The sequence below is a fragment of the Peromyscus eremicus genome, chromosome 4 (assembly GCF_949786415.1).
Source record: "Peromyscus eremicus chromosome 4, PerEre_H2_v1, whole genome shotgun sequence".
In the NCBI taxonomy this organism is placed as follows: Eukaryota; Metazoa; Chordata; class Mammalia; order Rodentia; family Cricetidae; genus Peromyscus; species Peromyscus eremicus.
In genome coordinates, this window is record NC_081419.1 from 128,954,793 (window position 1) to 129,012,542 (window position 57,750).

General features: G+C 45.9%; 2 protein-coding genes and 1 long non-coding RNA gene across 3 annotated transcripts in view; 2 read left to right on the plus strand and 1 right to left on the minus strand.

The window, feature by feature from the left end:
- Positions 1–3,119: 3,119 nt before the first annotated feature.
- On the minus strand, positions 3,120–33,031 carry Edem2 (ER degradation enhancing alpha-mannosidase like protein 2). Its single transcript, XM_059261729.1, has 11 exons — positions 32,802–33,031; positions 32,462–32,572; positions 29,713–29,752; positions 25,019–25,124; positions 18,934–19,059; positions 16,551–16,762; positions 14,187–14,328; positions 12,186–12,310; positions 9,763–9,907; positions 6,780–6,901; positions 3,120–3,702 (listed from the first exon to the last, which is right to left on the minus strand). The coding sequence occupies exons 1-11, from the start codon at positions 32,906–32,908 to the stop codon at positions 3,202–3,204; spliced, it is 1,737 nt and encodes a 578-aa protein (XP_059117712.1). The 5' UTR covers positions 32,909–33,031; the 3' UTR covers positions 3,120–3,201.
- Positions 33,032–33,299: 268 nt separating this feature from the next.
- Positions 33,300–43,492, plus strand: LOC131908669 (uncharacterized). Its single transcript, XR_009378642.1, has 3 exons — positions 33,300–33,411; positions 42,127–42,457; positions 43,007–43,492. It is a non-coding gene; the product is annotated as an uncharacterized LOC131908669 (long non-coding RNA).
- Positions 43,493–54,256: 10,764 nt separating this feature from the next.
- The window catches only part of Procr (protein C receptor), a 4,557-nt gene continuing 1,063 nt past the window's right edge, over positions 54,257–57,750 (plus strand). The window contains exons 1-2 of the mRNA XM_059259704.1: positions 54,257–54,536; positions 56,632–56,889. Of these exons, the coding sequence (XP_059115687.1) occupies positions 54,467–54,536; positions 56,632–56,889 (328 nt within the window). The 5' untranslated portion in view covers positions 54,257–54,466. The remainder of the gene's footprint in view (positions 54,537–56,631; positions 56,890–57,750) is intronic.

Here is a 57,750-nt window from a genome sequence, read left to right on the forward strand (position 1 = left end):
AGATGTAAGAGCTAATTAGAAGCAAGTCTAAGCTAAGGCTGAGCTTTCATAATTAATAAGAAGTCTCCATGTCATTATTTGGGAACTGGTGTTACAAAGAAAGACTCAGTACATCATTCCCCTACTCTCTAGTGAACATTCTTCTTCCCAGGAAGTCCCTCTCCTATTTTCATGTCTTCTTTTGTGTGTGACCCATTGAGTTTAATTAGAGTTGCTTGCAAGAGTGTGTATGGGAGGTTATTTGCCAGCACATGAACAATCTATCAGTACCTACACCATGGAATAGAAAAAAGACCCTTTGTGTCTGGCTTCTAGCTAGCATGACTTCTCAAGATTCATCTATATTGTAGCATTTGTCAGAACTCCATTTCATTTTGGGGTTGAATTGGCAGTCCCTATCACATTGTGAGGCCTCTGCCATCTCTGCTGCAACCTGTTGTCTTCATTGCTTCTTTCTTCATGTTACCAGCTTAGCCCATGTTAACGAAAGGGGCAAGAAAATCTATAATATGGGAAAGCTACAAGACAACTCTCTCTCTTCAACAAATTGCAATTATGAGAATTTTCTTTTCTGTCAAAGGTAGTTAGCACAACAAGGGTAACTATTGCCTGGACCTTGCTTTCCCTTTTGCTCTGATTAGTAACTATGTCAGATTGTGAAGTTGAGTTCTCATCAATGGGATGAGACATGGTCGATATCCATGTTAGAGATAAAAGACAGAAGCCATATTGGCCAACATGCTCCCTAGCCCTGTTTGGGTTCTGATGCACCTTTTTGCAAAAAGAAATTGGCAAGTTACTTTTGCTTTGTTTGTGTATTCTTTTATGGGACACTGAGATTATTCTTTTCCCACACAACAAAAATAAAAGATAAGGGGGTAGGGTAGAGGCTAAAGAGATGGCTCAGCGGTTGAGAGCACTGACTGCTCTTGCAGAGGACCTGGGTTCAATTCCCAGAACTCACATGGTGGCTTCCAACCTCTATAACTCCAATTCTAGGGGATCTGATGCTCTCTTCCAGCCTCTGTGGGTACCAAGCACAAATGTGGTGCACAGTCATACATGCATGCAAAACACCCATATACATAAAATAAAGATAACAAAAAAAGATGAGTGGAAAGTGGGAAAGGAGAAAGGGAGCGCAACAAAGGGAGGGAGGGAGAGAAGACTTGTATATCAGACGACACTGCAGAAACATGCTAATATCCAAACATGAAACGACACTGCAGAAACATGCTGTCTACATCTAAACACATGAGACTTGTATATCAGACGACACTGCAGAAACATGCTAATTTCCAAACATATGAAACGACACTGCAGAAACATGCTGTCTAATATCCAAACATAAGACTTGTATATCAGACGACACTGCAGAAACATGCTAATATCCAAAATATGAGCTCTGCTTAGATTCTGATTCAATGAAATACAAATTTACACAATAAGAATTTTTTTTTTTTTTTTTTTTTTTTTTTTTTTTTTTTTTTTTTTTGGTTTTTCGAGACAGGGTTTCTCTGTGTAGCTTTGTGCCTTTCCTGGAACTCGCTTTGGAGACCAGGCTGGCCTCGAACTCACAGAGATCCGCCTGGCTCTGCCTCCCGAGTGCTGGGATTAAAGGCGTGCACCACCACCGCCCGGCCACAATAAGAATTTTAAACATGAATTAGTTATTTGAACGTCTTAAGGAATGGTGCTCATTTTTGTAGTTATGCTTTGATGATGAGTTCTGGGGTTTTTTTGTTTGTTTGTTTTTGAGACAAGGGCTCACTATGTAGCTCATGCGAGCCTCAAACTCCTGATACCCTGCCTCAGCCTCCTGAATACTAGGACTATATACATGTCTGCCATGTCCACCTTCCCAGATACTTTCCTTGTGGATTCTACATTTTACGGAAATAAGTGAGGTTGTTTGTAAGCCTACCATCTTTTTAACATTTATTTATCCATTCCTTCATTCGTGTGTGTGTGTGTGTGTGTGTGTGTGTGTGTGTGTGTGTGTGTGCGCACACGCGCGCGCGCACGTGCGTAGGGGTGGGGGGACGGGGGTTGTGGAAGCCAAGGTTTCTCACCAAATCTGGACAAATCGGCAAGCCCCAGGGAACCTCAGGTCTCCACTCCCTAGTGCTGGGGTAGAGGGGGTGTGTGTGGCCACAGCCAGGTTTTCCGAATGCTGGAACCAGGTCCTCATGCTTCTGCAGCAAAGTGTTCCCACCCACCGAGCCATCTCCCCGCCCCAAGTCTACCATCTTTGAAGCTAAATGTGTTGAAGTTGAGTGAAAAGCCCACGAGGAACTGCCTTTTGGTTTTTCCTGATGTAAAGATTCCCCTCTGCCAGAAGACCCTCCCAGACCATCCTACCTAAAGGCTGTGTAGTTCTCCATTACTAACACAACACCCTCTCTTCTTTCATCCCTCCTCCCTTCCCTTCTCTTCTTTTTGGCGTGTGTGTAAACGTGTGTTAGCTCCAGAGGTTGACATCAGGTGTCCTCCTCAACTGCTCTCCACCTAACTTTGGGGACAGGATCTCTCTTATTGAACCCAAATCTCACTAGTTCAGTAAGACTAGCTAACTACTGAGCTCAGGGGTCCACCTGCTTCTTCCCTCACACACACCGGCCCCCAACTCCAGCACTGTGATTACAGATACTATTGGGCCTGACTCTACGTCGGTGCTGGGGATCTGAACTCACGACTATGCAACAAATGCTTTACCAACTGAATCATCTCCAGCACCCACTCTGACTCTGTTCTTCACAGAATTATGCCCATGTCACTTCATATACTCATCAGTGGACTTCTCTACCAGAACTGAATTCCAACAAGAATAAAACCTTGTTTTCTTTGTTTGCTGCTACTATCTGGGGTTATGGCTAGCACCCAAAGGTGTTTAATAAACCTCTATTGCCCAGAAGGGCACATGGACAGAGGGGGCAGCTAAAAGCTGAAAGCACCTGTTGGAAAAACCAACAAGGAAATACTGGCAAATCATGTTCTCCAAAGATGCCAGAAAAGGAAGAGAGATTCAACTCTTAGCCCTGAGCCCTGGGAGCTGTGGAATTAGATTCATGATTGTTTAACACAAATCCTTTTTTGAGTGAAATCTCAAGAGTCCAGTATGTAAAACCTGATAGCCAAAAGCAGATTTATTATTTTATAGCTTAGTCTCAAAAAAATAAAAATTAAAAAATTATCCAGTGGTTATGAGGAATCTAGGAAAACCTGGCCTAGCAATGCCAGTTTAGAGGTGAAGGGCTGGCTAGGGCAGCTGAGAAGTGGGGTTCTCTGCTTGGCAGACTGCTTCTCCCTTGGCTGGTCATGGTTTTCAGGTGAGGAGGGTGTGCCTGGCCCTGCTGGGGGCGCCCAGGGTCCCGAGCTCATTGTCTTTCTCTGAGCTCTTGACCTGTTCTGTTTGAGAGAGTAGAACTCCCTCATCAAGTCCTCCACCTCCCACTGCTCTTCCTTCAGCCTCCGGCAACAGTGCAAGGCAGCGGGGTCAATGGGGTGAGCTTCTGTGTTGAAGATGTAGCCCCCAGCTCCCAGGATGCATTCCCCATGGGGGGTCATCACAGAGTCAAAGGTGGAGCCGTTGTTGTGGATGAAGTTGTTTGGATGAAACAGAAGATAGAGGTATTTCACAGTCTCGGCCAGGAAGAATGACTCCATGCGGTTGTCCAGCCTGTGGTCCCGGAGGTCCTTGATCTGCGTATGAGAGGAAGAAACGAGTCAGAAGGGCACCATGGTTTGGGAGTAAGGGTCAGGCAGCCCTGCTTATAAACCGCTGAGGGCCTTTGGGTGAGTCACTTCTTGGAGGTCACTTTTCCAAGCCACCATCTCCTCTCACTTGAATAATGACAAACTGGGCTCCTGCGTCCATCCTTCCCCTACGGGACACTTAGACCTCTGAGTCTGTCAGGTCCTTCGGGACCTAGCCCCTGCTCCCTCTCTGCCTCAGTTTCCTACCTGGATCCTTTTCTTGCAGCTCCAGACACCAAACACAGTCTCACCTGAGGGTCTCTGTGAATATTTTTAAACACAGATCTAAGGAAGTGAGGGAGCCAGGTATGAGGCTGAGAGGGGAACAAAAAAGTGCCTCTGCCTCTGCCCCTCTGCCTCTGCCCCTCAAGGCCTCTCTGAATTCTCTGAACTCTGCTGTGGTCTCTAACCATTTGTAGCCATTCTATCACCTATGCACATTTATACAGACACACGGATGACAGCTATAGATAGATGTAACTCCTATATGATATATAGTGTATAACCCAAGAATTAATATTATTAGTAAAGATTGGAATAAAGGAACTTGTGTTGGCCACCGGACAGCTATCAAGGGAAATTGGGACTATTTGGCAAACTGCAACAATGAAATCAATGTAACTTATGAGTTTATTATTAAATAAATTCTGACACTGTGGAAAGAGATCAATGTGTTTCCAACACGGTCCTCATGACAAATGGTGACACATATTCCTGACCTGACCCTTCCTTATGAGCGCATGAGGTTTTTACTATTGTAAAGAACTAACTAGGGGGTGGCTATACAAAATTCCAAAAGTTCACAGGCAGAGATGAGTAGGATAATTTACTACAAAGGCTTACTTTTAGCTTCTTAGATTTACCAGTACATTTAAGTAAAATTAATTCTCAGTGGACATTTAGCTTACACAATACTGTGACTCAAGTATGGACTCAAAGACCAAGTCAGATTTTCTTCCCTGTTTGACAAAGATTCAAGGGCTGTTCTCATATGCACCTTGGGAAATCTTCCAGAGGCTTCCTTTTCATGGAAATGAGCTTAGCTTTCCCAGTGGACTTATCGCTTTGGTTTTTCAGAGAACAGAACATACTGGAAGCCAAAACAAACTGTGGCTTTACTAACCCATTCACTACAGGTCTTCTCTATCACAAACTGAGTCTAGCAGGAAATAGAGCTCAGTTGTAGAGTGCTTGTCCAGCATACATCAGGCCCTAGGTCCAATCTTTAGCACCATGGAAAGAGAAAATGATCTATCTATACTTTACCTATAAGATATCAACACATTACAAAATTTTGCAAAAGTTTTGTTGTTTTGTTTTGAAGTCCACATCCCAACACAAACTCTATGGACTGTCAGGAGACACTCAGATTATTTCCTTAGACATCTGTTTTATGTGTCGACAGCGGCTGTCTGACCCTCTCCTGTTGGGTCCTATGTGGATGTCAGCTCTCGCATGGAGCAGCTAGTGTGCTACTTCTAAAGTACAAATCAGATCCTGGCACGGCCCTGCTGTGGCTCCTGCCCCAAATCCCACTCTCTCTCCTGTGCATACAGAGGCCCTGCCTCATCTACCTCTGCCCCGCTTACCGAGACCTCCTCTCTAACCTTCCTCCTTGCTTACCCTCCTTGATCCAGCCATACTGGCTTTCTTTCTGTTTCCTGGACATGTTTTTATTATTTTTCCCAACTAAAACATAAGCTCATGAGAGCAGGGGTCCAGGTTTGCCTGCCTCTAACCTATGGACTAGAACTGTACGGCACGTGACAGCCATCCAGTAATACCTGTGGGAACAGCAGAACTGTTTAAGGAGTCCATGTTTGAATGCAGGGCTATGGGACTCTAGATTTCATCTCTTAAAATTCATTTAAAAAGCCCTGGGACAAAACGTTCTACAAAGCCCATTTTGGTCTTTTTGTTTTTTGTTTTTGTTTTTTGTTGGTTTTTTTTTTTTTTTTTTTTTTTTTTTTTTTTTTTTTTTTGGTTTTTCTGAGACAGGGTTTCTCTGTGTAGCTTTGCATCTTTCCTGGAACTCACTCTGTAGACCAGGCTGGCCTCAAACTCACAAAGATCCGCCTGCCTCTGCCTCCCGAGTGCTGGGATTAAAGGCGTGCACCACCACTGCCCGGCTGTTTTTTGTTTTTTTAAGGCAGGGTTTCTCTGTGTAACAGACCTGGCTGTCCTGGAACTCTGCAGAGATCCTCCTGTCTCTGCCTCTGAAGTGTGGGGATTAAAGGCATGTGCCACCACTGCCTTCAAAACCCCACTTTGTGGTTTTTTGTTTTTTGTTTTTGTTTTTTTCGAGACAGGGTTTCTCTGTGTAGCTTTGTGCCTTTCCTGGAACTCACTTGGTAGTCCAGGCTGGCATCGAACTCACAGAGATCCGCCTGGCTCTGCCTCCCGAGTGCTGGGATTAAAGGCGTGCGCCACCACCGCCTGGCAAAACCCCACTTTGTAAAGCACAAATTCTGACGGACAGTGACTGCTGGTGCAGAGGTAAGTCAAAGGCTTAAGGTCTAACCCACTTTGGTAGCGAGGTCCACACCGTCTGTAAAACTCGGTTAACTCTGACAATTCCAGTAACTACAAAAATTTGGTTTCCAGAAGTAAATTAACTTGTCGCTTTATAAGCTTGACCACCCTGCCCCGGGGGGTCCCACGTAATGGCCACCAGGAAAGATGTTTATCAATCACCTAACATTCTTCAACTGTCTACTCACTGCTTACCCCTAGCAATGACAAACTGCAGGCCAAAGAGAAACTTTTCAACTTCCTCCCATTCTCCGTCCCTGTGTCCTGTAACTACACCAGCTTCTAAGAGGACACTGGTTCCAACTCTTACAGAGGCCCCTCTGCAGCTCTCTCCCCAGAAAGGCCTGTACTGTCTGGGTCACTCGCCCCTTGCCTATCTTTCTGCCTTGCTGACCTTTCACACTTCCACTAGACATGTGTTCACGGTTTACAACCACTCCCTTCTGGTGCTAATGCTCCAGCGCTGTTTTGAGAGGCCCCGAAACACTCACCGTTGCAAATCCACACTCCACCTTGCTGATTTTCTCAATGGACTCCACAGCATCTCTCCCGAGTTCTAAGAGAGTGGGATCCCCTGTGGCACGGTAGAGGTACATTGCGCTCTCGATGAGCTCTGTAAAGCCAAGCAAACCTTCTCAGTAGCTGAGCAGGCGTGGCATGGGGCCCACTCAGGGAAGGCAGCAAAGGATCCTCCCCTCCACACCTGGTCAGCAGAGCCCCCACTGGAGAGAATCATGGCATTGCTTTCGAGACTACCTGGCAAACTGCAACCAATGAACTCACTGTAGCTTATGAATTTATTATTAAATAAATTCTTGACATTGTAGAAAGACGGAATGTGTCCTTGGTGAGTTTTCAGAGCCAAGATGCGCAAATCCTGAAGCTCTGCTGAATCCAGCAGACTCCCGTGCCACAGAGAAAGAGGCGGGCGGCTCTGGGACAGAGAAGGTAGCAGAGGTTCTGACCTGATCCAGTGTCCGCTCCCTCCCTCTGACTTCAGCAGTGCACATAGCCAGCGTCTGACCAGCAACTATTCCCAGCAGTGATGTGATAAGAACACCATGGAACACAGTGCCATGAAGGAGCACTTGCCCAACATGAGCAAGGCCCTGGGTGCAATTCCCAGAGCCACAGAAAAAGAAAACATATTAATTAAGAAAAGTTAGCTAGGCGTGGGGGCACACACCTAAAATCCCAACCCTTGGAAATGAGGGTAGGACAATCAGGGGTTCTGAATCGCCACTTTCACCAGTACACACGACCAAGGATAGCCTGGGCTACATGAGACTATGGGAAGGTGTTCCAGATGCTCTGAAGGGTCCTATTCTACACCACAGCTCGATGCTCAGCCCAAGAGGAGTGGGCCCAGGTGAGACTATTTACCATTAAAAAAAAAAAGAAAGAAAGAATCTATTTCTTTTAAATACGTGAAGAATTGTTATGGGGAAAATGATTTGGTGCTGTGACGGCCTCGGTGGACAGAAGTGAGAGCTCATGATAGGGTTTTTTTTTTCTTTTTTTTAAAAGTTATTTGGGGACAGGGTCTCTCTATGCAGTTCTGGTTGTCCTAGAACTCACTTTGTAGACCAGGCTGGCCTCCAACTCACAGAGATCCACCGGGCTCTGCCTCCCAAGTGCTGGGATTAAAGGCGTGCGCCACCACCGCCGGGCTTCCTTATGTTTTCTACTTCAGCACCAATTGCTTCTCAAATCAAAGAATTTCTCTCTTCCCTCCCCCAAGTTCTCCTTTCCTGGCTCTCTCCCTTCTGATGGAAACTCTAGCTCCCACTTACTCACTCATCTACTCAGTTCTGTAGTGCTGGAGAGCAGAGCCGGGCCCATGCACATGCTAGGCACACCCCCTACCACTGAGCTGTGTCCAGTCTCGTCTACTCTTAATTTGGAGGAATCTTCTGCCTGTCTCCTCAGGTCTCCCTCCCCCCCGTCCCCTCATCCCACAGGCCTCTAAACAAGTGCTAATCCAATTGTTCACATTCCAGGGCAGACAACGCACGCACACACGACAGCAGAAAAGACAGTGCTCTCGTGGGAGGCCTCCCTCTGCTGCCAGCAGCTGGCTGGGTCAAGGCCAGCTTTTTCTCTCTCACACACGGGTCTAGTGTGGGGAGCCAATGCTGTGCTGTATGTCACCCTGTCGACTCTGAAGAACAGTCCAGGGAAGTAAAGGCCCTTACAGAGGACTTTAGACGAGGTTCTGTAACTGTCATCAAAGGCTCACACTATAGAGTACCATGCACTAGCCAGCTTAGCTACAGAATAGCATCTTCTCTCTCCTACCTATTGTTGGGGGAAAGGAAGGGTGACTGAACCACGAGCTCCTAGATTTCCTGGCAGTGATGTGTACTTCCCTCTAGAACCTTCCTGCCAGCCAGCCCTGCAATAGAGCAGGTTGCCTCCATAAGCAGAGAGCTGTCTCTGGTGGTGACTAGGCCAGGACTAGAAAACCACTGGATCCAATAACTGTAGTAGGGTTTCAGTTAGAAGACCCCTCTGAAGTTCCAATGCTAAAACTGCATCTAAACGTTTGACATGCAGTCACAAACTTGAGTTTATTTTATCCCCTAGTAACAATGATTATGACTGATACTTCCCAGAAGTCTGATGTTTCCCAGGAGTCTTCTTTTAAAAAAATAAAGCCATGAGAACAAATGTCTGAGAAACACCAAGAACAGCAGCAGCCCTGGTAGTCCCTGCGTGTGACCACTGATCCCTCTACTAATGTCACTGTGTTCCTCTCTTGCCTCCCAAGGTCCTACACACACTGGGGTTAGAAGTGGAAGGGGATGGGGCAGAGAACACAGAACAGGGGGAGGCACTAGAAGGCCAGTCTTGTAGCTCAAAGGGAATTCGGTGGCAAGGGGGGATGGGCAGAGACTACCATGCCAAGACAACCATAATGCAACCTGACTTACACTAGGCTGTAGGCCTACCTGCCGACTAAGCTCGGCCTCTGTCTCCCCTGGCCTTCCCTCCTTAGTTTTTAACATCCCTGCAATGAATCAGAGGACATCAGAGCAAGAACTTAAGATAGTGTCCAGTGTGTGGTCCTCTCCTGGATTCTGAGCTGCCAAAGGCGAGGGAAATGAAACTCGGTGGCCTGAGGTCCACCTGTAGAAGTGTACTTTACACAAACCACTCACAGAAGTGGCCTACAGTTTGTGACGTCCTGGTGGTGGAAGTCCCCAGGACTCAGTCCAGCTGGTATCTCTCTTTTTTCTCATTTCTCCAAGTTTGAAAGAGCACAGGACTTAGACAGGAAACCTGGGTTCTAGTCCCAGCTCCCGCCTTGGCCAAGCCACTTCAACCTACCAGAACTCGGTTCCCATACCTAGTAGGAAAACCATCAAGAGCCATTAGAGAAGAAACAAGAGTAGCCTTGGGAGGGCCTGGGAAGGGTTGGGGTGTGAAGAACCAGAGCGTGCAGGATGGCCACGGACCAGGCACGCCGCTCACCCGGTCGGAGTGGATAGCCTTCACGCTTCTCCACTGTGTACCCCTGAGGGATGCTGTAGAATTCCGGCAGCCCCCCGAATTGCTTCCATACAGTGTAGTAGTTGAGGAAGGTTCTCATGGCATCGTCAATATCCCCAATAAGGCTCTGTGGAAAGAAACGGTCAGCAGGTGAGCAGACTCAGGCACCGTGTCCACCTGTAAAACGTCACAATCAATCAATCTCAAGGGAGAGACAAAGCGAGCCTTGGAAGCCAAGAGTGCCACTGACCAGTCCTGAGGTTGATCACTGACTCTGTGCAGCCCTGAGCCACAGAGCGAACCTCTCTGGGCCTTATCTGTAAGACATAAAACTCAACACCTATTCACACCTTGTTGAGGACCTGACATTAAGTCTCTGGACCTTCATGACCAGTGTCTGCTACCAGTCTTACTTTGGTGAGCTGATCCAAACTTCTAAGCACAGGGGGAAAGGCTACTGTGCTAAGACTCATAAGACTCCCATACCTCCAACAGACAGCCATGTCCACCTTTCCAAGTTTTTTTATGCAGAGCTAAGAAGATGAGTGTGTTTTCTTCTTATACAGCCTTTTGAACATGCTGTTCTGCACTTTCCTTATTCATTCAACAATCTATCTTGGTTTTCTTCCATGTAACAGAATACCCTCCTGTTTATACAGCTGCACAGTAGTCGGTCACCTAGACCCAAGTTTAATCCATTCTATAACCAGACATTTGGCTTGGTTCCAGTCTTTTGTCATTTGCTAAAACAATTAATGCTACAATGAATGCTGCCTATACATCACTTCATGCATATGAAAATGTATCTCTAAGACAAATCTCCAGAAACAGGATTTGTGAGTCAGAGGATATGTGTTACTATTAAGTCTATTTAAAGAATCCTTTCTCTTCTTTTTAAGACAGGGTCTTACCACATGACTCTGTCTGTCCTGGAACTTGCTATGTAGACTAGGCTGATCTAGAACTCATGGAGATCCACTTACTTCTGCCTCCCAAGTGCTGGAATTAAAGGCATGTGCCACCATGGCCAGGTCACTTACCTATATTTTAAAATTCTACTTAAGAATTTGAAAATTTTAATTATCACTCTTACTGGTTTACTGTAGTGCAACAGCAATCTTTATTTCTTTGTGTTTCCTTGACTCTTCGTGTGTGTGTGCATGCGTGTTCCTGGGCCTGTGTGTGTACATGCGTGTGGAAGCCAGCAGATAGCCTCAAGTGTTGACCCTTAGAAGATGTCCCTTTGTTTTTTTGAGACAAGGTACCTCACTGGCCTGGAGCTCCTACAAAGCAGGTTAAGTTTCGTAAGTTCCAGGCCAGACAGGACAACATAGTGAGGCTCTCTCAAACAACAAACAAAACAACAGAAACACATTTCCAAAACTCCACTTCCTCAACAGTGTTGTGGGACATTTTATTACACGGTGTGAAGATGTGTCACTGTGACTGGTTTAATAAAAAGCTGAACGGCCAATGGCTAGGCAGGAGAGGTTAGGCGGGACTTCTGGGCAGAGAGAGGAACTCAGGGATGGATGTAGGCGTGCAGGAGACAGCAGCGAGACACTGAGGGAGTCAGACGTACATCATCAAGGAGAGGTAACAAGCCACATGGCAGAATGAAGAGCACAGAAATGGATTGATTTAAGTTTTAAGAGCTAGTGGGACAAGCCTAAGCCACGGCCAAGCATCCATAATTAATAAGAAGTCTCTGTGCCATTATTTGGGAACTGGCGGGCCAAAAGGAAGTCCAACTACACACCACTGTTTCCTGAAAGCAGTAGGCTGTCCATTCTCACAGCCTCTTAAGTGTCTTTCTCTCAACACTTGGGAGGTAGAGGCAGGGGGGATCACAAGTTCAAGGTCATCCCCCATTACACAGTGAATTCAAGGCCAGCCTGGGATAGATGAGGTCCTGTCTCAAAACAAAACAAAAGCAAACTGAAGGGATCACTTATATTACAAACTATTTTGGTCCATGAACTATTGCAGCACAGGTGGGGAGATGAGATGGCCTCCAAGGCCTCCTCTAACTACAGCTCCATCAGACTAGATGGGGAAAACTCTGGACGGCGGGCAGAGCGGGCCCTGCGTCAAGGAGGGGACCTGAAAGAAACGCCCAGTGGAAAAACAGCTCTTGCCAGTGGCTGCTCCTACCTGGCCTGGAGCAACAGCACCCATTGCTGCAGGCGGTTCTACCCACAGCCAGCGGGAGCTCAGCTCCTTACCGCTCCTTTGGAAAACCTGGGTGGGAGCATCATGTATCTGTCTAACTCGCTCTAGTTCTTCCTTCCACACACTGCCCCGGCGTCCTCAAGCAACTCGAGGTCCTTATTTGATACGTTCACATAAGCTTGCTTACATCACCACACCACAGAAAACTGGTCACTCTCATTGACAAGTCATACCTGAAGACCAGGCCAGTAGGCCTCCAAGGACTGGAAGACTGGCATGGACACGGTACCCTTGTACATCTGCACCCAGAGGTACCAGTCATCGAAGTGGGTGTAATTCCGGATGGCTTTGCTGTACTCTGCAACATGGGAGAAGAGATAAAGGACACAGGTGACTGACAAGACAGACCGGCCTTGACAACAGAAGGCGCAGGGTAGGATACACCGAGGTAAGCACACTGGAAAGGAACAGGGTTCGAAACTCCATGCTCAAATTCTTTTCCACGTGCTAGCTATGGCCTGGGGCAAACGTTCCCATCCTCAGCGTCAGGTTTACTGTATGTTAAATCGGGGAAGTAACGTTATATACCTTGTGAGATTATCCAGTCCTTCACTCATCAACAAATACGTGCCTAACAGGAATTCAGTTATCAACAAGACAAAGCCTCCCCACATGGAGCTGACGCGTCAGTGGGAAGTCGAGCTGACATTTCTCCCTAGGATGTGCGTCCAAGAGGACTTTAGTTTTGTGTTCACTGAGGAATCCCCACCACTAGCACAGTGCATAATAAATATACATGATAAATATTATCTGGATGGACAAGGAACCAAATGCAGACACAAATTCATAAGCTATGTCAAAAAATGTAGTAAGAAATAAGGCTCAGAGCTTGGCCCAGCGGTTGGTATGTCAATGTTATCCAATAAACATGTGCCGAATAAATTAATGGTGGCTGTAATAACTATTACTATGAGCTTGACAAGCCTGCATGATAATTATTACTAGGTCAATTTTTCCTAACCAGATAAATGTGACCTACTGAGTATAAAGGACTGGGAGAAACCAGAAAATGAATAAGGCACAGGGCACATACTGAAGGCTCTATACTGAGGAGGAGCACCCTGCTTCCTAGGTAGGATGCGTACACTAGGTTCTGAAGGGAGGAGAGAAGGTGGACACATGAAGACAGGAAATAAAGACACACCAGGAGAAGCAAACATCATATGAAGTGGCCAAGAGGTAAAGAACCCAGACCCCAGTTGGAGAAAGCAGTGTTTCAGGCGGCTCCTAGGGATGTGTACAGGCGGCTCCTAGGGGATGTTGTGCAGCAGTTTCCTCCAAGATTAAAACCTTCCATATTGGAGGGAAGCTCATTAAGACACAGAATGTTAGAAACAGGTGAGGCAACAGGATGTTCTAAGGGGAGGTGAAACAATGGGCAAACTCAGAAAGCTCAGGAAGTAAACAACTCTGAGGCTTCAGGAAGTTCCTGAAATCAACCAGATACACTGGGCCCTGCCCTCACCAAGAATATATAAGCTGAAAGGGCTGCTAAAAGATTTTCTCTGGTAAGCTAAGTTGCCTGGAAGAAGTAGAGAGCTGGCAATAGAAGCAGAGATCAGCCAGGCTGCCCGGAGAGGCTCAGACCACTCCAGCTGCCTGGAAGAGACTCTCCAGCCTGCTGAGCTGCTTGCACGTTACGTAGTATGTGCCAGGCTTCCATGTCACCCACGCTGATTCATTTGGCACAGCTATCTTTCAGTCATTTCTGCTCTGTAAGCACCTCTCACTTATTTCTCTAAGTAACCCCAATAAAAATTCTGGTTCACCGAATTGGATCTTGGTGGTATCCATACTTTAGTCTGTCATGGTTCCCCATCTGGGGTAAGTAGCTGTTTGTTCATGTCTCCCCAGGAATAGTGTCCCACAACAGATAAAGGGGAAAGATAGAGAATTTAAGGTTATCCTCGGCTACAGAGAATTTCAGACAAGCCTAGGCTACATGAGACCCTGATTCAAAACCAGAATAAAAAAGTAACAAAAACCAAAAGAACAAAACCTAACCAAACAAAACCATAAAAGAGAAAAAGAAAATCTGAAGAGGTGCAGGGGCATCAGGAGCCTCCAGTGGCTCTGAATGCAGAATGCACGGATTCCATTGGACTTGACGTACACAGTAAAGCACAGTCAACAGGAGAGTCATAGAAAAAGCCCTCTTACCCTGCCCCCTTTACCTAGAAACATAGCCATGAGCTTCTTATCCTGAAGAAGGATGGCTCCTTTCACCAGGTACTCAAAATAGGAGTCCACGCCAGCCCCAATGCCTGCATCCTGGGCCACCCATTTGCCAGTGAGCACATCGATATGATTGCCAACCTAAAAGAGAAACACAATCCTAGGAAGGACCAAGGCCAAAGAACCATCTACTTAGTGCTCTGACTGCCCAGTCAGATGCCAGGCCAGCACCTCAGTGTTTCCTGAAGCCATGCAGGCTATGGAGAAGGCCATGAGGCTGGGCCACAGCATCCTTCCTGCACATCTCTACTGTGGAGACACAGCTCATGTACATTTGAAGGGACTGACTTAGCACACTAACCAAAAATGTCAAGGAAAAGAGAATGATCTCAAGTACTCACTCCTTGCTTAGGGTGAGTGTAGATGAGAGATTGAGAACCTGTTTCTGGAATCTGTCTCAGACTCAAGGCACGAGTCTGTGACTCCAGTGTCAGCTGAGCATGAAGCTCAGCAGGAGGGTACCTGCTGAGCATTTGCAAGGCCCTGAGTTCAATCCCCAGGATCAAAAAGCCAAAAGCAAAATAGCTCATACAAACACATTTACATGTATGTGCTGAGTTCCCAGAACAGTCCACATCTCACTATAGCTAACAGATTTTTATTATTTTTTAAATTAATATTACTATTTTTCTCTTTTTTCTTCCTTCCTTCCTTCCTTCCTTCCTTCCTTCCTTCCTTTCCTTCCATCCATCCATCCATCCATCCATCCATCCATCCAGGGTACACAGGAATGGTAAAGGAGGGGTACAGACAGGGCACCAACCAAGTCCATCACAGTTCAAAGGTTAGAGCAAAACCTGCCTGCATTGGACTAAAGATGTTACCATGAGCCTCCAGAATGGCATCTGAAGGGATTTTCTGAATCCTCAGACAAGCTCCACTCTCTGAGGTGACTTCACATAAAATCACTTTTAAACACAAGGAGCTATAGTGTCTCAGTACAGTTTGTTTTGTTTTGTGGTTTTTCGAGACAGGATTTCTCTGTAGTTTTGGTGCCTGTCCTGGAACTCGCTTTGTAGTCCAGGCTGGCCTCAAACTCATAGAGATCTGCCTGCCTCTGCCTCCCGAGTGCTGGGATTAAGGGCGTGCGCCACCACCGCCCAGCCAGCATAGTTTTTAATGCATTAGCATCCCTGCCAGAATATCTGGAGAACCAAAGAGGTTGAATAACCTTGAAGCAGGGCCAGGATGTGAATCTAGCCCTGAACTGAACCCAGTGTTAGTGTCCTGACTGCTCTGAATCAATGACTGTTAGTGTCACTGGCGTATCCCTTTTGGGATTTGAAATTATCTTTGAGGATTAGCTGCTCCAGAATATGTTAAATATCCACTTATTAATAGGACTGGAGGGAAAATGAAGCCCTAAGGTCAAATATGCTTGGGAAATGTTAAGCAAAGCTAAAGAGGTTCCTTTACCATTGCATTTAATAACTTTTATTCTGTTTAAGTTCTTTGTGACTCTTAAAAAAAGTAAAAGTAAAAAACAACAACAAAAACCTGATACTATATGCAAGAATTCCCTAACTGAACTGTTCTGTAATCGTTTTTTTCATACAAAGGCCACTCAACATCTCTCAGTACTGGTGTTCTAGAACACAAGTTTTGAAAGCCGATAGTCACTAGAGGGTCAGGTAATCTATGGCCAGTGAGTCAGGGGGGTGAAGTGTATGACTCCTGCCTAGAAGTAAGAAAGGCTCAAAGCATGACATAGCCCTGCTCCCTCCAAGGATGAGCAATCTGCTCTTCCCTCCTGTGCTAGCCGGTTTTATGTCAATTTAACACAGCCAGAGTCATTTTGGAAGAGAAAACCTCAACTGAGAAAATGCCCCACTAGACTGGCCTGTGAGCAAGCCTGGGGCACATCTTCTTGATTGAAAATTGATAGAGAAGGGCCCAGCTTACCATGGCTGGCGGAACGCCAAGGCTGGTGGTCCTGGGTACTCTAAGAAAGCCAGCTGAGCAAGCCACAGGGAGTAAACCAGTCAGCAGCACTCCTCCATGACCCCTGCATCAGTTCCTGCCTTGAATTCCTGCCCTGACTTCCTTGGATGATGGACTACAAGATGTTTTTGGTCATGGTGTTTTATCACTGCAACAGAAACCCTAACTAAGACACCTCTGTGGCAAAACAGAAATGGCTCAGTCTACTTTTGGTATCCTAGGCCACTCCTACAATCACTGTAAGACCCCCTTGACTGAACTCTACCTCATTCCTTAGACCTCTGGGTCTCATGGCGGGGGTCGAAGGGGGGGAGGGGCACAACACAGAAGCCTTAACACAAGACAGGCGACAGCTGACTTACCAGCCCAATATCTGACCGGCTCTCCCAGAGCCGCATCAGGGCCACTCTGGCCACATCTTCAAACACAGGGTCACCAGTAAGGCTGCTCAGGGTTGCGAATTCCACAATGAAGGTCCCGATTCCTGCTGTACAGGTAACAGGGGTCTCTCCCGGGTTCACGCCATGAAGCAGGTTCACAGTTCCATAGGGCATGCCCGTGGGGGTCTGAAATGCTAAACCATCAGAAACTTATGATTCCAGGTAGAAAGAGAATGAGATGGGTGGTTGGATAAGAGACCCCAAGCTTCAGGCCTCAATCAGCACTTCTTTCTTTTTTCCTGGGTAATTGTGTCTGAGCCAGAGAAAGATGAATGTCTCACTGCAGGACCCTTAACCGCCTAACCCAGATGCTGCCAAACACTGTACTGTGTAACCTGGGGCTCCCACGGTGATGAAGTGACCTGGAGGGAGCTGAGCCCCGCTGCCGCACGCCACACCTCATGTTAGCCAGCACAACTTCTTATTTATTTTACTGCTTCATTTTCACACTATGCCTTCAGAGCCAGGGAGGTAAGTGAGTGTGAAGCCGGCAAGGCTTATGCTTTAGGCAGTAGTGAGGCCCCACTGGAAGTTACTCACAGACTCTCACCAAATCAGAGAGATTGGTAGAGGGGTCAATTTTAATTCTTGATTCAAATAGAAAGTTCAGGGACAAAATTATTTTTAAAATAGAATCTAAAAATAGGATACAAACCAAACCACTGATACAATACAACCGCCTACTTACAGGTAGGGAAAAATCACGCCTGTAACAAGTGACTCAGCTAAAGGTCACATAGGAGAGTCACACAGAGAGGGAGTTGGAAATGCCTGCCCTGACCCCACCCCTTCAAATCCAGCCCCGAGCTCTGCCCATTCTACCCCAAGATAGAGATTTCCTCTCCAGCCCCAAGACAAACAACCGCAGAGCAGTCTGCACGTCACCAAATTGTGAACTAATCTGTCAAAACTTAGAAGCACTACGAGGTCCAGACCCTTTGTCTGCAGGAGGAATGAAACCTGCTTTCTGGCACAGGAGAAAGAGTCACAAGCAAGAAGGACTCAAAGTAGTACTTTAGGGACAGGCAGGAAGTATTAAAGGAAGGGTGTGAGAATCCTTTCTTGACCCAGAGGAGACACACCGGTGCTGGCTTTATAATTACTCAGTGTGAACTTTAGAATATGTATATTACTCAGTGCAAATACTTTTTAAATGAGAAAAAAAATAGAAGGCGCAATAAGGCAGTTTTCTCCAGTGATGAATCACACAGGACATGATGTTTGTGAGGAGACGCGTGGCTGTGAGCCATGGGCTATGAGACCTGAAACCAGCTCACCCTCTTGCCTCGGCCCTCCCCAGGGCCGAGAGACAAATAAGCGAGATGGCCAAGGAGCTAGCAGAATGCACGCAATGGCAGTCATGTGTTTGGGTGTGAACAGCCCTAGACTTCTACCACACCCAGGAGGGAACACAGTGTCCAGCTGATGCTGCCGAGCTCAGTGTTGATGGCCCCCCCATAAAAACACAGAGTCTTGGCTCGTAGTGCTGAACATGGCTTAACCATCAAAACCAATCATTGTCATCTGACGTTTATTAAGCGTCTTCTCCTGTCTAACCTCAGCTTAGCCTTCCAAAGACACATCTAGCAGGTATGAATTATGGTTGACAGAGAAACTGAGCCACAGAGCAGGAGAATGACAGGGTCAAGATGATGAGTGGCAGAGGAAAGCCTAGAACCCGCAGCCCTAATGCTCAGACCAAAGCTACTCCCTGGGGCCCTCTTGTTCTGGCAGCATGTGGCCTTTGGAAGGCACAAGAGGGCTCACTCAAAATAAATGCAAGGACCACTGAACCTGCGAGACTCGCTTTTGGCTACACCTGCAAACAGTAGTAACATCGGCTTAGCCATCCTGGGCCAACACTCTAGCAAGCCCTTAAAATGCTCAGGATTCTCCTGACTTCAATAGTGAGACTCTCCTGATTTCTACAGTGGATGGTTTCCATAGGGGCAAAAATATAGATTTAAGGTTTAAAAACAAAAATCAGGGAAAAATCTCAGCACTGCCATTCTTACCACCAGCAAGTGAAGGAGGATTAGAGCCAGATGTGGCGGTGCACACCTGTTAACGCAGCACTTGGGAGGCAGAGGCAGGTCTGTCAAGAGCTCAAGGTGAGCCTTGACCATATAGTAAGTTACGGGCCGGCCAGAGCTACCTAGTGAGACCCCATCTCAGGAAGAGAGGAAAAGAGGAGGAGTAAAAAAAGAGAGCCAACTGGGCTGTGAGTCACCGTCACCTTCCAGTGCCCCCACCCCATCCTCACTCCCCACCCTTCACCTTTGTCCCATCTCTGCCTGGCTCTTACCTGGGAGGAGTTTTCGGGCTGCTTCCTCGGCCATCCTGAGGAGAGGTCCAGAACAAGGCCATCCAGCTTCTACTTCCACACCAGCCTTCTTTGACAGCAGATGAGCAGAAAGAAGTCCGCCTACCACTAAAGATGGCGTAAAACACAAGTGTCAGAGTCCCAGCAGTTTTTTCTCTTACTCAAACTAGAACTAACCACTGTGTTGGAGTGCTCATTAGGAAGGAGCAGGTAAAAGAGTCATCCCTACCCAGGCAAAGTGACACACACCTCTTCCCGGTGCCAGGGAAGTAGAGGCAGAGTTTGAAGCTATCTTGGACTACATAGTGAGATCCTGCCTAGAAAGCTAAACAATTCTATTGGCCTTCATAGCCAAACCGTGCTACGCGAGCCAGAGAAAATGGACTTACCCAGCAGAGGTAATGCTACAGTACTGACCTGTCCACCAAGGTAAGTCCACAGGTGCAACAGCGGCATGGCTGTTGTGGGGTAACCACCACTTTCTAAGTAGATCTGAGGCCTGCTCCAAAGGAGGGAACTTAGTCTGGTGATGTAAACCTGATCAAAAGCCCATGGCGGGGTAGGTCAAAGGCTCCTAGGGAGGAATCTACTAGTGTTGGGTTGATGAACAGACGTGTCAAACTGCCTGCTAAATATTTATTTGTATCCCCATTGATTAGTGCTGCAAAAAGGAGCCTCTCTAAAAGCAGCCAGTACTGTGGTCTTCCATTTATTCCCAATGCAGAGACCATTCTCAATGGTCAAAGTGCTGAGAATAAGTGACTACCGAGAGCTCAGCCCTCAACAGAGCATCTATGTTAAACTCGCTCCTCGAGGCTCAGGAAAGGTCTCAGAGGAGGGGGTGGAATGCATGTAAAGGCAGAGGTTGGAGAGGATGCTGTGAAGAGGATGTGATCACCACTGTCATGAACTCACAGCAGCTGTGGTCACCTGTACAAGACCAGGCTGGTAAGCAACCAGCATGAGTAGGACAGGTGCTCATGAGGCCATCCCCAGCTGAGGAACCATTGGTAACCGACAGCTGCTAAGGGTGTGGTCACTGTAGGTTACCCATGCTCCAATGGAGGACCACACACTCATGCACAGGCATCATTTACTAGATATGAAGGTTGGAAGAAGTATGGGTGTGTGTGGGGGGGCGAGTTCTGCAGTGAGTGAGAAAAGAGATTTGAGTCGAATATGACCAAGGTACATTATATACATCTATGAAATTATCAGAGAATAAAATTTAAAAGGGCCATTGAGATAGTTCAGTGAGTTAAGGTACCTGCTGCCAAGTCTGATGACGTGAGGTCCATCTCCAGGACCCAAGTAGGAGAAGGAAAAAATTAATGCCCCCAAGTTGTTCTCTGACCTCCACACACATGCTATGCCACTGTGTGTTCACCCATACCCACACAATAAATAAACTAATGTAATACAACTTAAAAAAATAAAATATCCTAAAACAATGGTTCTCAGCCTTCCTAATGCTACAACCCTTTATACAGTTCTTCATGCTGTGGTGACCCCAACCATAAAGTATTTTCATTGCTACTTCCTAACTGTAATTTTGCTGCTGTTATGAATCACAACATAAATACCAGAGGGTTTCAACCCACAGGTTGAGAACCACTGTTTAAAACAAACAAACAAAAGGTCATTCCTTCGCCCATCTATTGAACAACATTAACAGGTTTTTCCCTTGGTGGGTCATAAACACAATGGGCACTCTTTGAATTCCCCAGTACAGACAAGATCTCGGTACTGCTTCCCCTCTGCAGACACACATGTTAAGGTTCAGAGAGCAAAGTGACTTGTCCTGGGTCACCTGTCTCACATGTGGTGGGGCAGTGTGACTAATTCTACAGCCAGGCCCGCTTTAGTCTGTCACTCTTCTTCACCTTTTGCACATCAGGGGTGAGAAGACCGCTGTCATGACCTCCATTTACTTTTCATTTTGATTCATCACACAATATTCAGGATGTATGAAAAAGACAGTGACTGGAAATAAGGCTGACCAGAGGCAGGAAGTGCCCTCTGACAAAAAATAACCTGTGACCTTGAGCTCTGGTTTTCCCTTCCTCCTGGCTAAGAGGAACTGAGACAAAGACAGGACTGGGGCAAACAAGTCCTCTGATAAAAGGTCTTTGCCTGAAGTGGGTCCTCAAAGAATAAATTAAGAATGGACCCTGCATACATCCATGAGTGAACATTACGTAAATTACAGGCCTCAAACGTTGAGCCAAGTAAAAGTAAGGGGGTTATGTGAGAGTCAAAGTTATGTTTTAAGTTTTCATTACTGTGTCTAGGAGATCCACGAAACAAAATACCTCTAACTGTAAGTCCTTTGCCCAAGGCAGCATTACTTCCTGAAATGCTGCAGGCTATTGTTTATGGAAACAACAAGCCATGTGCTTTTGCTCCCTCAACAAGTTCATTTGACTCAACTGCACTGATGTGATTGATCGCACGTAGGTGGGAGACACACAGGCAGGAAGTACATCAGGATGCATGCCTGCCCCTGATTGGATATAGGTGGGAGGCAAACAGGAGGAAGTACATCAGGATGCATGCCTGCCCCTGATTGGATATAAGTGGGAGGTACTCAGGCAGGAAGTACATCAGGATACATGCTTGCTCCTGATTGAACCTGTGAGAAGTATGGTAGCCTTACGGGTTTGTCTTTATAAGCCTCTGCAAACTATGACTCAAGTTGCCATTTTCTGGGAACCCTAGAATGGTCCTGGCCAAAGTCCATCATCTCAGCCACTATTTAATTAAAACTAGCTTCAAATTTGGCTCAAAAATTGTAGAACTGGTCTTTCTCTCTAGATTCTCAGGTTTAACGGTTAAGGAACAAAATCCCCAAAGACATAGTGACTACAACCAGGAACTCACAAATTTTACAGTCTGAATTCACATGAACTGAATGTTCTAGAAAACCTCTAATGTTAACATAAAAGTGGGCACTGTAGGAGCCTGAGTGGTTTGGAGTTTGACAGTAGTAGAGATCAAACCAGAGCCCTTGTCATGCTTAACAAGTGCTCCACACCAAGCTACACCCCCAGCATAAAGAGGGGCTTTGTAGGGAGTACCTCAAGTCACATGGCAGAAATCAACAAAAATGTATCTGGAAAGAAAAAGCCGCCGGGCGGTGGTGGCACACGCATTTAATCTCAGCACTCGGGAGGCAGAGGCAGGTGGATCTTTGTGAGTTCGAGGCCAGCCTGGTCTACAGAGCGAGATCCAGGAAAGGCGCAAAGCCACACAGAGAAACCCTGTCTCGAAAAACCAAAAAAAAGAAAAAAGAAAAAAAGAAAAAGCCACATCCCATCCAAGGCCTCTAAGAATCCAATTGGTGAAGTCTAGGAAGTGAGTCTATAGTAAACAATACAAATAACAGTTTTAAATCACACACATACACACACACACACACACACACACACACATACACACACACACACTGTGGAAACAAAGCTTATGATAACAACAGAAACGGAGAGATGGCTCAGCGGTTAAAAGCCCTGACTGATGTTCCAGAGGACCTGGGTTCAATTCCCAGGCCGGCTGTGTCTGATCACTCCAGGATTTAAAAAAAAAGGAAGATGAAATAACAACAGAAATAAGGTACACTACCTCAGATGCTGGAATTTTCACAGAGAATGAAAAATAATTATGAGAAATATACTTAAAGAAATGAAAGAGATTGGATATAGAAAGACGTAGCAAAAAACAGTGAAAAAAAATTGACCAGGCATATTTACAAAAATACCAAACGGAACTTGTAGAGATAAAAATACAATAATTATAAGTGAAAATTGCACGATTTACTAGTACATAAAGCATACCTGATGAAAGCCTTAGATACAAGAGCAACTTAGGGGACAAGGTGAGAATTCTAGTTGAAACCAAAGTAAATAAATAAATAAATAAACAAATAAAGAAATGGGAGAAAACGGGGAAGAGGCACTATTTGAACTTTCTCAACCGAGGAAAAACAGCAGTTGTATAGACCCAAGAATCCCGAGCAAGATTTAAAAAAAAAAAAACCAAAAAAAAAAAAACCCACATTAATATACATTAATGTACACATTGTAAATGTATACATTACAAAACATCAAAAAGAGAAAAAATTCTTTTCCCCTACTTTGTTTCTCAGATAAATTTTTTTTTTAAGCTGTTTTACAAGCAGCTACAATGAGCAACAGTTGTATTCATTCATTGTACTATCTTCTCATGGGTCATGGTACTTAAGATTTTCCAGGATAAAGAGCATTTTAAAAGGACAGGTATAAAAAGAAAAGAAAAACAAAAAACAAACAAAACAAAAGAACAGGTATAATGAAAATAAAAAACAAAAACAGATTTATCTACAAAGACATGACCATGACATTGATGGATTATTTAACAAAATGAAAGTAGGAAACAGTGAGAAATTTCTTTGATAGACTAAATAAGAGAAAATAATCATTAACAGCAGCCATACATGCAGAAGAAATACCTCCCAAAGACCAAAGGAAGTAAGACAAAGACATTTTTGTGTAAACAGAACCTGAGAAAGTTTGCCAAGAACATATCCACACAAAGGAAAATTCTTAAGTTCTTTAGACAAAAAGACGCTCGCACATAATACAGCCTGGGGCACTAAAGCAAAGCCAGCCAGGAAGGTGGTAACGGGGCTGAGGCATGGCTCAGTTTGTACAGTGCTTGCCCTGTAAGTACAAGGACCTGAATTCCATCCTTGACACCCAAGTTGAAAAAGTGGGTGTGATGGACACACTTGGGATCCCAGTGCCGAGGGAGAAGACAGGAGGATCGCCCCGCTCACAGCCCACCAGCCTTGCCTAGGCTTGCTAGCCCCAGGTCCAGTGAGAGCCTGTCTGATGAATACCAGGATCTGACTTCTGCCTATACACATGCATACACAGTTGCAGGAACGAACACACACACATACACATCTCACTCACATACATACATGCACACACACACACACACACACACACACACACTCTACAAGTTCCGTTTGGTATTTTTGTAAATATGCCTGGTCAATTTTTTTTCACTGTTTTTTGCATGCCTTTAAACCCAGCACTAGGGAGGCAGAGGTGGGCAGATATTGGAGTTTAAGGTCATCCAGTTTCTGGCCAGCCAAGAGTTACATAGTGAGGCTAAGTCTCAAAAAGTAAAAAATAATAAAAGAAAATAAACCAAATTAAAAAATCAACAACAGCAAACATCACGTGTGTGTGTGTGTGTGTGTGTGTGTGTGTGTGTGTGTGTGTGTGCGCGCGCTAAATACATGAGGAAACCTACACTTCAACTATAAAGAAATAAAATCTGGAACTATAGCACATGTGTCAAGATGGTCTCCGAGTGTGTCTATCATTTAGGAGGAGAATAGAGATTTTTCACTACTTCTAGACTTTGATGAGTTATTTGTTCTATTTGCTAAGAAAACTACTTTAGAAGATACCACGCACAACTTCAACATTAGTAAGAGGGAAATGGGAGCTGGGTGTGGTGGCTCATGTCTGTGATCTCAGTGAGGATGGCTTTGACTTAGAGGCCAGCTTGTACTACGCAGTGAGCTGTAATCCGGCCTTGGCAACAGTGTGAGGATCACGTCTCAAAAAAAAAAAAAAAATCAAAAACCAAAAAAGAAACAACCCCCCACCACAAGGAAACACCCAAACTATCATGTGGTGTGGTGGTGCATGCCTTTAAATCCAGCACTAGGGAGGCAGAGGTGGGCAGATATTGGAGTTTAAGGTCAGCCAGTTTCTGGCCAGCCAAGAGTTACATAGTGAGGCTAAGTCTCAAAAAGTAAAAAATAATAAAAGAAAATAAACCAAATTAAAAAATCAACAATAACAAACATCATCCACAAAGTTCTACCAGATAACAATAACCTCCAAGAAAGCAGAGTTGTACCTTCCTTGCTCCAACACTAAATGAATGTTTACTGTCTGTCACTAGTCTGGACCAGAGTCCTGCAAAGGTGACTCCTAAAGAGCTAATTTACCATTTTGGTTGTCAGAGACAATTCTAGTCTCCTCTCTTACCGGCCCTGGAAGGCGGCCCTCACCTCGGATGTTGGTTTCGAACACAGAGGCATTCACGTCGATATCAAAGTCCACATTGTCCTGAAGAACCTCCACCACTCTTTGGAATTCAGAGGTATTTCCCAAAATCTGGAATGAAAGAGAACCCTGAACACACAGCTCCCACAGGCATGAAAGCAGTTCAGATGCCGTGTGGCCCTCACCTTTTAGTCAGAACCGTCCTGAGTTCAGTTACACTAGCCAGCAACCATGCAGAAACCCAGTCTGAGCAATTTCCTGGTCCATTTCAATGGATCCCGTATAAACAAAGCAGGGATCAGCAGTGGACATCAGCTGTTTAGCTCACTTGTCCTTTCTACCTTGTGGAAAACAATACCAGTTGCTTCCCAGTCTTCTTTACATCAAAGCCTCCTGCCACAGAGGCCAAGAACCCTGAAGGTATCTCCCTCAGCTTCCTTTGCTTTGAGAGGTCACTGTGTTATGATGCTCCGATCCTTGTGACGTATACCAGAGGCACCTTTGGGAACAAATCTTTTCCTAAGAACAGACCCGTCTAGCATGGCTTTTACTCTGGCCCTGCTTTTCTGCCTTGGAAGCAGACATGATTTCTGGAGTGGTAGCAGCTGTCTCGCCATGGAACACAAAGCATGAGAAGAAAAGCCTAATGATGGGTGAGGAGGAAGCTACAAAGAGCCGACATCTCTGATAGCGTAGTTGAGTAGTTGGCTCATTACTAGGAAAACATTACCTCCTGGCTTCATTTCCTTTTCTTTTCCTTTTTGAACAATTTATTTTATTTTGTGGGTTTGAGTGTTTTGCCTCTACACAAGTGTGCCACATTCATGCTTGGTGCCCTTGGAGGTCACAAGTGGGAAGTTGGATCTGCCAGCACTGGAGTTACAAACGGTTGTGAGCCACCATGCAGGTGCTGGGACCCAAACCCAGGTCCTCTGCAGGACCAGCAGTGCTCTTAACCACTGAGCAATCTTTCCAGCCCTCGAGCTGTATGTTTAAAGGGTGGGTTGTTTTTTCATTCAGCTTTGTAGTTCTTAGCCATTTCAGGTTGGTAGAGACTGAACCCATGGCCTTATGCATAAGGCAAGTATTCTGTCAACTAAGCCATATCCGCTCCTTTCTTTTACTTGGGAAAATAAATATCTGTTTAAATCACCAGCCAAATGCTATATATAAGTGTATCTACATACATATGTGTACATACACATATGTGTTGTATATGGATATACATATGAGGAGGGAGAGAGGGTGTAGAGACGAGAGAGAGGGTGGAAAGGAAAGGGGGGGGGACAAACTTGTTTGTTTCAGATGTTTTCATACAGCCCAGGCTGGCCTCAAACTCACTATATAAGGCAGGAATAGCCTTGGACTTCTGATATTCCTGGGATCGTGCCACCATGCCTAGCTTGATATATAATTCAGGAGAGAGTGGTCCCATGTCCCCAGCTGTGGAGTGGGTACTTCACTAGGACCAGCCAAGGTACCATATCCCTTCCCCAAGTGAGACTGGAAATACATATGTGATCCACGCTGATCAGTGAAGACTTACTCCTGGGATTAACAGGAAAGGTTGATTCTTTGAACACACTGTTTCTTAAACGGGAGAGTAATCGGAAAGGGAACAGGCTGACTCACGGCTTCTGAAGACTGAGAACACAGCACCAAGAAGGCAGAGGTAAAGGTGGAAAGAGACTCCTAATGACGTCACTGTCTGTCTGGATCAGGTCTGAGGCCAGCTTTGATCTAGACTTTTCAGTTATCTGATTCAGTAAGTTTATCTTCCTGCCTAAGTCAGCTGAATTGCGCCTCTCTGCAATCCAAACAATTCCTGACTATCCCACACTCCAGCTTCTCCAGGACCGTCTCTCACTGTTCACCTTCCTCTAGCCCTACCTTCATCTACAGTGAAACTGAGCCCATTCTTCTCCAGTTTCCCGACTGTTTCCTCCATCAGAAGTCACGGACTCCTAGTCTTCCATTTATAAATCCAACTAATCATTGGTCAATGTCACCTGCTCCACAACGCCTCTGAGTCTTTCTTCTTCCCTTAAGAACCCCTAAGAACTCCATCCACACTGTTAGGGTCTCTATTTCTTTCTACATTAAAACAAAACAAAACAAAAAGACCTCTGCAGTGGCAGAGGCCTCATTCATCCTTGTATGTCCCCGGAGTGGCAGACGCAGCTCAGGAAGCAATTACTTGACAAATGTTTGTTGAATGAAGAAATAAATCTTTCTTCACATGGCAGTCAGTGATCTCAAAGCAGAAATTTCATCACTTCCTGTCTTATACTTAAGAAATGCCAGTGGTTTAAAAAAAAGGGAGGAAGGGCCAGAGAGATGGCTCAGAGGTTAAGAGCACTGACTGCTCTTCCAGAGGTCCTGAGTTCAATTCCCAGCAACCACATGGTGGCTCACAACCATCTGTAATGAGATCTGGTGCCCTCTTCTAGCATGCAGGCAGACATGCAGACAGAACACTATACATAATAAATTAAGAAAGAAAAAAAAAAGCCAGTGGCTCTTCTGTACTCTCAAATGAACGATCCTAACACACCGAAGAAGAGCCTGCAGCCTCCAGACTCCACATGTCCCCCTGTGTCACTTCTTCCCTCGTCTCCCCACTCTGTGACACTGGCCTCCCCTGCAAATGCACCTGCTTCAGTCTCTCCTGCCCCAGAGCCACTGCACTGGCTGGCCTGGAATGTCCTTCCTCTATCACTTCCCTCCATCACTTCCCCAGTTCCCACCCGCTTCTTCAAATTCCAACTCCAGGTTCACATCACCGCCTCAGAGAACTTCTCCCAGCTTCCTCCTCTTTTTCCTTTTTTTGGGGTTTTTTGTTTTGTTTTGTTTTTATTTTCAAGACAGGGTTTCTTTTGTATAGCCCTGGCTGTCCTGGAACTCACTCCATAGACAAGGCTAGCCCTGAACTCAGAGATTGGCCTGCCTCTGCCTCTTCCTCCCGAGTGCTGGGACTAAAGGCGTGCACCACCACCCTCAGGGCCAGATCAGTTTTGGTAAGAGCCTTTCCAATACAAAGCTCCAGCCTGAATGTGTGATTATCTTCTTTTATGGCTATTCTTTGATTCTGTGTGTCCTTCCAGTGTTAACATCTCAAACTCTGGGCAAACAGAGATTATTTCTGTTTAAACTTGCCATTTTTTTTTTTCCAAGACAGGATTCCTCTGTGTAGCTTTGTGCCTTTCCTGGAACTCACTATGTACACCAGGCTGGCCTCGAACTCACAGAAATCTGCCTGCCTCTGCCTCCCGAGTGCTGGGACTAAAGGCGTGCACCACTGCCGCCTGGCTTAAACTCGTCATTTTGACCCCCAACTTTAGCACCATGCTTGGTACATAGTTGTCCTCAATAACTATTTGATGAATAGACAAGAACATACAAATTAATAGTAAACAAAATTATAAGCCAAGCCGTATCTATGTAGTGTTCATACTCACATAGATATTATAAATGTATAAAAATGAGGAGTGGCCAGGCATGGTGGTAAATCTTTATCATCTCAGCACATGGGAGGCTGAGGCAAGAGGATCGCCAAGTTTGAGGTCTGCCTCGCTAAAGAACAAAACTCTAAAACCCTGGGTGGGGATGCGCAGAACAGAAGACAATCGAGGATTGGAGTCACATAAAATTAAGTTTAAACCTGAGTCCCGTTTTTACCTTTCTAAGCATCACATTTCCCAGCCATAGGAAGGAATAAAATCAGGAAATAATGAAACCATGAGATTACTGGAAGGACTAAATAGAATAATGCATATGCTGTAATCTGAATAAGAAGTAATCATGACAAACTGTGTGGAAGTCCAGGTTCCCAGCAGGTAGCACTATTTTGAGAGGTTATGGAAACCTTATCAAGTGGGCCTAGCTGGAGGAAGTAAGTAACTGAGGGGGAGGGTCATAGGGGGGTACCTTGTCCCTGGCCCCTCCTGTCTCCTGAAATCTGTTTCCTATCCACCATGAGACAAAGAAATGTCTCTGCCACATTACTGCCCAAGCACATGAGGCTAGGCAACCATGTACTGAGGTCTCTGAAACCGTGGGCCTAAATAAATCCTTCCTCCTTCTAAACTGTTCTCTTGTGTGGCCATAGCAATGATAAACACTGACTAACACAACCTGTACAGGCCTTAGCACAGGCCACACACGACACACTAACGAGTATTGTGTTATCATACTGTCTCTGCACGTGGCTACTAGAACAGAAGCTTTTGAAAAGGATGATGTCGAAGTCTCTGTGTCCCTCACTGGGCTGTACAAGTCTATCACAGGTCCTCTATAAATACCTGCTCAAGTCTTTGTGTCCCTCACTGGGCTGTACAAGTCTATCACAGGTCCTCTATAAATACCTGCTCAAGTCTCTGTGTCCCTCACTGGGCTGTACAAGTCTATCACAGGCCCTCTATAAATACCTGCTCAAGTCTTTGTGTCCCTCACTGGGCTGTACAAGTCTATCACAGGTCCTCTATAAATATTTGCTCAATGACTGAGCCTGCATACACTGGTTTTCTCTTGGAACTTGGCATTCTCTCCCATACAGTTGGGTAACCAGAGCCTGGTGGCTCAGAATCATGAGATAAAAAGACCTAGGGGAGGAATCTACTTTTTACCCACAGACAAGCTACCAAAAGAGGAAGGATGTTGGTTAGGCAATGATAGAGAGGGAAAGAAAGAGGATACTTACCAGCAAGGTGTCCAGGGCATCAATTAGCGTCAGAGAAAAACTGTAAAAAGACAAAGTCCCAACTGCTTTATAAGAACATCAAACACCAGATTCATAACTACCCAGATCAGACTTGTCCAAAACTCAAATGGGGCACAGTGATGTCCCTATCTGTCCCATGTATAATTACAACAGAGGAACCAGAGGGGAAACTGGAGCCCTTGGACTACCAGGTGAAGCTCAACTGTAATTAACATTCACCTCTGTTTCCTGGCACTCTTCTTTACCATGGAGAGCAGCACAAGATTGTAACATATTAATGGTTGGAAAATGCTCAAGGCTGTGTTACTTATAACATCAAAAAGCTAGAAATTACTGGTTGCTCATAAGTTGAAGAGTGATGAACAAACTATGATACAAACAAATACAAATCTATGACATTATTAAGACATGGTTATCGGAGTTCTAATGAGACTCTAATGTACTAATGAGATCATGCTGTTAAATGAAAAACACCACATAGGAAGTAAGCCTCATAGCATGTTTTCATCTGCACTTAAAAAAAAAAAAAAAAAAGCCAGCTGGGCGGTGGTGGCACACGCCTTTAATCCCAGCACTCGGGAGGCAGAGCCAGGCGGATCTCTGTGAGTTCGAGGCCAGCCTGGGCTACCAAGTGAGTTCCAGGAAAGGCGCAAAGCTACACAGAGAAACCCTGTCTCGAAAAACCAAAAAAAAAAAAAAAAAAGCCATACTAGGGGCTGGACAGATGGGTCAGTGGTTAGGAGCTTGTATTGCTCTTGCAGAGGACCTGAGTTTGATTCCCACAGCAACATGGGGGCTCACAACTGCTGGCAACTGCAGTTCCAGGGACTCTAGCCAGGAGCCTCCATAGGCTCCTGCACACATATGGTGCACCAAAATTCATGCAAAACAAACACACATACCATTAATAGAACTTAAAAAGCCACACGGACAGAAAAGCAGGTGTGCTGCTGTTAGGGCCAGTAATAGTAGAGGGATAATTTATAAAGTGCATTTGGGAATTTTCTAGGGTAAAGAAGTATTCTAGGGCTAGAGGGAAAGCTCAGAGGTTAAGAGCACTGGTTGCTCTTCCAGAGGACCCGGGTTCAACTCCCAGCATCTACAGGGCAGCTCACAACTGTAACTTAACTCCGAGGATCTGGCACCCTCACACAGACACATGCAGGCAAATCACCAGTGCACATAAAATTTTAAAAAGTATTCTATATGCTAATTGTGATCGTGGCTACTATACATTTAAAATGGGGTATTTTGTTATATGGAAATTATAAGAAGTTCCTTTTTTACAAAGCTAAACTTTAATAAGTTAATTTTCAACAAAGATACACAGTAGCCAGGTGTAGCATATGTCTGCAGTTCCATCACTGGAAAGGCTGATACAGAAGGACGGAGAACTTAAAACTAGGCTGGGCTACATAGCAGGATCCTGTCTCAATAAACAAATAATACATATATGCACACCTGTATAATAGTATAAACTGAGAATATTCTAGAATGATATATAGGACAAGTTGTAGTACTGGAGTCCTAAGGAATGAGACAGTCATCAAGCACGATTCTGTCCTGCTTCAATTAGCCATTTGTTTGTATTTACTTTTTTTTAAGATTTTTTTATTTTTTATGTACATTGGGGTTTTGCCCGCATGAGGCTGCCAGATCCCCTGGAACTGGAGTTATAGACAGTTGTGAACTGCCATATGGGTGCTGGGAATTGAACCCGGGTCCTTTGGAAGAACGGCCAGTACTCTTAATCACTGAGCCATCTCTCTAGCCCCCTGTATTTACTTTTTGTTCCAAGTAAGAAGTAAAAAAATGATACAAGTTCTTAGCTTACTTGTCTAGTCCTTGGCATCAGACAGCATGCCATCCTTTAAAAATATTTGTAAAACAAGGATAGTAAGCCAGGAGTGACGGCACACACCTGCAATCTCAGCACTTGGGAGGTGGAGGCAGAAGCACCGGGAGTTCGAGGCCAGCCAGGACCACGTGGGACCCATCTAAACACACACACACACACACACACACACACACACACACACACACCTCAGCATTACAGCCCTAATTCCCAAGAGTGTTAAGAGAATTAAATGGGAGCACACTGAAAAGCACGTGGCACCGTGTTCAATCCCTGTCAGTTTCTGCTAATGCAATGATTCTTCACTCAGCTGGGTTTGTATTCTAGTGAAAATGAAAAACGTGATAATACAAGCATTACTAAAAGAAAATGAATCAGGTGACTTGTATGCACGGTGGTGACAGGAGCTGAATCTGGGGAGGGGATGAATATGGCAGTGACATGAAACTGTGGCGTGAGGAGAGAGGGCAAATGTGTTTCAGTCACACAGAGAACAGCAACCACAAAGGACCTTACGTTTGGGGAGAGTAACATCCCCTCCCGGACCTGGGTGCCCACCTATAAAATGAAGGAGCTGAGTTTTCTGACTCTTGGGAGTTCTTTCAAAATATTCTGTGACTCCAGAAATGTTCCCAAGTCTTCCTATGTGGCGCCTGTTCCTGCTGAGGGTGAGCCTAGAGGTCTAGCCTGCCAGATTAATCCAAGACTTTTTTGTACTGGGAAAGCTGTGTAGACTCTGACAGTGCTGGCTTCACTTGAGGGAAAGGGGTTGAATCAGCCCAGGCGGGAAACTTTCCACAATCAGTAAGACCTTGAAGCCACCAGCCCTTCTAGGACCCCGGCCAACCCCCTTGGCCCTCAAGCTCGTTCTACCTGCCCCAGGTGTCGTGCCCGTCACAGGTGAGAGGTCTCAGCTCATCGTAGGGAAAGGCATTTTCCAGGTAACTGTCGTAGGCGTGGTAGAACATGGCCTTGACTCGCTCCCTGGTGCGAGGGATGAGAAATAAGGTAGGGGGCCAGAACCCAAAACCGGGCGGGAGAAAGGACCAGACACAGGACGGAGAGAGGGAACCACCATGTGATTTCTGCCGAGGGCCCAGCAGCGGGACCCGAGCACGTCAGGGTGGGGGTCCTGGGGCGGAGGGAAGGGAAGGGGCCCGGTGGGCGCTTGCCATTCCCCAGCCGTGGAGAGCAGGAGCCTGGCCCCCTTCACCTGTAGTGGGCGGGGTCGGGCGCGGTGCCGTCGGGGCCTGGCGCACCATGGTGCAGGGGCAGGAGCACGCACACGAGGCCGAGCGGGATGAGCAGCCGGAAAGGCATAGAGCTCGTGTCCTGTCAGTGCCGCCGCAGCAGCTGCAGCCACCGCCACCAGCTCATCCTCCGAGCCGCGGCTGGTTCTTCCGGGGATACGCACCACGACGCCTGCGCGTAGGGCAACAAGCCACTCACTTCCTGACTACAAGACCCAGGATGCAATGGGCAATGGAACCCAGGCAAAAGAGCATCTCGGGATATCTACTCTACAGAAAGGAGTTCAACGTGTCTTAAGGACAGTGGCTGCTGTGGCTGCTGTTAGTAGTGTTTTCACAATTCCACTTTCCGTTTGTTGAGCCCTTACTGCGTAGTAAAGCGCGAAGGAGCACTGTACAGGTGCTATGTAGTTTAGGATTTTTTTTTTTGTTTTTTTTCCCCAAGCACCTTTTTAAGAAGGGGCCATCAGGGACTCAGGATTTGAGAAAATGTCTATATAAAGATGGATGAAAAAAATGTTCAGCTTTGACCATTCTTAGACACAGGGTTTCCCAAACCACTTCCCCGATTGTGTAAGTAAACTCTAGAATTATTTTCCCAAAGCCGTCACTCTTAAGATTTGCAGAAGTCCCTTTTGTTCTAGGAATTCATAAATTGATGACATTCTTTCACTTTAGAATGCCGTGACACCATGGTCCCTTCAGTCACTAAATCAACCTAGAACTTTGCCCGTCCCGGTACCCTGGACCATCTCAGTGGCTGCAGCCCTTCGGTGTCCCAAGTCAGAATGAAGACCCTGGCACTATTGCTTTGGGATCATCTGGGCCAGTTTTTCCACTTCCTTTCTTGCTGGGTCCTAGACTTTGTCAGCACGTTAGGCACAGCAACACCCATCTTGGTCAGTGTGGTGAGCTGTAGAGACAATCCCGTATTTGAAGTTAGATCTGGGCTTCATTACAACTCTACCATTCACACACAACCTATCTATGTAGCCCCAAAGGAGCCCTCCCCTCCTCTGGGCCCAGCATCCACGTTTATAAGAGGAAGGACTTGAGTAAACTGATCTTTGAGATCCTTTTAACTTAGATTTTTCTTCAATTCTAGGGTTGCCCACCTCTTCTTTGCTGAAAAAGTCAAAGGCTGCTTTGTTTATTGAGTATGGGGCAGGCAGGCCTGGCCTCCTTTGGCCCAGCATTCTTTTTAAGATGATTGTTCTTTGACAATTTCATGTACATATACGATGTGTTCTGGTCACTGCCCTCCCCATTCCCCTCCATTCCCCTCCTCTGCTCTGGCTGCATCCCTTCTCCCCAGCAAGCCCCTTGTACTTCCATACCTTTTGTGATTGTTGTTTGCGACACACTCATTTTAATTAGGGCCACTCATGAGCATAGGCGAGGAGTTATGGGCAAGTTTGAGGTTCAGCATAATTTTGTAATTTTATTTACTTATATATATAAGGGTTCTGTCCTCATGCATGTCTATATATCACATGCATACCTGGTCCCCTCTGAGGCCAGAAAAGAGTGTGAGGACCTCTGGGACTGGAATTATAGACATTGGGAGCCTCTATGTGGATGCTGGGAATTGAACCCAGGACTTCTAGAACAGCTGCTCCATCTTTCCAGCCCCAATCCAGCATTCTTGAAAATATCCCTGAGTAAGTGTCCCAAAGTGCCATCAGTTGATAAGCAAATTAGACTCCGTATCTAACTCAGAGAAACTGAAGTGGTACAGGGTCAAGGGTGAATGTGTGGGTGTTAAATTGGGGCATTACTATTAGAAGTGTGACCTCACCTTTTTTTTCTCTCTCTCTCCTCTATAAATTAGGAAGAATATTAATACCTGCTTAATAAGATTGGAGGATTCAGTGAACCATGTAAAATGCCTATAATACTGCCAGAGCAAACACTGAGTTAACTAAGAGAATATTTTTTTTTGAAAAATGTCATAGAGGGGCCAGATAGAAGGGAGACCACAGGAAACTGAGACCTGGATAACAACACAGGAACACTGTATGAGTTTCCCAAGATACTTGTAACAGATTATCATCAATTTGGACAGGGAGTATGGTGGCAGGCAGGCAGATGTGGTGCGAGAGCTGAGAGTCCTTACGTCTTGATAGGCAGGCAACAGGAAGTTGACTGTCACACTAAGGGAAGCTTGAGCAAAAGAGACATCACAGCCCAGCCCTACAGTGACACACTTTCTCCAACATGGCCACACCTCCTAATAGTGCCACTCCCTTTGGGGGCCATTTTCTTTCAAACTACCACACATTTCTGGAATAGAGAAGTGTGGTAGTTTGAATGAAAATGGCTTCCTTGGTTCAGAGGGACTGGCACTAGATAGGTGTGGCCTTGTTGGAGTAGGTGTGTTTCAGAATATTTGTTTACAATGTAAAGATGTATCTCTGCCTAAGGGCCTTCTAATTGGATTAAAATAAAGAGCTAAGTGGCCGATAGCTAGGCAGAAGAAATAGGTGAGACTTCCAGGGAAAGAGAGGAAAGGAGAAGGAATCTAGACCTGTGGATTTCTCCAGCAGACTCAGAGCAAGTCAGATGTGCTGTACTAAGAAGAGGTAACCAAGCCATGAGGCAGAATGTAGGTTAAAAAAAATGTGGGTTAACTAAATTATAAGAGCTAGTATGGTGATATTTTATTTGTACTGAAATGTGATTTATTTGTATGTTAATAAATAAAGTTGCCTGGGGGTCAAAGCTAATAGCAAGCCATAGCAGAAGCCGGGTGGTGGTGACACACGCCTTTAATCCCGATCACATGACAGGCAGATCTCTGTGTGTTCAAGGATACAGCCAGCATGGAGACACATGCCTTCAATCTCAATACCAACCAAAGAAGACCTGGAGGTCTGTATAGACAGGCAGTGATGAGGAGGTCATGTGGTTGGGTTTACAGCCAATGAGAAGGCAGAACAGAAAGTCAATAAAAAGACAGATACACAGGAAGTAGGTCTCTTGCTGAGGGGAAGGATAGCAGCAGCAGGAAGGGTAAGAAGGTGGTTTTAAGTCTCAGCTCTTATTACTGCTCTGACCTCTTGGGCTTTTAACTCTTCATTTGGCCCTGTGTTTCTTACTTAATAATAAGACTGTTACATCTACAAGCTAGTTGGGAAAAAGCCTAAGCTAAGGCCAAGTTTTCATAAGTAATAAGTCTCTGAGATAGTCCAATAAGAAAGCTTGCTACATAGGTGTGGTATTGTTGGAGGAAGTGTAGGAAGTGTGTCACTGGAGGTGGGCTTTGAGGTTTCAGAAGCTGGAGCCAGGGCTAGTGGCTTGCTGACTCTTCTTCCTGCTGCCTGCAGATCCAGATCTAGAACTCTCAGCTAGCTCTTCAGCACCTTGTCTGCCTGCATGCCACCATGCTTCCTACCGTGATGACAATGGACTAAACCTCTGAACTCTAAGCCAGCCCCAGCGAAAAGTTTTCCTTTATAAGAGTTGTTGTGGTCATGCATCTTTTCACAGCAATAGAAACTCTAACTAAGACCAGAAGCCTGAAGTCAGTTTCACTGAGCCTAAACTAACTTTTTAAAAAAATTACCCTCCCTCTGAATGCTTAAAGGGAGAGCCTGCTTATCTTAGGGTTTCTACTACTGTGAAAAAAAACAAAGCAGCCGGGCGGTGGTGGCGCACGCCTTTAATCCCAGCACTCAGGAGGCAGAGCCAGGCGGATCTCTGAGTTCGAGGCCAGCCTGGGCTACCAAGTGAGTTCCAGGAGAGGCGCAAAGCTACACAGAGAAACCCTGTCTCGAAAAAACAAAAAAAAAAAAAAGCAACTTGGGGAGGAAAAGGCTTATTTGGCTTACATCTCCTAAATCACGGTTCACTGAGGGAAGCCATGGGGGGAACTCAAACTGGAGCTGACACAGGCCACGGAGGGATGCTGCATACTGGCTTGCTCCTCGTGGTGTGCTTCACTTCCTTTCTTAGAGAACACAGGACCACCACCCCAGGGATGGCACCATCCACAATGGGCTGGGCCCTCCCCCATCACTCACTGATTAAGAGAATGTCTTAAAGGCTTGCCAGGGGTACACAGAGAAAACTTGTCTTGAAAAATAAAGAACAACAACAAAAACCAATATATATACAAGTCATTATGCTGGGACTTTTCACCTCCACTACTCTATTTAATCTGTAGACATCTTTTCTTGCCTTGTCAATTTCTACATTTAAAATCTAGAAATTGAGGTTTAAGGCAGTTAAGTGATTTACTCTGAGTCTCTTTACATGTAAATATTGTAGTTTGTCATTTCACTGGATCACAGCCTCCCAAGCTAGATCATAATATCATAAACAGAATGAGGGGTGAATCCAGGATAGAAGAATTCTAATCCTTTTCAGGGAGTAAAAAAGAATTTTTTGTCTCATCAGAGAACTGTGAAATCAGTCACAAAAGAATCATGAAAGTGTAAATCTAGGTTTTATTCATTCTGTGAGTGTTGAAAAGCTTTGTTTTATCAAAATAGGAAAAGAAAGTGAGAACCTTAACCATTTCTGTTTTGTTCATAGAGACACATATTTCCAAACGCAGGCAGCCTTGTCCCACCCTTCCTGCAACTATTTCATGTCCGCTAGAGTTCTGAATAGGAGACAGAAAGCTAAGCTATGGGGCTTGTGTCATGGGAAAAGGTGCTTAGGCTAAGATGAGTTTCATAACAAAGAAAGGCCTACACCTGAAAAATACTCTGTGCCTGTGCTAAGCTAAAAAGTAGCCTTCTAACGTCTATGCCATCAGTCCTGGAACCTGTGTTACCTTATTTGGAAAGAGTCCTTGAAGGTGTCATTGAGGATCTTGATATGGGAGGTTATCCAATACTTTTCTTTTTCTGTGTAGCCCTGACTGTCCTAGAACTCACTCTGTAGACCAGGCTGGCCTCGAACTCAGAGATCCACCTGCCTCTGACTCCATGAGTGTGGGGGGAAGGGGATTTAAAGGCATGTGCCACCACTGCCTGGCATATATATTGTCATATATATTGTTCTTTATAGATATTCATTTTTTCCCTGTCTTCCTGTGGCATAGCTATTCATTTTGCATTCACTCCTAATAGTGCTGGGGTCATAGGCAATAACTCCTATCCTCAAGAGTTTGAGGCTTAGTGCTGAGCACAAAACTAATATTACAAGACAATCAAGCCATGGCCTGTTCCCTTGTAGACCTTATAATTTTGTTGGAAAGGAAATATGTTTGGTGGGTACTTGGAATAGAGAAGAGTCACAGGTTGTGGAATAGAATATTTGTTTAACTATGTAAAGATATGTTGCATTTGTTTATGCTGCATTTGTTTAACTATGTAAGGATGTGTTGCTGTTTTACCTTGCCTGCCTAAGGCACCTGATTGGTCTAATAAAAAGTTGAATGGCCAATAGCTAGGCAGAGGAGGAATAGGCGGGGCTGGCAGGCAGAGAGAAAAGGGGGGCCAGCCAACCCGACATGGAGGAAGCAGGAAAGCAGGATGGACAGTACATAGATGAGGTAAATGAGCCTCAGCATAGCACATAGATTAATAGAAATGGGTTAATTTAGTTTAAAAAAAAAAGAGGCTAGCTAGAAATAAACCTAAGCTAAGGCTGAGCATTTATAATTAATAGTAAGTCTCTGTGTCATGATTTAGGGGCTGACAGTCCAAGAAAACCTGCTACAGTCATGTCTTCCTGTGGGTAAATAGAGTTTGGAAGGCACTTGAATCATACCAGTACCCAAGAGCAATGACCTTGGACTGTGTGTGATATTGATAACTAGTAGGTCTTGGTTCTATTACTGGTTTAGCCATTGTCTTTGTGTGATCCTGGGTGAGTCACTTTCCCTTTTAGGGACTAAGTTTCCATATCTGGAAAGTAAATGTATGAGACTACCTCTCAGTATAAAAAAAATTAGCAAACCACTCATAGTTATTGCAAGAGAAACAATCAGAAAACAGAAATCAACAGTCATCGACTACAGAAATCCCCTCAGAGACACTTATGAAGCACAACACCACAGGGACAACATCCAATGGGGTGAACTGTTTGCCAAATGGCGGAAGAGAAGTGGGATGAGGCCGGGCAGAAGGAGTGGGGAGAGGTAAAGGAAGGGGAAGAAATGGCTAAGTGTGTTGGCAGAAGTCTTTATGTAGCGATTTCTGTTTTGCAGATGTACCGCTCTTAGTACTTTCTACGCATCAATGCCACAAATCCTAACCACCACCTCCCAACAGTAGTATTATCACCGATTTAGAGATTTTTTTTTCTAAAGAAGCACAACTTTTAAAAGATTTATTTTATTTTTACATGTGTGTATGTGTGTGAACATGTGTGAGTGCATGTGCCCACAGAAGCCAGAAGAGGGTATCATAGGCCCTACAGATGGAATTACAGGCAATCACAAACCAAACTCAGGTCCTCTGCAAGTGCAAAATGTCCCTTAACCACTGAGTCACGTCTCCAGCTCCTCAAAGCACAAGTTTTAAAAGTCAAAGAGAGATGTAAGTAAACAGCCATGTATTGTGCCTAATAAGCATTAGAGACAAGGTTTGGAGTCAGGCAGTGAACATTCTACCCTATTGATGAGAATAATGAAAGGCCAGTTCAGAATTTAAAAGTAGCAGTCTGGTCAACCTCTATAGCATTTGATGTCATTCCGGGGTCCTTCGCTTCTGTTGGAAAGCCAGAAATGTAAGTTCAGTCCCTGAGGTTGGAAGTTAGATGCCCTTTGGCCCATATGCCAAGGACTAGCTGGGAATCCCTTTTCCGGGATCTGAAGGTCAGGAGGTTCAAGTGGTTTCTCCCAACTCCCAGTGCAATTTGTCCACTACATACTTTCTGACTGCCAAGAAATAACTAGTTTGTTCCTGGGAAGCTCTCCATCTGCTGCCTTGTAGAAATGCTTGCATTTCCCCTGTGCCCAGCGTGTCCAAACTCTGGAACGGCGACTCTCTGGCCAGAGTCCTAGACATGTTTTCCTAACACGCTCCTGTTTCACGTGACCTCAGACTTATTACTGGATCTACAGCAGTGCTGCAGTCTTAAAAACAGCTAAAATGATATGATCTGTTACACATATTTTACCAGCTTTTTGGTATTGGGCATTGAACCTAGAGTCTTGAGTATGCTAGGTAAGCACTCTGCTCTGACCTATATCCTCAGCCCTACAATGTTGAAGAAAAGAAAAAAAAAACATTAAAAGGGGGTAAGGAAATGTAAAAGGACTGAGTAAAATTGCAGGACTCCCCATGGCATCTACTGCCACTGTAGGAACATCCGATTCTTTAAAAGAAAATCTATTCTTATTGAGCAGAAAGTAGGGATGCAGAGAAGGTGTTTTGGTGATGTCCAAAGTAGGTGCTTTCTCTGCCAGTTTGACGAAATGCACCAAGCCCCACACCACACCAAGCTGAGGAGGAGAGATAATGGTTTTCCCCTTTAGCTCTCCTGGTTTGTGGCTCTAAATTCTACCACTACTCATTTGTGCAAGAACGGAAGTCTAATAAAATTCTGATTCTTTCAACAAAAGCTTGAGCATTGTAATCACAACTTCCAGGTGTCTTATGAGTTAAAATAAGTAGTGTTAAGAACAATGATACAAAGCATGTTATAAGGGAAGAACACGATTTTGTGAGACATTTTGGTGTGTGTGTGAGTAGATCTGGGCATAGTGGCACACACATTTTTTTGTTTTTTGTTTTTGTTGTTTTGTTTTTGTTTTCTTTATTTTAATCTTATATGTGTGGGTGTTTTGCCTGTATATATGTCTGTGCACCACATGTGTGCAGTGTCCATGGAGGCCAGAAAAGGGCATCAGATCCCCTGGGATTAGGGTTATAGATGGTTCTGAGCTGTCATGTGGGTGCTGGGAATCTAACCTGGGTCGTCTGAAAGAGCAGCCAGTGCTCTTAACCGCTGGGCCATCTCTCCAGCCCTGTGTGACATTTTGATGCCATGATAAATCATTGACCAGCAAATCTATTTAAGCGTCTCTAAAGCCAGGTGTGGTATCAGATGTTGGAAATTCCAGCACTGAGAGAACCTAGTCAGCCTGGGATACTTACTAAAGCTAGATGTGGTAACAGATGCTTGAAATCCCAGCACTCAGGAGGCTGAGGCAAGAGAACTGAGAACATAAGGCCTACCTGGGATACCTACTGAGACCCTGTTCAACAACAACAACAACAACAACAACAAAACTAACAAGGGACTGGAGAAATGACTCAGAGGTTAAGGGCACTGACTGCTCTTCCAGAGGACCTGAGTTCAATTCCCAGCAACCACATAGAGGCTCACAACCGACTATAATGAGATCTAATACCTTCTTTTGGTGTGCAGGCAAAACATGGAGACAGAACACTTAATACATAATAAATAAATCTTTTTTAAAAAGATTAGCAAGCCGGGCGGTGGTGGCGCACGCCTTTAATCCCAGCACTCGGGAGGCAGAGCCAGGCGGATCTCTGTGAGTTCGAGGCCAGCCTGGACTACCAAGTGAGTTCCAGGAAAGGCGCAAAGCTACACAGAGAAACCCTGTCTCGAAAAACCAAAAAAAAAAAAAAAGATTAGCAAAACAGTCATCTATCTCTGAAAAGAATTTACTTTTGTATCAACAAGAGCCCAGATGGTGTACAATTCCATAAACTGATAATGTCCTCTCTTGTCTAATACAGAAGAGAACCCCAAAGGTTGTGGTTTTATTGTTCTGGGGGTTATTTAGCCATCTTGCATTTATCTAGCACTCTTACTTCAATATTTTTCTCTTCTATTGATTATGAAAACTCTGGTTTTAAAGTTCTGTTTTAAGTTGGATTTGTCATCTTCCTGTTCCCTTCATTGATGAGTTAAATGAACTTGTGACTCATGCTTACTTTCTATTTTTATAAAAAAAAATGTCTGTCGTTGTTAACAAGGACTATCCTTGGCACAAAGTACCAGACCCTATGTTGAATAATGTGTAGACCCATGATACCCCTTTGAGACAGTTTCTATTTTATTTTATTGTTAAGTGCTTGGGTGTTTTGTCTGCATGTGCAGTGCCTTTGGCAGCCAGAAGAGAGCATTGGATCCCTGGGACTGAGTTGTGAATGGTTGTGAGCTGCCATGTGGATGCTGGGAGTAGAGCCCAGGTTCTCTGGAGAACAGTCAGTGCTCTTAACCACTGAGCCATCTCTCCAGCCCTGAGATGGTTTCTATCTAATCCTCAATTTCCAGATAAGAACTCAGAATCTCAGAAAGATAAAATAGTGCTTTTAATGCCAAGAGGTTGACTAATCACCTTTTTCTAATTCTCCCTAGAAATCTTATTTGCTCGTTGACTTAGGAATCATCTCTTGAGCACTTACTATGAAGATGGTACTCTGCCACCCTGGTGATACAGACATGTCCAGACACAGCCGCTCCCCCTCCTGCAGCTTTTGATATGGAAGATAGATGCATTTTTAAAAAAAAGTCACGTAAGAGGGTTAAAAGAAGAGGGCTGGGTTCTAAGAAGGAAGCAACTAATTAACAGAAATGACACATGCCCAGGAAGGGCTCTTCAAGCTAAAGGAAGAACTGGTGCATGGCCCCAGTGCAGCAGTAACTAATCCACTTGCAAGGAACACTGTGGCCAAATAGCTGGAGGACGGTGGGTATGCTGTAAGCAATGAGAAACAATGGTGGCCAGGGTGGGTGGGACTAGATGATACAAACCTTTGTAAAGACAGGCAGGGAACCTGGACTTTGTCCTAAGTGTTATCAATGGGTTTTTAAGGGGTAGAGAAGAAAACAGAAAAACAAAAAAAGAGGGGAGGAGTAGGAGGCTAGGAAGCTGCCAAGGTAGTACATGCCTGTAATCCCGCAAGAGGCTTGGGAGTTCCGGTTAAATGGGGCCGGAGAGATGCTCAGTCAGTAAAGTGCTGATCTTGCAAGCATGGAAACCTGAATTCCATTCCCAGAATCCACACCAAAAATATGCTAGGTGTGAGGGAGGGCTGGTGAGCAGGCTCGGCAGATACAAGTGCCCACTGCCAAGCCTGACACACCCTGGGTGCTGTTCCCGGCCTCACACGGTGGAAGGAGAGAACTGGTTCCCAAAAGTTGTCCTCTGACCTCCACACGTATGTTGTGTGCATGTGCGCACACACACACAGTAGATAAATAAATGTTATAATCAAATTTCTTTTTAAAATTCTAGGTGTGGTAGCAAGCGCCTATGATTCCAGCTCAGAGGTGACAGTGTGGGGAGACAGAGGCAGGGGAATTCCTGGGCCTCTCTGGCCAATTGTCTTTGCCAAGCTCCAGGCCAAGAAGAAACCATCTCCAAAAAAAATGTAAATGGCATTCCTGCAGAACAATGCCCAAGGTTGTCTTCTGGTCTCCATCCACAGTGCTGGTGTGAATGCACACACACAACCATGAGAGAGACAGAAACAGGGGAGACACAGAGCAGGGCAGAGATATCTCCCCAGGCTGGTCTACAGGAAGGTCTGTCTTTTAGAAAGGGGGTGAGGTGGGAAATAGCTGGCATACTCAGGGAATCCCAGCACTCCAGGAAGCAGAGGCAGGAGAAGTTCATGTTCAAAGCCCGCTTAAGGTACACAGTGAGACACTGTCTTAAAAAAGTAAGTGAGATGCCAGGCGGTGGTGGCTCACGCCTTTAATCCCAGCACTCGGGAGGCAGAGCCAGGCAGATCTCTGTGAGTTCAAGGCCAGCCTGGGCTACCAAGTGAGTCCCAGGAAAGGCGCAAAGCTACACAGAGAAACCCTGTCTTGAAAAACCAAAAAAAAAAAAAAAAGTAAGTGAGAACTAGAAAGGTGACTTCAGTAGTTAAAAGTGTCCGGGGTTCTTCCAGAGGATGATAGTTCAGTTTCCAGCACCCACATCAGGCAGCTCACAACCTCATATAATTCTAGGTCCAGGGTATCTGAAACCCTCTGAGGGCATCTGCACCCATGGGGCGTAAACACAGAGAGAAAGACGTATACATAAATACATCTTTAAAAAATAAGAACAGGAAGCCGGGCAGCGGTGGCACACGCCTGTAATCCCAGCATTCAGGAGACAGAGCCAGGCGGATCTCTCTGAGTTCGAGGCCAGCCTGGTCTACAGAGCGAGATCCAGGACAGGAACCAAAACTACACAGAGAAACCCTGTCTCGAAAAACAGCAACAACAACAACAAAAAAAAAAAAAAAAAAAAGAACACGAAAAACAAATAAAAATTAAGCCAGAAGCCTGGCCGTGGTGGCGCACTCCTTTAATCCCAGCACACAGGAGGCAGAGGAAGGCAGATCTCTGTGAGTTTGAGGCCATCTGTTAAACAGAGTGAGTTTCAGGACAGGCTCCAAAGCTACACAGAGAAACCCTGTTTCAATTACAAAAAAAATTAAGCCAGGCAGGGTGGCACATGCCTGTAATTCCTGCACTGGGAAAGAGACTCCCAAGAGTTAGAGGCCAGTTTGGAACCCAGTCTCAAAAAAAAGAAGAAAGAAGTGCCTGAGAGGGAGCTCAGGGGGCAATGTGCTTGCCACATGAGCATGAGGGCCTGAGTTCCGTCCCCAACACGCAGGGAAAAGCCAGATATGATGTCTGGAATCTCAGCCCTGGGGTGGGAGAGCAGAGACCAGCAGGTCCAAGGGTGAGCTGCTTAGTCAGGCCAGCAGATTGCTGCCCTCCAGGTTCAGGAAGAGACCCTGTCTCAAAAACTAGGGTAAAAAGTGATAGAGGGGAAGAAAATGCCCAGTGTTGACCTCTATCCTCCTGACACACCACAGCAGGCAAAGTACATCTGAGTAACACGTGTTCATTAGCAGTGTAAAACTTAAAAAGGAAGAAATACACTATTATCATCCTTTAGTGCTGTGACTATCCATAAAGCCCAAAAGAGTCTACACACAAATATTAGACCAAAAACAAGTTCGGTAAGGTTACTAGATGCGAAATTAATACAACAAAATTGTATTTCCATGAGAAATAAGCAGTCAGAATATAAGATTTTCTCAAATACTACTTTCAATAACATTTACTTCTCATGGGGTTAAGGCAAGAGGGTCTCTTGAGTCCAGGAGTTTGGGACCAGCCTGGGCAATTATAGCAAGACCCTATCTCAAAAATAAGCAAATAACATGAGCTGGAGAGTTGGCTGTGTGGCTAAGAGCACTTACTCTCTTGTAGAGGACTTGTGTTCAGCTCCCAGCACCCACATGGTGGCTCACAGCCTTCTGTAATTTTAGTTAGTTATTCATACATACCCAGACAGAGACATAGCCATATACATAATTAAAAATAATTCTTTTTGTTGTTTTTCTGAGACAGGGTTTCTCTGTGTAACAGCTCTGGCTGTCCTGGAACTTGCTCTGTAGACCAGGCTGCCCTTGAACTCGCAGAGATCCTCTTGCCTCTGCCTCCCGAGTGCTAAGATTAAAGGCTTGCGCCACCACATCCAGCATAAAAATAACTCTTAAAAAAAGGGGGGGAGGGGACTCTTTCCTAGCCTTAAGTCTCCTACCTATCCCCCAAATTATATAGTTTTGTCTTGCACCTTTAGATGGATGTTGTGAAGCAGAGCTCAAGATTAGTCTCTTACCTGGTCACAGTGGTGTACACCCATGGGCCAGCACTCCACAAAGACATTTGGGTCCTGAGCTGGGGTCTAGCCTGGGTTACATAGCAATACAGCAACAACACAAAGACTGACTTCTCTTACTTTATTCACTGTCCAGGGAGCACCCATGCCAAGTCTGCTGCTCCTCACTGTCTGCAATATCTCCGGCTGACTTTGAGCAATCATATCCATCCTATTACAGGACTCTTCTCTCCCAACACCAGTGGCCTGCTATCTATCTCAATTACTATAGTTTTAGAATTAGTCTTCATTGCTTAGGGGTCACTTTGTATTTCAAGAGCTTTTCAGGTTGGTACAACAAGTTTGGAGTCATTTTATCAGGCTGGTGGGCTTGTGATGACGTAACACTTAGTTTGTTGATTTTTTTTTTTTTTGGCATTGCATGTAGCACGTCAAATGGCTTTGGGGAGAATAGATATCTTCACGGTATTAAACCATCCAATCACAGGATAGTGTATGTCTCTTTTTTCCCCCTACAATTTCTTTGACATCTTTCAGAGTTCTATAATTTTATTTCTAAACACTTATCTATAATTTGTTAGTTTTTTTCCCCCCTTAGGTAGTTCATATCTTTATTGTATTTATTTATTAAGTTTGTGCTTATTTTAAAAGTTAGGTGTGTGGGGGTGCCTGCATGAGCTTATGTGAAATGAGCTAGTCAGGAATATAAAGTTAGGGACTTGCTGCCATCTGAAAGTATTATCAAAGAGAGTGAAAGGATAATATGCAGGCATTCTGTGTTCAGGAAACCAGGGGTGAGTGAGTCTGGCTGACAGGAATCCAGGGAAAGAGAAGGCTGGAGAGGACAGTGGGAGTCACAGCGACACCATGGGGTACCTGTCAATCACTGGGGCTGGCAGTTACCCTGACCTCAGGCCGCCATTCACGTGTCCCACGTGGCCTATGCTGAGGTGTGTTGGGAACGGTGCCGACACAGAACATGCTGACTAAGACTTGCATCTACTTCTCTGCCTTCCCTTCAGGAAACCGCACTTCATTCACATCTAACTTCCCAAGCCGCAGCTCCCTTGGCTGCCTGCAAAGCCTGGTTCCTTTCTCATCTCCCTACCTACTTAACTCCCAGTGTGTGGGCACACAGGATCCATATGATGTGCTGAGGACGAAGAAAGCATGTTTGGGAGGCTGGCTCATCTGCTCTGCAGTTCACATCTGTGTCCTCATCTGTAAAATGGGAGTCCCCTGGTTGCTTCTCCAGCTTTTTTGGTGGGCAGGGTAAGGTGGGAGTGTGTCTAGTGAGAACAAAGCACAAGTGTTCTCCTCATTCAACACAGCACCTGGGTATCATAAACTTCGTGTTGGTGGTGGTCCCCAGTCCTGGGGAGGTGGGCTGGGCACTGTCTCTGTAGAGGTCACACTCTGGTTGTGGAGTTGAGCCAGGTTGGGTCAGGTCTGTCTTCAGGTCACGGGGAAGGAGGAGTGGACCCTCTGAAGTGCGGCTGGGCACACAGCCCAGTCTTGGCAGGGCCTCTCCTCACCCACTGGGGCTGCACCAGCACCGGCCCCAGCCCGTTTCCTGTTTCCCTTATCTTTCCCTAACATGTGCTCTCCGGGTGAGAAGCACTACCACTTGCTTCCTTCACTTCCCTCCGCTCATTAAGACCCTTACTTTTCAGATTCCAGTCAAATCTGGCTGCTGGCCCGGAGCCCACTGTGGGATGTGATTTTTCAGCCTCTCGGCTCCAATGGCAGCATTCCTGGATTTAGATGGAGAACTTCTCAAAATTCCTCAGCTCACCAGTTTATCTATCCTACTCGTCCACCCTCTCTCTCCTCAGCCCCATGTCCTCATCCTCTTTGAGTTCAAATTCTGCTTTTAGTTCCCAGGTAGTGTGACCTTATGCGCGTTCCCTCACTTCCTGGGCTTCAGTAGTCCTGTCTGCAAAGTGAGACTAATGGCCTTGGCTTTCCCAGAGGAAGTGAGCTCAGGCTACACTAGAAATCAGAAGCTTACATTAAACACTCAAGGATGTCAGAGGCATGTGCTCAGAAATGTAGGATCAAAATCTTTTTGAGCGGTGTGTGTGTGTGTGTGTGTGTGTGTGTGTGTGTACTGGGAAAGCATTTGTCCTTCAAACATGAGGAGCTGAGTTCAGTCTCCAGCAGGCATATAAAAATGTCATGGTACTGGGGCCAGAAACAGGAGGATTCCTCCAAGCCACTGAGCGGCCCTGTCTCAAAGGAGTAGACAGAGGCCGATGAGCGAGGAGACACGGCTCAACAGACCCAGGTTTGCCAGGGAAACCTGATGGTCTGCATTTGATCACCAAATGCCATAGTGGAAATAGAGAACCAACTTTGAAAGTTGTCCTCTGACTTACACACACACACACACACACACACACACACATTAAAAATAAATAATCTCCAAAAAAAGTAAAAAATAAAGGAGGTTGTCTTAGTTAGGGGTTCTGTTGCTGTGAAGAGACACCATGACCACTGCAGCTCTCATAAAGGAAAACATTTAATTGGGGCTGGCTTACAGTTTCAGAAGTTGTTTAGGCCATTATTGTCATGGCAGGTGCCATGCAGACAGACATGGTGCTGGAGAAGGAGCTGAGAGTTCTACATCTTGGTCCACAGGCAGCAGAAGCAACTGCGTTCTACACTGGACATAGCCTGTGCATAAGAGTCCTCAAAGCCCGCCCCCACAGTGACACACTTCCTCCAGCAAAGCCACACCTCCTCATAGTGCCACTCCCTATGAGGGCCATTTTCTTTCTACCACAGAGGTAGACAGTATTCCTGAGGATGACTCCTGAGGTTGTCCTTTGACATTCATGCACATATACACATGTGTGTATGCACACACATACACAAGTACACATACACACACACACACACACACACAAGCAAACACATATACATGCATTAAAAAACCTTTCAGATTATGCTATGGAGATTAAATTAATAAACTTTGGCATCATAAAGAAAGTAGTTCCGATGATAATTTTTGCTGCGTAACTGAGATAAGTCTTTAACTTCTCTGAATCTGATTCTTCTAGTAAAATGCTAGTGTTGATGAAACCTACCTCATAGAAGAACTGGCATTTAGATAGGATTATTTATGTAAAGACTGGGCACTGCATCTGGTTAACAATAAATGAATGTTGGCAATCAAAATTATTATCGTAGCCTCACTGTTCTGTTTCCAGGGCTCTGGTGTGTAAGGGTGGTGCTTGGAAAATGGCTGTTGCTGTTAACTACCTGTGTCTATGACAGGCCTTAGCTTGGTGGGACAGTCCTCTGTGTAATTAGTACTGTGGAAGACGTGCCTCCAGCTGAACCCCAGTTGCTTACATCAACGCCAGGAGAAATCTTGGGGACATGAGAGGGGAGAGGAACCCCTCAATCAGTCATCGGTTGAAGCGTCTTAGCCACAGGAGAGCAAGGGTGGCAGTGCAGTCCATAGCTGCTCAGGGCCTTTCTCCCTTCCCAGCTACAAACCTGCAATTTTCTAGGAATCACCAGAAACTCTAGTCACAGGGAAGAGACATATACTAAACACTTCGTGCAACACTAGCGGCTCCTGGCTTTACCTTATCAGATTCTAATGCTGTCAGAAGTACCTCCAAAGCCAGTCTATAATCTCACTTACTGAAGAGGGAGGGGGTGGGAAGGAGAGATGGCTCTGTGGTTAGTTACTGTCCTTACAAAGGACCTTTGGTTTGATTCCCAGAACCTACATGGTAGCTTACAACCTTTCTTAACTTCAGTCCCAGGGGACCCAGCACCCTCTTCTGGCCTCCATGGGCACTGGGCAAGCACACTGTGTATATATACATGCAGGCAAAACATGCACACACCTAAAATAACAAATACAATGTTTAAACGCGAGAGAGAGAGAGAGAGAGAGAGAGAGAGAGAGAGAGAGAGAGAGAGAGAAAAGGAGGGAAGAGCCTTCAGCAACTTTATTTATTTTGTGTGTGTGTGTGTGTGTGTGTGTGTGTGGCTGTGGCTGTGTGTTCTAACTCAGGCCAGCAGGCCTGTGTGAAAGGATCTCTACTAGCTGAGCATCTCACTTATCAACCTTTTGAGACGTAACTTGAGAGCCACCAAACGGTATGTATAGTTAACACTGAGACGGTTGAATTGTGAGTCTCCTTTGAGGAGGCCACAGCCACTCTCTTATATGTTACTTTCTGCTTCTCGCTCTTGGAGAAGCCCATGTCTGTGCTCTGGGCTGGGTCTTACTTTCTTCTGAGTGCCTCTCTTTTTTCTAATCCTCGCACTTAAGCCTGCATTAAGAGCTCTTACATAAAATCTCCACTTCGTCACATACCTACCTGGCCTGAAATTCTTTTCAGTGCCAAAGGCATGAAGCCTGGTTTAGCCCAAGTCAAGATCTCTAAAAATCTAGGGAAACCCAGGCTGCTGAGGGTGACAGTGTGGAACTGGGCCTCCATCCCCTCACCACTGACGCCAGCGCTTCATTGGCTCCTGCATGTGACTAATGGCTGAGGTGTGACGTTCATTTCCTTCCATCCCAAAACACTTTTCCGGTCCTCAAAGGACGAAAAGCCAAAGCAAAGAGACACACAAGCTCATTAGGAATCAGAGAAATGTAAAGTCAAACCAAACTGAAATGCCATTTTCCACCACCCACTTGGTGCTGCCAAGGGCTGGCAAGGACGTGGAGCAGGGAACTACACACTGCTGGGAATGCAAATTAGCACACCTCTTTGTAACAGATTTTGGCAGTATCTACCCAAACTGAAAACCATATACCCTGTGACTCAGCAAGTCCACGCCCGGGTGTGCAGCTACACAAACTCTCCCATCTAGACACAAAGGATCCTGAACATGAATGCACATGCCAGCACTGCTCATTACATGCAACAAACAAACATAAATGTCAGGATGGGGGAGATGGCTCAGTCAAAAACCTGCTTGCCTTTCAAGCGTGGGGACCTGAGTTCGGGTCTCCAGCACCCGGATAAAAAGCCCATCCTGGCATGGTGTGCCTGTAATCTCACCACTAGAGATGAAGACACAGGACAGGGCATGGGCTTGCTGGCCAGCCAGTCAGTAAGCTCCAGGTTCAGTGAGAGACCCTGTCTCAAAGAAATAAGACGAAAGGCTGGGGAAACAGCTCAGCGGCTAAAATGCAGAACCCCAGGACCCAGCTGAACGAAGGCGGCATAGTGGCCCACCTGTGATTCTAGCCTCTGAAGGTGTAGACAGAGATCCCCAGAGAAGGTGGCTAGTGGGACTAGCTTTATTCACGCTCTAGGTCTGAAAGAATAATTACATTTAGTGGAGAGAAGGCTCGTGCATACCAGAGTCGGGTCTCTCCTTCCACCACGTGGGTCCTGGGGCACAAACTCAGGTGGGCAGGCTCAAGTGTGTTAACCTGCTGAACCAGCTCACTGGCCTAAAGTTCTCAATGACTGAGTGACCCTGACTCGAAGAATAAGGTGGAAGAGTGACCAAAGAAGATCCCTGACATGAGCCTTGGGCTTCTGCATACATGTGTACACACATGCTCCCTTTCACACTCATATGTGCCTACATACATGTGAACACGAATGCATATATGCACACATACACACACACATCATAAGAAGAAGGAAAAAGAATGAGATAAAGAGCAATTAAGGAAGACACCCAACCTTCTACCTCTGGCCTCCGCACATATGTGATACATAAATAGTGATACATTCTTTTTATATTTATTCGTTTGACTTTACGTGTATGACTATCTGCCTGCTTGTGTGTCTTTGCACCATGTGCAGGCCTGGTGCCCCCGGAGGTCAGAAGAGGGTGTTGGATCCCCTGGGACTGGCGTTACAGACTGTGAGCACAATTACATCTGTGAGCTGCTATGTGGGGTGCTGGGAATCAGGCCTGGGTCATATGGAAGAGCAGACAGAGGATTAATGCATGTTAGTGTCATTTCCACAAAGTAGAAGATACCACTGTATCATTTAAGATGCCTGCGTATATGGCGTAAGTGTACAGAAATGCAAAGAAATGGAAAAAGGGTAAGTTTTCATTTTTATTTGAGGTTATTAACTCAGGGACCAACGCAGGGAAGAGAAGCTACAAGTGAGGGTGGGTGGATGTCATTTCAGTGACGTTTGTGATGCTATAGCTCTTCTAGTGGTAGGGATAGCTGTGCTTAGAATATAATTCTACGAACATGAAGTAATAATTCTTCAACTACAAGACAGTTCATGATCATTTTTTAAAATTCAAGACCATGCTGGGCGGTGGTGGCGCACGCCTTTAATCCCAGCACTCAGGAGGCAGAGCCAGGCGGATCTCTGTGAGTTCGAGGCCAGCCTGGTCTCCAAAGCGAGTTCCAGGAAAGGCGCAAAGCTACACAGAGAAACCCTGTCTCGAAAAACCAAAAAAAAAAAAAAAAAAAATTCAAGACCATGTAATTGGTCATGATTTAAATCATTCCACTTCAAAGCCCCCGTTCTTCCATCCAGAGCAAGATGATGAGCTGTAAAATCTGCAACAACAGAGAGGTAAGCATGGGAGTGTCTGCAAACACTGAGTTCAGAAAACAGGAGCCTGCACATAAGCAGGGTTTGTCCCAGATTCCACTGTGACATCAAGAAGGATATAAAATAAAAAGTTAAAATTCCTCTATTGGCACTTGACCCAATCCTGTTCCCCAGAGGCAGCTCTGAGCCACAGTCAGTCTCCAGACATTCTCCTGTGCATTCGAACATACAGACAGACGCATCATTAGGAGATATGAAGGTGGGATTATAAATGCATCACTTGGACAGCAGTGCATTTTAAAATAAATACGACATGGGATACGCTATCCGCTATCCATATTTGGTCTACCGTTCCTACTGCACCATCAATGCTCACGGATTGCTCCATGCCACCCTGTTCTGCCATACTTTCTCACACTACAGATTATTCTAGTATAGGGAAGTACCATAACCTGTTACTTAAAATTCTTGTTCTTAATTAAACGGGAAATACATGACCATATTCTAGATGTAAAAATAACCATTTAAAACAATTATATTTATTATGGGAAAAACTCTTTGCAAAATAGTGGTATTTTTTTTTTCACAAGATTTCCCACTCCTATTGCAGTCTGTCTGCCTGTCTGCCTGTCTGCCTCTCTCTCTCTCTCTCTCTCTCTCTCTCTCTCTCTCTCTCTCTCTCTCTCCCTCCCTCCCTCTTCTTCCTTCGCCTCTCCTCTCCTCCCCTTCCCTCCCTGGAAACACACTGTTGCTCTACCTAATACATATCTCTCCAGATTCATTTGCTCCCGTACAGAAACAGGTGTGCTTGGTTGTTGTGTGGCTGACAGATGAGCATATAGAGGTCTGTGTACACTCCTAGAGATGTGTACAAATCATGACAACCTCATTCTGTCATTCACTTAGCGGATGTTTATGTGTGATACGCATCACTGGACCAGCATGGGGCAAGATGGGCAGCCTCTATTCCCATGGAGCTTGCATTTGGGTGGGAAATTCAGACAACAAATATATAAATAAGTAACACAACTTCAAGTGATTTTAAGCAATATGAAAATTAAGTGGGGATGTTGAAGGGAAGTCTTTTATTTTTGTTTTTACTTCTGAGTCATATTTCACCATAGGGACTTTCCTAATTTGGGGGCACTGACTTTAAACCAGTCTACTTGCTTCACAAAATAAGGTCTGCATTTCATACTGCTGTCCAAAACCCATTATAGAAATACACCTGCACACCATCAACACATGAATGTGGCTTATAAGCAAGATGGAATTCTATTTAGCCAAAGTAAGAAATTAAATTGTAATATTTACAAGAAAACAGACAGAACTGCAGGTCGTCCTTTTAAGTGGAATAACTAGATTTGGAAAGACAAATACTGCATGTTTTCTCTCATGTGTGGACTCTGTGTGTGTGTGTGTGTGTGTGTGTGTGTGTGTGTGTGTGTGTGTGAGTGATAAAGGGGATGAAAGGGACAAGCAATGGAAGGGGACCAGAGAGAGACAGGCAAGGAGATGAGGGAGGACAGACGAGGAGGGTGACGGCTAAGGAGAAAGGATAATGGTACATATGTATGAAAATGCCATGATGAAACCCATTGCTGTGCATGCTAACTTAAAAAATGCATAAGAGCAAGCAGAGTGGATCATGTCTTCAATCCCAGTACCCAGGAGGTAGGGGCAGCTGGATCTCTGTGAGTTCAAAGCCAGCCTGATACTGAGACTGTTTAAAAAGAAAATAAGAAGAAAATCCACAAACAAAAACACCCTTATACAAGTGAACACATATTTCAGGAAATATTACTAACTAAGAATGATGCATCAAATTTCTTATTCTGTTCTGTCATTAAAAAAAAAAAAGCCAACTGTGATGTCATTGTCCACTAAATGACTATGATCTGTTTGATGCTGAGATTTATCTGGATCGTCCGTAATCACTGTCACTAACTATGAGCTCCCATATACTCACTCGTTCCTGTGACTATTTCTGAGAGCCAAGCCCCCAATTGTGCAATCCCTATACTTAAACTTCTGATAAACATAGGCAGTTATCCTGGAAAGCTAAATTCCAATCTTGAATCTGCCGTCATCACGACGTACAAACTTTGGACAAGTCCCAACATCTCTTCGGACCTCAGTTTCCCCATCTGTAGCCTAATGAGCTCTACATTCTTGGAGTCGGCAACATCGAAAGCAGACGCCCCACCCCCTGACTCAGCGACGGACGGACTTCTCAGCAAGCCCTTCTCCCCCTTTTCCGCTCCTCCTCAAGCTTCGGAAGCGAGCAGCGGGAGGAGAAGGGAACAAGCAGGTCCAGGCAGGAGGGCCTGAGGCTGGGAGGGGCCGTGGCGAGCCGGCCCCCTAGTAGGAAATGAGGTAGATAGAAGTAACGCTTTAAAAGCTTGACTCCCTCTTCCTCCATGCATTCCCTGGTCTCTTTCGACCGGTGGCTCAGCTCCTGCCCCTCCCGGACAGCCTCCCTTCTCTTTCCTAATCTGCAGCCATTAGAGCCCCAGCCCGCCCCGGCCCAGGTGGGACCCAGAACTTCTGCTCCAGGATGTTGACGAAGTTGCTGTCGCTGCTACTGCTGCTGCTGCCTGGCTGCGCCTTTTGTGACCAGGAAGATGGTGAGTTAGGGACGGGGGCTCCTGCCTCGGGGGTGTTCTGGGGACTTGGTGTATTTGGGAACTTTGACAAGATTGTAGGACAGCTAAGCCCGCCGCCGCACGGATGTCTGCGGCTGCTAGGATCTCTCTACCGTGCACGCTGGGTCCCGGGCATTGGTTTACGTTCCGAAGACAAGGCGAGGAAGTCCAGTTAACTCTCTGGAAAGGACTTGGGGAGGCTGGTGGAAGAGTAGAGAGAGTGAGGATGCGGAGAGGAGGCCGGGAGAGCAGAGTGCCAGTCTAGGGAGGACCAGGAGAGAGTTAGCTGCTACAGCTGAGCTGGAGTGAATGGGAAAACACTAGAACTGAGACAAGTTTGGCGGGATTATATGGGGAGGTAAAGAAGGAGGAGAAAAACCCGGGGTGTAGCTGGTGAGGTGGGACAGGGGAGGGAGAAGAGCCCAGAGCCAGAAGGATCTGGCTGCTGGAAGCTCTTCAACAGAAAAGGGGAGCTAGGGCCAGACAGTACCATCGCCGGCCCCCTCCCCTAGCCCTATAGCTTCAGTCTCCCCCTCGCAGGGGCTACTAACTAGCAGTATTCAGAATGCTTACTGTATTTAATACACACATTGACTCGTTTATCCACCGTGGTGAGCAATGTTATCACACTGGTCCGACGGACGGACGGTCGGGGAAACAGAACAGTTCAGGATCGCTGCTAAGGTTACTCACACCAGCATATCCACTCTTGTGAACACAGAAAGCAACTTCTGAAATGCAACACGGGCACGGGGGTGGGGGTGGGGTGTGATCTACAATGCCATACTTATTCAGCCATTCTCCGGGCACCAATACTGCCAAGGCCCCTTTCCGGCTTTTGAAGGTAGAGATGAACCAAACCCAGTTTAACAGCCGGGAGGAGTCCAGTGTATTTGGGCACTAACACTAGGAATCCCATGAAATCTGTGCTGATGCAACACACTCTGCCCAGACCCAAGTGAAAAGGAGGGGAGGACAGGCAGCATCGGGAAAGTGCTCCAATACCTACCGTCTTGGAGCTGGGGCTTGAAACAGATAGACATTTGCCAGGCAGAACAAGGGTAGCAGAGCAACCCTGACAAGCCGGCACACAGTGGAGGAGTCAGCATGAAGAACTTCACGCCATTTGATAAAACTGAACAATGAGATTGGCCAGAAGATGCAGCTGGGGCCAGATCATTTGCGGTGGATCCCAACCTGGGGTCAGACTCTGAGATCTGTCCTGTGGCCAGGTGTTCTCTGGGGAAGCAATGACTACAGACAGAGGCGGGCAGGCTTCAGCTACCAGTATTCCGATCCTGGCTTGCTTCACCATTAGCCTCAGATTCCCATACACATGGGGTTAATAATAGTAGCTACCATGTTAAGGCATGAGGAGGAAAGCATACATAAGTTAATAATGTGTGTAAAACAGCACCCAGGGCATAACAAGCACTTAATGGATATTAGCTATTATTATTATTTGGGAGGGGTAGGGTGTGACACTGGAGAGCTTTAAGGGCTTTGGATCAGGTGGAGAGCCAGTAAGAAGTGATGAAACTGAGCCCAGTGTGGTGGCACATGCAAGCCTTTAATCCCAGTACAGGGAGGCAGAGACTGGTGGATCCCTGTGTTGGAGGCCAGCCTGGTCTACAAAACAAGCCCCAGGACAGCCCTGGGCAACTCAGAGAAATCCTGTCTCAGAAAAACAAAACAAAAGGATAAAACTGAGAAATGAGTCTCCGAGGTACCCCAGCCTAGATGACAGTAGACCAGGAGAGAGAGAACTGGGCTGGAATTGGGATTTTATCGTAGGCGGAAGTGTGACAGGCTGGACATGTGAAGGAGGAGGCAAAGGCACAGAGGGATGCCTTTTCCAACTGTAGGCTTCAGTTCCTCATCTGTAAAGCGAAGATAATAATCCCCGTCCTCTCCTGGCAGGGTTATTGTGAGCATCAAATAGGAGGGCAGGTGGGAGAGCGCTTTATAGGATTGAGAAATTGGCGGCAGGCCTCTGGGTAAGGGGTTATTATCTCTGGCTGTCAGCCACCCCTTCCCTCTCTGGACTGTCCTGACGCTGTGCTGATTCTTCCCCCAGGCTCCCAAAGCCTGCATATGCTCCAGGTCTCCTACTTCCAAGACCCCTATCAGGTGAGACATCGCGGCAACGCCTCGCTGGGGAAACTCCTGACGCACACACTGGAAGGCCGGGACGACAACGTCACCATCCTCCAGCTGCAACCCTGGCAGGATCCCGAGAGCTGGGAGCGCACAGAGAGTGGCCTGAAGCTCTACCTGTCCCAGTTCAGCAGCCTGGTGCAGCTGATCTATCGCGAGCGAAAGAACAGCGTAGTCTGTGAGTGGGGGTTCTGGATCGGGGCTGGCGGGAGCCCTGGAGGATGAGAGGGTCTGAGAGGGCTTGTGGCGGAGCTTGGGTGCTAAGGCTAAGGCTCTAGACAGCAGGATCTTTGCCAGTGGGAGGGGAGGGTGATCGTGGTCTTTGGGGTGAGGCTTCTCTGAAGAGCTCTGACCCTTGGAGATTGTTCTGTGGGGCTTGGAGAAGAGCAGAGGTCCTAACTGTAAGAAACTTCTACCAGATAGATAGATAGATAGATAGATAGATAGATAGATAGATAGATAGATAGATAGATGATAGACAGACGAGAGAGAGAGAGAGAGAGAGAGAGAGAGAGAGAGAGAGAGAGAGAGAGAGAGAGAGAGGCTGACTATCAGGTTCTCCTCGGGCTGGTGTGACCTCTCAGAGCAGACCTTCTTGGGAGACCCTGTCCCTGATCTTCTCTGACCCCCAAAGTTTCAGTGAAGACTCGGCCAACTCCTTTCCCTCCTAGTCTGCTACACTTCCCTTCATAGAGTCTGAAGCGCTTTGCCCTCAGCCTCCAGCCACCTCTTCTCATCTGCGTTTGATGGTCCCACTCACAGCTTCCTCACAGTCCCAACTCCTCTCAAAGACTCAATTTCTTGTCTGGGAAGCCACCACCACTCCCTTTCACGTCCCTTCTCTGTCCCTTTCTCTCATGGTCTCACTTTTTCCTCACGGTTCCTGGCTCCTCTTTAGACAGGCTCCAACAGTCAACCCCAGCCCTTGTCAGTCAGACTCTTCTTCTCTTGTGTCCTCAAGCCCACAATCCTCTCTTCCTTCCATGTTCCCTTTGCCCCGGATGAACATCCCCCATGCCCGGCCTCTCCTCAAGCGAGC

Bases quoted from the DNA above. Each gene is read 5' to 3' on its own strand.
- Edem2 (XM_059261729.1), bottom strand. From the start codon at position 32,908: ATGCCTTTCCGGCTGCTCATCCCGCTCGGCCTCGTGTGCGTGCTCCTG. The intron at 29,753-32,461 runs GTAGAACGAGCT...GTCTTTTTACAG, and splicing joins GGGCACGACACCTGGGGCAG to TTTTTCTCTGACGCTAATTG. The intron at 25,125-29,712 runs GTAAGTATCCTC...CTTTCATTCCAG, and splicing joins ATGCCCTGGACACCTTGCTG to ATTTTGGGAAATACCTCTGA.